The 72,089-nt window shown below is 37.9% G+C and overlaps 2 protein-coding genes and 1 pseudogene across 3 annotated transcripts; 1 reads left to right on the forward strand and 2 right to left on the reverse strand.

Annotated features, from left to right (window-relative positions):
• Window positions 1–10,561: 10,561 nt before the first annotated feature.
• Window positions 10,562–10,861, reverse strand: LOC143555393 (nuclear transcription factor Y subunit B-6-like). Its single transcript, XM_077044957.1, has one exon. It carries the CDS (start codon window positions 10,859–10,861, stop codon window positions 10,562–10,564), a length of 300 nt encoding a protein of 99 aa, XP_076901072.1.
• Window positions 10,862–13,323: 2,462 nt separating this feature from the next.
• LOC143555385 (uncharacterized) lies at window positions 13,324–15,963 on the forward strand. Of its 2 annotated transcripts, none has more exons than XM_077044950.1 (4): window positions 13,324–13,412; window positions 13,494–13,598; window positions 14,896–15,043; window positions 15,716–15,963. In XM_077044950.1, the coding sequence occupies exons 1-4, from the start codon at window positions 13,356–13,358 to the stop codon at window positions 15,733–15,735; spliced, it is 330 nt and encodes a 109-aa protein (XP_076901065.1). In that variant the 5' UTR covers window positions 13,324–13,355; the 3' UTR covers window positions 15,736–15,963. The 2 variants fall into 2 exon arrangements, with proteins under 2 accessions (XP_076901065.1, XP_076901064.1); XM_077044949.1 differs by lacking the exon at window positions 15,716–15,963 and adding an exon at window positions 15,257–15,359 and having other exon boundaries at window positions 14,896–15,171.
• Window positions 15,964–29,896: 13,933 nt separating this feature from the next.
• Window positions 29,897–31,854, reverse strand: LOC143555386 (uncharacterized; annotated as a pseudogene).
• Between the last annotated feature and the right edge of the window lie 40,235 nt (window positions 31,855–72,089).

Below are 72,089 nucleotides of genomic sequence, written 5' to 3' on the forward strand. Positions count from 1 at the left end.
GAATGGTACCCTAACATGATCAGACGTATGGTCTATCGCGAACAAGTTCCCCCGTTACCTCACCCGAACCACCCTGCATATCCCAACACCCTACCACCCATAACCGAACCTGTAGAGAGAGTTCTCGCAGCTGTTGTTTCATGCTTGGAGCGTGACATGGGTTACATGCGCTATACGAGAGAGAACGTTTCCAGAATGTTAAAAGACGGAACCGAGACTAAGGAGGAGATTGCCCGCATGGCAGCGGCAATGAAGGAAATGCGAGAGGCTAGTGATCAACAAATGAAGGTTATGATGAAGATGCAAGCCGAGATGATAGACTTGCAAGAGCAACTCCAAGTAGCAAGGACCCGAACCGAGATAGCTTTAGAGCGTTGCGATGTCTTACAAATGCAAATTTCTCAAAACGCAGCTGAACCTGATGCAGAGCCCGAAGAGGAACCCGAAGAAGATCCCGAAGAGGAGCCTGAGGAGGATCCCGAGGAAGATCCCGAGGAGGAACCCGAAGAGGAACCGGAGGAAGAACCGGCTGAACCAGAGGCACACTCAAAGGTGTCCTCAGACGATGTGCAAATGTGCAAATTCTTGGATTGGAACTGGCTAACGCTATGAACTGGGAGGAGTTCAAAAACATGATGCGAGAGGAGTATTGTCCGAGAGAAGAGATTTCAAAGTTAGAATCAGAATTTTGGTCGTTGAAGATGGTGGGTTCGGAAATCGAAGCCTACACTACCCGTTCTCACGAGTTGGCTGTGATGTGTCCGCGGATGGTGGATTCGCCGAACAAGAGGATAGAAATGTACATTGATGGATTAGCACCGCAGATTCAGGGCATGGTGACGTCTTCCAGACCAGCCACGATACAACAAGCGATCCGTTTAGCTCACAAACTGACGGATCAGGCTGTGACCCAAGGTGCGTTACCACCTAGGGGTTCGACCACTAAAGCCCGTGACAACCCGAGTAACGACAATAACAGCAACAGCAACCCGAACAGCGGGAAGAGGAAGTTTGACAACACCAGATCTTCATCCTCGAACCTCCCACCGCAACAGCACTACCGTAAGCCCGAATTCGCTCGGAGCTTTAACACTCAGAATCACAACAACAACAACAACGGTAGCGGGCAGGTTTCGAGCGGATATGCTGGGAAATATCCAAAGTGCAACAAGTGCAACTATCATCATGTTGGCCAGTGTGACCGTGTCAAGTGTCAGAGATGCGGAAAGATGGGTCACCAAGCGAAAGAAGGTAGAGGAGACCTTGCGGCAAAGGGTGCTCCTAAGCCACCTATGACGACGATGGGATGTTTTGAATGTGGGCAGGAAGGTCATTTCAGAAAAGATTGCCCCAAGCTGAAACAGAATGACAACAATGGGGGTAATGGAAGTGGCAGTAATGGTGGAAGCCATGGCAAGGGAAGAGCGTTTGTAATTGGGTCGGGTCGAGCCCGCAATGATCCGCACGTAGTGACTGGTAAGTTCCCTGTAAACGATTGTTTTGCTTCTGTATTGGTTGACACTGGAGCTGATAGGAGTTTTGTGTCGAAAGCCTTTATTCAACTCTTAGACTTAACTCCAATTCCGTTAGATGCTAAGTTTCCTGTTGAATTAGCTGACGGTAAGACTATAGTAACGACTCATGTACTTGCGGGATGTAAGTTAAAACTGTCAGGTCATGTCTTTGATATCGACCTTATTCGATGTCGTCGTCGGCATGGACTGGTTATCCGAGAACCGAGCGGAGATTATATGCCACGATAAGATAGTCCATATTACTACCCCTTCCGGCGAGATCATTTCGGTCCGAGGTGAGAGAAGCGGCATGACCACCAGCGTCATTACCCTTATGAAGGCGCAGAAGTATCTACGAAAGGGTCATCCGGCAATTTTGGCACAGATTGTTGAGAAACCCGCGGAGGAGAAACGAATTGAAGATATACCGGTTGTGAGAGATTTTCCGGAAGTTTTCCCGGAGGATTTGCCCAGACTCCCTCCTATTCGTCAAGTCGAATTCCAAATCGAGTTGACATCCGGTGCAGCACCCATAGCACGAGCCCCGTATCGGCTCGCACCGGCGGAACTTCAGGAGTTGTCCACTCAGTTGCAAGATTTGTTGGATAAGGGTTTTATCCGACCTAGCTCATCGCCATGGGGAGCCCCTGTCTTGTTTGTCCGAAAGAAAGACGGGACTTTCCGCATGTGCATCGACTATCGAGAGTTGAACAAGGTGACGGTCAAGAACCGTTATCCTTTACCCCGAATTGATGATTTGTTTGACCAGCTTCAAGGATCGAGTTACTACTCGAAGATCGATCTGCGATCTGGTTACCATCAACTAAGAGTGCGCGAAGAAGATATCTCAAAGACGGCTTTCAGAACACGGTATGGTCACTACGAGTTTTCGATTATGCCTTTTGGACTAACCAACGCACCAGCCGTATTTATGGATCTTATGAATCGAGTATGCAAGGCGTATCTCGACAAGTTGTGATTGTTTTCATCGATGATATTCTCTTCTACTCCAAGAACGAAGCTGACCACGAAGAGCACTTGAGGTTAGTTCTGGAATAATTGAAGAAGGAACAACTATACGCTAAACTCCCGAAATGCGAATTTTGGCTTCGTGAGGTTCACTTTTTAGGACATGTGATCAACGAGAATGGTATCCATGTCGATCCCGGTAAGGTAGAGGCCATCAAAAACTGGGAAGCACCTAAGACTCCGACTGAGGTGCGGCAATTCCTAGGATTGGCCGGCTACTACCGGCGTTTCATCGAGGGATTTTCAAAGATTGCTCAACCCCTCACCACTTTGACTCACAAAGGCACTAAGTACAACTGGGGTGACGCGCAAGAATCCGATTTTCAACTGTTGAAAACCAAACTTTGTAGCGCCCCTATTTTAGCCCTCCCCGAGGGAACGGAAAATTTTGAGGTACACTGTGACGCATCTATACAAGGTCTCGGTTGTGTGCTGATGCAACTCGAGAAGGTTATAGCCTACGCCTCTCGACAACTACGGGTTCACGCGAAGAACTACACGACCCATGATTTGGAACTTGGAGCTGTGGTGTTTGCTCTTAAGATATGGAGGCATTACTTGTACGGTACCAAGTTTACCATTTACACCGACCACAAGAGTCTCCAACATATCTACGATCAGAAGGAGCTGAACATGCGACAGCGCCGTTGGGTCGAGCTGCTCAAAGATTACGATTGTGCCATCAAGTACCACCCTGGCAAGGCCAATTTATTGGCCGACGCCCTCAGCAGAAAAGAAACAGATAAACCCAGACGAGTGCGAGCATTGCAACTCGCGATTCATGCCAACTTGCCCGATCAGATCGCGATGCGCAACTTGAAGCTTTGAAAGATGACAATCTTCCATCAGAACTCATGCGGGGCATGAGCAAGCAACTTGAAACCAGATCGGACGGGATCCGATATTTTGAGAACCGAATTTGGGTTCCACGGTACGGAGAGTTGAGAACTCTAGTGATGGACGAAGCTCACAAGTCCCGATATTCTATCCACCCTGGCTCAGATAAAATGTACCATGATTTAAAGGCACTTTACTGGTGGCCGAAACATGAAAGCCGACATTGCCACCTACGTGAGCAAATGCTTGACTTGTGCCAGAGTCAAGATAGAATACCAGAAACCATCTGGTCTACTACAACAACCGGAACTCCCAATGTGAAAATGGGAACATATCTCAATGGATTTTATTACGGGTCTACCTAAGACACCGACGGGATGCGATACCATCTGGGTGATCGTTGACCGGTTGACTAAATCGGCACACTTCCTAGCGATTAAAGAAATGGACTAAATGGAAAGACTGACTCGTGTTTACATGAAGGAAGTAGTGTCTAGACACGAAGTGCCTGTCTCAATCATTTCTGATCGAGATTATCGTTTCACTTCGCACTTTTGGAAGTCGCTGCAAAGCGCACTAGGCACCCGTCTCGATATGAGCACAGCATACCATCCTCAGACGGATGGGCAAAGTGAGCGAACTATTCAGACCCTGGAGGATATGTTGCGTGCCTGCGTATTGAATTTCGGAAAAAGTTGGGAACCCCACTTACCTTTGGTAGAGTTTTCGTATAATAACAGCTACCACGCAAGTATTAAAGCAGCGCCGTTTGAAGCGCTGTACGGACGGAAGTGTCGATCACCACTCTGCTGGGCAGAGGTGGGTGATAGCCAAATCACTGGTCCAGAACTGGTACTCGAAACTTCGGAAAAGATTGTGCAAATCCGAAATCGCATGGCAGCAGCACGAGATCGCCAAAAGAGTTACGCCGACAAGCGCCGAAAACCCCTCGAATTTCAAGTGAACGATCGAGTGTTACTCAAAGTCTCACCTTGGAAAGGTGTGGTTCGCTTCGGTAAGCGAAACAAACTCAACCCACGGTATGTTGGTCCTTACCGGATAACTGAGTGCATTGGTCCGGTGGCGTACCGACTGGACCTACCAACGGAACTCAGTGGCGTACACAATGTATTCCACGTATCGAATTTGAAGAAATGCTTATCTGATGAAACCCAAGTAGTCCCTTTGGAGGAACTGCAAGTTGATGAACAGTTGCGTTTCATTGAGGAACCAGTCGAGGTTTTGGATTGGGAAACCAAAACGCTCAAGCACAGCAAAATTCCAATTGTTAAAGTTCGTTGGAACTCGAGACGTGAACAGGAGTTCACGTGGGAACGCGAGGATCAAATGATGAAAAAGTATCCTCACCTTTTTGAAGGGCTAACCAAACGCAGAAAACCGCGAAACTCGGCAAACCGTCAGACATCACCGGAGGTATGAATTAAATTTCGGGACGAAATTTCTTTCTACTAGAGGATGATATGACAAACGGAAAATTTTTTTTTACTCTTTCAGACACTCATCACGACTTGACTCAAATTTTCGGGACGAAAATTCTTTAACATGGGAATGATGTGACAATCGTCAATTTCAGGTTAACTCCGGTAACTCAACTCCGTCAATTCAAACTTAAGATCATTGAATCTATAACGCACACTTCATTACATTTAAACTAGGGTTTAAATGACGCTTAACACTTACTACATGTGTAGTCTTTCGGGAATTGCACCGAAACGCAAACGAGTTGACGCAAACGATTGGTGAATAAACGAAAAACGTCAAAACAATAATTATGTGATAATTATGTGTTAGACTTACGTGTTATGTGATAACATAGTATAAAACGCTAACTCAAGATGCAAACTAGTTGATTTAGGCTAGATAAGTAATACTTAGAAGTTGAGGGACTTGAATGTAACATATTATGTTTATAAATAATACTACACCAAAAACCCTAAAACACTTTTTCTTTTCTTTCTCCCCAACCCCGATCGCGGCAGCCTCTCTCTCCCTCTCCTTGCGATCGGCAGCCACTCACCACCACCTTACCACCCTTGTTTGATCTTGGTTTTCACAATTGAAGCATCCTACACTCGTTTCTAAGCACCTCTCACGTTTCCCTTGGTTTATTTCTGCGTTTTAAGGTATAAATATGAAACCCTAACTATTGAATATCATATTAAGTGTTCCTATGATTGATTATGTATTGGTTGTTGATATTGAGGATCATATGTGATTTTGAACGGTGAAAGATTGATGAATCGTTGATTGTTTGTAAACCCTAGAGGGTTGCTACTGATTTTCTATGATTAATTATGTGTATTACATGTTTTGGGTTATGTCGTATGCTTAGGATGCATGTTAGATGATTGTGTAGGCTTGCTGAGTTTTTGACAGCAGTGATTGTTAAGATTGAATGATGTGTAACTTGTTGAGTATAAAAGCAAAGTGAGCAAATTATGAGTCTACAAGGTAGTACTCTGAGTCTAGTTTTCAGAAAGTCCAACCACGCCAAATTTGGAGGTGTTTTGGTTGGTCAAACGATTTAATTGTGATTAAAGGTCAAAACTGGCACTGGACAGATTGTAAGTTAGGTTTAGACGACTGTAAATAAATGTTAATGTAGAAATTGGTTGAGGTTGTTAACACTACAGGGTACTTTGTTGAGTCTAGTTTTCATAAAGTCCAAACTTGTAATTTTTGGACAAGTAAAGGTTAACTTTTATGATTTACAAAAACGTTGTGCAAAGCTGAGCTGTTAGACCTGCTGTTAGGTTATGTTGTAAATGTTATATCTCATGAACTACGAGACCAATTGGGTTGGTTCCACTTCTGGAAGTTGACTCATTGAGTTAGGAACCTAACCCAAGTGGTCTTGCATTTATTGGATTTTTCGTTTAACGGGAATTGCAAATAACATTCTGTTGCGCATGAATTTGACTGTTATGAGTTTGATGTAATGATTTGATGATTGGGAGAAAACTGTGAGGAATAAAAATGTAATAAAATATGTTCTGGAAACCTAAGACATATGTGCTTCTGTGATGATTTTTGGTAAATTAATTGAGATGCTATTATCGGTGAAATAGTACAATCTTTCTAGTAGGATTTCTGTCTTGGTGAAATTAGCTGCTGAGTTGTGTAAAAATGCATGAAACATGATACTTGTTATATAATTGTTATGTTTTGACCAAAATACCCTTGCGGGGAATAATTTCTAATTGATTGCCATGATTTGACCAAATTGCCCTCATGGGGAATAATGGCTAGTTAATTGTTATTTGTTGACCAAAATGCCCTTACGGGGAATAATTGCTAGTAACGTACGTTATGAATACATGACACGTATATGATTGCTTACACATGTAATGTGTCACAAAAACACTTGTTTAAGTTACCCACGATTCACAAAAGAAACACGAAACATGTTATGTGCATAGGTATTATGTGCCGGGTCTAGAGACTCGATAATATTCCGACACTTAGAAAAAATCTCTTTGTTGTTTTAGAACGTTAGAGAGAGTTTTTCGGTGACGCGCATCTTGGTGATTTATTTTGGGAAATTCTTCGCAAACAGTGAGTTTCACTTTCCCCTCTTTAAACTGTTTTCAAACGCTTTTCACTTGGGGGATATAACATACTCCACAACGTATTTAAGATTTTGTTATAAATTATATATCACTTGTAAAGGCTAAGTGGCAAACGAAATATTTGAAGTCCTACACATCGAACCGGTTAATATTTAGAATAGCGAGTCACTGTTGAGTAGTACTACTGGGTTTGACAAACCCCACCCAACGCTAAACTCGACTGGAGGTCGAGCGGGTGTAATTTTGGCTAACACGTACCATGGTCTGGAGGACCTGGTGACAAGGCACTTATTTAACGAGTCAGCTTCGGTGTCGAACACTTAGTAATACTTGTTGTATAGACTAGCTACCTATCGATATATAATTTGACATAACACTATCTAGTAACGCTGTAACGCTGTAACGCTGAACGCAAACGCTAAACGATTTATTTTTATATAACTTGTGAACTCACCAACCTTGTGTTGACACTTTTAGTATGTTATTCTCAGGTAGCCGAGGCGGGCGCGCGGTTTAGGAACATGCATTGATTGAAAACGCTTTTGTCCTGCAAACTTATTTTTAACGGTTATCTTTGGTTTTAAGTCGTCCTGCGTGACGCAACTTTTGATTAAAGGTTTTTACGCTTCCGCATTTAATTACTCGTAAACGTTTTCATGGTTTTGAAACTTTATTTTATGGTTTGATTATAACTGATGATTCCGATCCTGCCAGTTCACACCCTCTGACGGTAAAACTCCGTTAGTGGATTTTGAGGGTGTGACAGTTATACTCCGGACACGGTTCAAAGTCTTTATATACTCTATAAAATATATAAATATCATTTTAGTACTTCAAATATAGTATCACCAACTTCTGTGTGTGTGTGACAAGTGTTTGTACGTGTGACGTGGTAATTCCTATAATTACCTAAAGTAGGTAACGAACATGTTTGGAATTTATGACATCTAGGTGATGAATGATCATGCATGCGTGTTAAAATGCCTATGATAAGTAATTATTTTTTTTTTATTAATGAGTTGTACGGATTTTGACTTGAATTTTAGCGGTTTTCACATCTAAAATGACTCGCTCGTGGTCCACTTAGAAGTGTGAAACGTTACTCTGGGTACCTTGTTAAGGGTTACCATTTTCACACACAAAAGCGAGAGAAAGTTTTAAAAACTCAAAATAGCGGTGTTGTTGTTATTGCAGAAGGCGCTGATATTAGAGGTAGAGGGCCTAATCATGGTATTGAAACTAGTTAATATTAAAAAGAGGAAATTGTAACATCCTACTTTTGGTCATAATAATAAAATAAATTTCTTTTATTTTAGATTGTGTCATTTATCGGTATAGATAATACACTGTACACGGTTGGGCTTGGACTTTAGAAGATGGAATGGGCCTTAGGTCCATGGGCTTAAGGGAGTATAAATACCCCTTAAACCCTAAACCTTTTCATTTTATCCATCTCTACACCATAGCCTACACCTTGGAAAACACACACAAGCACTATCGTTTAACCCGAACCAAGATCCGAAGGCGAAAACCCGAGCTTGTTGGTGCTAGATCGTTGTGAAGAACCAAAACAACATCAAATACCGGCTCGTGTTCGTAGTTTGACGCGTTTAAGGTACGTTTATAGCTAGAAATCATTCGTTTAGGTCTGGATTCATTTAGATAATCACAGATCTGTTTTAGTATGACGAAAATGAATCTAACCAAACAAATATTACTGAAATGGATTAGCATTTGATAGGTTAATTGATAACCTAAAAGAACCCGTAACCTATATGCCTAAATCACACCCCTTAGACATTGATGTTTGGCCGATTTGATGGTTAGGGTTTGTAGACGCTGTAATTCCGAATCCATTGATACCTAAATCGTGATATTTGGTTAAGAAACAAAGGTTTAATTGCAGATTTGGTAACTGTTGACCATTTCGTTTTCTTGGAGATTTTGACTTTGACCTCTGAGTCAAAGTCTGGATAAGATGATGCAATTCGTTATGATGGGATAACGAATTAGTTCACCATTCGTTAAGTCAGATAACGAATCAAATGATTTGTTATTCACTCATTCGCTATGTTCAACTAACGAACTAAGCTGTGTTCTGATGACGAATTAGGTAACGAATCAGGTGATTCGTTACTCACCAACTGGCCTAAGTTCCGATAACGAATTGGAATAACGAACCAGATGACGAATCAGAATAACGAATTAAGCTAACGAATCCAAAACACGAAGCAGATAACGAATAGACAGTGATTAGTTAACGAATCGGGCTTAATTCGTTATAGCAAATTAGAAAATTATTTAAAATTCTAATGGAAAATGTGTTAAGACAGTTAATGGAAATAAAATGTGTTAAGACAGCTCGACCCCAGCCAGGGGCTCTGCCCCTTGGACCCTGCTAGGGGCTGCCGCCCCTAGAACCCCGCTGCCAGGGGCGCTGCCCCCGGACCTCCGTTCGTTGTGGGTTATATTAAGATAGAAATACGATATGGATAGTGATAGTTAATTGATACGTGTAATTGTTATACAGTTAGTAGTGCACAGCTCAAGAAGGGAATAACGATAAACAGTGAACGTAACCGAATTCAGGTGAGTTTCTAGCCCCACTTCATTGTTATGTTTTCGGGGTTGTGTGCATACTCGATGTGATTAGTTAATACACTTACCTTAAATGGTAAGTGTATGTCTTATATGATTTATGTATGAATGAATGCTTGACGATGCATGAACGATCTTCGGATATTGCGTGTACCGTCAAGGGATAGTTTAAAGATATGATTGATATATACAAGTATGATATACAAATGATGTATGTGGTATGGAAGTTATAATTAAGAGTGTATAGAAAGGTATGGAAGGTATGGTTAGAAGAGGGAACGGACCCTAATAATATCCGCGAATGAAGGGAACGGACCCTAATAATATCCGCGAATGTAGGGTACGGACTCTAATAATATCCGCGAATGAAGGGAACAGACCCTAATAATATCCGTGAATGTAGGGAACAGACCCTAATAATATCTGCGAATGTTCTAGGACGAGGTATATGTATATGTGTATGTATAAAAGGAAAGAAAGAAGGTATGATAGTATGAACGTATGAAGGAAGGTAAAGAACTATGTATGTATATGTACTTTCGGGTACGTGTATATGAATGTGTAAGGACGTATTGTATGTTACCTGATTAACTAGAACTCACTCAGCGTAGCTGACTTTTAGTATGCACGCAGGTGAGTAGAATGAGGCAGCTAGCTTGAGCGGGGCATATGGCAGAAGAATAAGAGTCTGGCATCTGAAGACTTGTTATGCTATGTTTTGATTTTGAAGGACAAGATGAATGTTTTAAGACATGTTATGACTTATTATTGTAATGTTCTGAAAGTTTTAATATTCCGCGTATGTTTTTATTAACTCTAATGATTAGAACTATGCTGATGAGTAAATCCAACGTCCAAATGTGAGGCACCGGTAAGGAGGCCTTACAGAAATGCAGATTACTAGTCGTACAAGATGGAGCATGCCTACTGTTTTTACATGCATTGTCAAAGTTGGACCCTATGTAAATTGTTTAACAAACACCGCGAAACCAGTCACTCTTTACACTGAGCATACGACTCGAACCCAGCAGGCCCCGACGGACCACCAGCACTCGACAGGTCCTTGAAGAATCCCGCATGGCTAGCCAGACCAAAGAACCCATTATGATGACGAGTCATATGAAAACCAGGCATAAACGGACCCATAGCATACGGACCAGTGTCACCAGCACTAACCCTCTTGATCAGCGGCTCACCCCTTATCGACCCACGCTCACCGCCATCAAACTCTCTGTAACAGTGCAGATACACAGTCAACGGTTCGATATAATCGTCAAACCCTAGTTTACTCATAGCCCACAACACATCTTCAGCAGTGATGGTCTTTCTTTGCTCGCGTTGGCACCAATCATTCGCTTCACCAGTAACAAAACTAACAAATAGGGCTGTAAACGAACATGAACAAGGCCTTTTTCGTGTTTATTCGTTAAGGAAATAATGTGTTCACGAACACTTACCGAACAAGATTTATGTTCGTCTTCGTTCATTAAGCAATTAATGTTTTCACGAACGATTCACGAACATAAACGAACACAAATAAAATCGGCATATCCTAGAGATTAAAACCGATGTATTCATCAATGTAAATAATGAAAACATGTAAACGAATTGAACGAACACAAACAAGGGCATGCTCGTGTTTGTTAATTTAACTTTAAACAAAAACGAACAAATATTTATGTTCATGTTCGTTTATTTAAAAATGGAAATTTGTGTTCGTTTGTTTAAAATCTAAATGAATATAATTGAACAAACAGTTCACCGAACGTTCGGTTCGTTTACAGACCTACTAACAAAACTAATAGATAGGATGAGCTCGGTACCGAACCGAGATCTTCAGTACCGATACCAAGATTTTTGAAAAAATGGTTTTGGTACCGATACTGGTTCGGTACCGAGCTCATCCTATCTATTAAATAATAATATTGTTTAAAAAAAACCATTAAGTCTATCACGAAAAAACCCACCAAAAAACCATTAAGCTCATCCTATCTATTTATTAGTCTGCACAAATTAAGTCTCCATGTCTCCACAATATTTCTATCACTAATCTCCGATGATTTCTCTGGCGATATTTCTCTGGTAACCACGACACCAAATCTCCGGCGACGGTAAATTCAACACATCACCAAATCTAGCGATTTGAATATGAATTGAAATTAGTTTTAAGTGCTTGACTGAAATACGAGCTTAATTGTTTAGTTCTGAATTGTGATTATGAAATTGAGCTTACTGAAATTAGGTTTAAGTGTTTAACTGAAATTAGGTTATTTGTTATGAATTGTGATTATGCAATTAAGCTTAATTGTTATGAATTGTGATTGAGATGTTAGTTGATTGAGCTTAATTGTTATGAATTGTGATTAAAATGTTAGTTGAATTTAGGTTAACTATATGATTGAGATGTTAGGTTATTGTTTAGCTCAATTATTGAATCATTTAATTGTTGTTTACTTATTTCTTAATTGGCTGATCGTTGTTATCGATTATCGAATCAATCAGTTGCCGTTAGGTTCAATATGCTAGTGAATGATAAGGTTTTACATTTTATATAATATTTTGATACTCGAATGTAATGTTTTTGAAGCGGATACAATCTATTCTCATGTAATTGCTTGTTTACTTAGTGTTTCTCAAGGAATGATACAGTCAAACAGACTGTTTAATAATTAATATGCTAGTAATGATGTTTGAATTATATGTTTTTAATAGATAGTATGGGTAAACACAAGAGGCTATGTATAGTTTCTAGCGACTTGGAAGAGACTGTTGAAGAAAATGTTGTAGATAATGAGCGATATGAAACTCAAGGTGATGATACCAGCAAAATTCAGGGTGATCAATCAGATTCCAAAGAATGTCGATCTACAAATGGACAAGGTAACGATTTAACCTAATTTGACTGTACATGTACACCTAGTTATAATAATGTTTATTTAGTTGTAGTTAGGTATTGATCGTTAACAAGTTAAAATTTCTTTGACCAATACTAGTTAAAAGAGCCTATACCAAATATATAGGCTATTTTGTCCATGTTATACTTTTGGTTTCATTGATTCAGTTCAGTTAATTTTTATCTGGTTGTATCATATTTTTTTTTTATTAATTACAACTTGTCTAGGTGCCCGCAAAAATGTCATTTGAGGTTATACCCAAAAGGCCGAAACATGGAAAATGAATAGTGGTCAAAGAATAGCTGTCACATTTAACCAGTTTGGACAACCTGTGGGAGATGAAGGTAATGAACTTGTTCAGTACCTTGGGACACTTGTGAGGATGTCCGATCATGTGTCGATAGAATATACTGATTGGAGAAAGGTTCCCGAGCAAAAGAAAGAAGACATGTATTTACTTGTTAAGGTATAGTCTATTATCAAGCTTGATATGTGGTGACTTATTAAGAGGTATATGCTAATATATAGTTTTTATTTGCAGTCCAAATTTGTTATTCATCAGAATGAAACAGATGAGATTAAGAAATGGATCTTCTATAACATGGGGAAAAATGGAGAACGTGGAAAGGTTCATTGAAGACACGCGCATATGATTCAAGCAAATCTGTTGATGAAATTGTGGCACAACAAACCAAGGATGACAATAGATTGGATCCAACTCAATTTAAAAAACTTGTCACTCGTTGGTTCACTCCGGAATTTCAAGTAATAATGATCTATAACTTTGATGTCTTATAAAATATATATAATTATGAAACTATATTAAATAAATCTAATAATGTATTAATTAACTATTGAGTACATGTGATGCTAAAATATCGAGCCGCTCAAAGATGAATGAGCCTCATGTTATCGGGACAAAATCGTTTGCTAGACTTTCTCATGAAGAGGTATTATTTTAGCTATTTTGAATTAAATTATTGTCTTCTTTTTGTTTCTTGTCTCTTACTAAACATCAAACACAATTGCAGGCCATGAATAATAATGGTGTACACCCAACACGAGGAGAACTATATATAAAAACTCACACTCGTAAAGATGGAACAATTGTTGATGCAGAAGCCGCTAAAGTTGTGGTAATGTATATTTAGTAACAATGATCAATTTCTTTCTTGTCAACAGTTTTTTGTAATCAGTTGTGTTATTTGTTTATACTTATCGATCTGATCCAAATTCCAACTATTTCCACACATTCATTTATTAACAGGTTACTTAATTTTGGTTGTGTTTGATCTGAATTTTGGTTAATAAAGATATTTAGCTGAAAGTAGGGGTGTGCTTGCGTCGGGTTGGGTCAGTTCCGGGGTCAAATTGAACCAAAATTTCGGTTATTGGGTTTTTCCACTATTCAATTTTGGTTTTTTGGTTTTCGGTTTACAAAATGGGTTCAGTTTAACTTTTGGGTCAAAAAATTACAAAAATGACCCAAATAATGAATTTGGGTCTGAAACTTTGGCCTATATGTTTTTGTTAATTAATATTTTTTATAAATTTTTTATAGTCAGTTTTTTTTTCGGTTATGTTCCAAATTCCAATCTTTTAGTTTTGGTTTTTTTCGTCTTTGGTTTATACCAACCCGTATCCAAACCAAATAATTTGCTCTTTATAAAACATAAAACCAAACCGTTGGTTTTTTTATTGGGTTTGGTTACGTCAGTTACTAATTTTGACGTATATATGTGTGAACCCTCGGGTGGGCAAAAGTGAAATTGCACTAATTTTGACGTTATTTTACTAATCTCGTGAAAATAACGTTAAAAGTGACGGACGGTTAATCAGGCATCATGTAGTGGCGTTGATAGCTGAAAGATAAGGGTACATGCACCGATCAGCCGGTGTCCCGATGATTGAGTGCTATGTGCCTTATGTCCAAGGCTTGATGCAAAACTACTATCGAGCCGGGGGTCTCACCGGAAGCAGCCTCTCTATCCCTACGGGGTAGAGGTAAGGCTGCCTACATCTTACCCTCCTCAGACCCTACCATAGCTTTGCTATTGGTGGGATATACTGAGTACGATGATGATGATGATGATGATGATGATGGTTACGTCAGTTATTCCGGTTACGGTTTGGTTATTTCGGTTTCATGCACACCCGTAGCTGAAAGTGGAACGGGTCAAACGAGCTGAATGCCGTTCAAAGTCTATCTCTAATGTATCAACCTTCTGAATATATTTAATTCAGAGATCTAGAAAATTATTGTAAGAATACTAAATTTACTAATTAGTTATATAAGAAATTAAAATGGCCAAAAACTGTTGACAAGAAAGAAACAGTGATCAATTTACTAACATTAAAAAAACCATCAGTTTATTAATATTGTGTCTGCTTAGGTCTTTTTAATATTACTTACCTTTATTATTTTGTATTTAGGCTTCATTAAAAACTATTACAAGTGACTCTACAAGTAAATCCGGAGATCCATGTGATTTTTCAAATGATGACTACTCAAAAGTTAAAGGCCCGGAGAAAAGGGGATACGTTCGATTAGTTGGAAGGATGCCGACCGCAAAAAGTAAAGGTGATTCTTCAACAAAATCACATAAAGTTGATCGACTAATGAGTGTTGTCAATGTTATGTTGAACATTATTCAAGAGCATATTCCCAATGCAAACTTGTCTTCGGTTCTTAAAGATATGAACATAGAGGTACTCACATTTATAAACTATTGTTTATTATTTTTATTGTTACATATCTATAAATTGGCATTTTTTTCTCAATTATATGTTTTAGGTACCGATTACAATTTCTTCGGTTAACCAGGTATCATCTTCACGAAATAATAATGATAATTTGTTTTATGTGATTTGTTTGTAACTAGAGGTGAAAATCCTAACCGGTTAACCGAACCAAAACCGGTTACTTTTCAATTAATGATTAGGAACCGGTTAGGGATTTTCACACAGGAACCATTTAAGCTAAACCGGTTAACGAACACACACACACACACACACACACATATATATAATAAAAATATTTTCCTTGTTAGCCGGCTCGAGCTCGACAATGAAACTTGGGCTCGTTTATAGAACGAACTTATTTTTAGGCTCGGGCTAGTTTAGTTTTTTTCACAAGCGTTGAGATGGTTGATTTTAATAGGTTATTATCGATTTTAGATTAATAATTAAGTATGATACACAAGTTAGTGTCCATATTATTTGCATATTGAAAAGTTTTTATTTTTCTTATCAGGCACCTTGCATGAAGATTGAAGATGGTGAAAGAGGTTAACAAGTGTGATGAAGTTTTTAGTTTTTATTCGAATATTTGTTATTTTCCTTTTTATATGATTGATATTTGACTTGACTTGAGAGTTATTAGACATATAATATGTATATGGAATGCGATTGGTGTGTGTTTAGAATGCGATTGAACTTTTAGTTGTGGTCAAGATATTATAATTTCTATGTTTGATGGTTTTATTTTTATTTTATGTTGGTAGACGGATAAAAATGCCACTGAAAGTCCATAATGTTATTAATGTCATAGAAAAAATGTCACTAAAAGTTCAAAAATAATTTAATGGCCTACGGATAAAATGCCACTGAAATTCCAAAATGTTTTTATGGCATACGGATAAAAACGCCACTGAAAGTCCAAAATGTTATTAATTGGAAAAAAATGCCACTAAAAGTCCAAAAATATTTTAATGGCATACGGATAAAAAATGTCACTAAAAGTCCAAAATGTTTTAATGACATGAAAAAAATGCCACTAAAAGTCCAAAATATTTTTAATGACATACGAAAAAAAGTGCCACTAAAAGCTGAAAAGTTTGTGTGGCGGACTAAAAAAGTGTCACTAAAAGGCTTTAGTGGTAACGCTTCTAGTGGCACTTTTTTTGTGTGTCACTCATTCCAACAAGGTTTTTTAGCGGCACTTTTTTGGTTTCTTGTGACACTTTTTGTATGCCATTAAATGGCTTTTTATTTGTAGTGTAATGGATTGTTTTAAAAACGATCCTGGTATAGATTTAAAGTTGTGCATTATTGGAACAAGGCGAAAAGATGCAAGGATTTATAACCTGCCAAAAACTTCTAAAGTTGCAGTGTTAATCGTTGGTGATATTGGTGACACAATATATAAGTGCGATATAATTGTAACAAATCAAAGCAAATCTGTAGCAAGAGTTAGAATATATATGAGAGACTCGTTTTTTACTTATGGTTAACTATATATTGTTTTTATCAAGAGTAAAGAGTAGAGATTGCTTATTTTGGATAAACTATATAAAGTTACAAACAAGACAACAAATATGGTTTATAAGAAAATATTTAGCAGTTTATGAATTAGTAATTTTTAAAATTTTAAATTATGTTTCCAAGCAATGTACTTTGATTCTTATTTTTAGTAAGTTTATGTTTTTAAGTACTTTGTTTACATACGAATATAAATTGCAATCATATCAAATAATACTCTCAATAAACTATAAAACAAACTTTTGTTATCTTAAATATGTATTTAGTTGACGATTTCTAATTTTAATCAGTGTTGTACACGGGTTAATAACCTAGTTAAAATAAAAACTTGAAATGTGTTTGATCTTAAAAGATGCAATAAGATGTGAGTGGAATTGGAATGAAAAAAAAAGTTGAATTTGCTAAATTATAGTTGAATTTGCTAAATTATCTCTCACACCTCCTTTGTGTTTTTCATAAGTATCTTCCCCGACGTCTACAAATCTTATATGGAACTCATCTCTCTATTAAGAGACCTTAACTCAACCTTGAGTTCATCATGTTTGCTCGATTCGCCTAGAACTTGACTTGGATTTCATCTTCACCACTAGAATTGTTTTATCGATGCTCAAACTATCGTCTGGGTTTTGATTTGGTTTTGGATGTTAGTGAAAGATCAAATAACATCACTTATGGGTTTAAGGAAATATGATTGTTTTTTTTAAATCAACTTGTATCGATATATGTTGTTCAATTGGTGTTCAAAGACTCAAAGTTGTTGTTGCGTTTTTGTTTATAGAGTAGACTATTTGTCGATGCAGGGTTTTTTGATTTGATATATGTGAGAAGTTAGGGTGACGTGATATGAGCGATAGACAAGCTACCTTTTTGAAGAGGTAGGTCCCCGCAAAGCCCAGTTGGATCCGCAAAACTCACCTTGAAGAGGTACGTCTGCGCAAAGACCAACTGGATCTGCAGGACCCACCATGCTCAGAGAGATTAAGACCTTACACGCAGTAAGCCAGCTGTCCTCGCAGGAAAGCCTCCCTTGGTACAGTACCCTGCCTGTTCCCGCAGCTATGGGTACAAGCCAAGAAGGAAGGCTACCCGCACTAACAGTAAGGCTACACGCATAAGGCACTAACTCTTATACTTCAATAATGTCACGTGAAGAAAGAATGAGCAGGGCAGGAATATTCCCGCCCAAAAGAGCCAGTCCGTACGCTTCCAGAAGATCTTTTGTACTATACCTACCAAGGTATGGAGAAATAGACAAGATCTTATAAAAGCGACCCATGAACCAATCACAGGGTGACAGCTCACCGACAATAGTACGAGGAGGAGCACGCTCCAGTACAAAATGTCGCTATCAGCCGCTGCCTACCCACCAACTCCCACCGTGGCACGAGCGTAGCCCATAGTTGGTGGAAAAGGAATATTATATACAGCTGGCCAAACCTGCTTGGAAACCTACCTTCGGCTATAAATACTTCAACACCTTGGAACGGTATCATCATCTTCTCTCTAGCTATTTCTCTCAATATACACTTATATTCAGAGCAATCTAGTTTGATTCTCACGCCGGAGGGTGGTCACAAGGAGGAACCCCTCTCCCCCTTCTCAGTGACTAGCTTACGGTGTCTGTTTTGCAGGTTAAGAAGAATAACCATCTTTGTCGGACCTAACCCTCGTGAGAAACACCTACTTAACCCTAAGATTATCCTTAATCTGCCGGGGTCACTTAGTGTTTCTTCATTGGCGCCATCCGTGCATTTAGCTAGAACTAATTCTTCTTTTTCTCAGTTTTTTCAAACTTCTCGAAAGATGGTTAAGGTTACTCCGATGCCAAAGCCACCGAGTGACCAAGAAACTCCGGTAACCACAACCCCAGCTACTGGGGGGAACACTGGTGAATACACGATTTTTACGAACACTACCCCGGTTACCCAAGCCGGTGCAAGTGCAGTAAACAATCCTCCCCTGGGATTCATTGATACCCAGGTGGAGAAACAGCAGACGAGGCTTCCCCGACAAACACTAGATCAAGTTAAAGCTTGGGTGGAAGCACGTCAGAAAGAATTCCAAGCCGAGTTGGACGAACGTTTACGTTCACTCCAACAGGCCAATGATGAATTCGGAAGCACTCGACAACATCTCAACATGAGCAATGATTGCGAGTATTTGGATGATGAAGATTGAGAAGAATCTGACAGTGACGCAAACCCTCGTCATAAAGCGAAAGGGAAGCGTAAAGAAGCAGACTTCCACTCGAGAAGAAATTTCGAGGGAACCTTCAAACCAAAGAACACGGGGGGAAACCCACGTGACTTCTCTAAAACTTTCAGACCAACTGTTGCGAATGCGGGAACGTCCAAATTTGCAAGGGACATTGCGGAAGCAATCGCTCCAAAGAGTGCCAAACAGATGTCCAACATAGGCACTTACAATGGCATATCTGACCCGGACGATCACTTGAACAGATTTATAGCGGGGGCAACCGTCAGTAATTGGACGGAACCCACATGGTGTTACATGTTCCAGATGACGCTCGTGGGGGCAGCCAGAGCGTGGTTTGATCGTCTACCGGTCCACCACATCTATGATTGGGCAGACTTCCAGCACAAGTTTAGCCAGCACTTCAGTCAACAAAGAAAATATACTGAAGAGCAATGGACGATCCTCAACTGCATCCGAGAGGAAGACGAATCTTTGCTAGACTTCATCACTCGCTTCAACTCAAAGAAGCTAAGTCTGGGCACTATAAGCGAAGATCTTGTTCGCGCCGCTTTCATCCAGGGCGCTGAGTACCCAGAGCTTATCCGCACGTTGACAGGTAAAGATGGCATGCCATCCACGTGGGATGCCATCATGACGGCAGCTAAACGCTTTGCCGAAACGGAGAAGCAACTGGGTAGAAATCTTCCCCAGAGCACAAACCTCTACACGCAGAGAACAAGAGAAAATAACGTTCGTACCGCCCGACAAAATAAAAAGAGGAAGCTTGGTATTTGGCAGTCAAGGATAAACTTTGACACCTCATCCAGCTCTCGCCCTCTCTTAGGCGGAAGGGACAACATGCACTCGTCGAACCGGAATCCCAGATGGACGCCACTCACCAAAAGCGTCACCGAGATATTTTCCACCGAGAAGCTCCCATGGCCAAAGGCTCCAATAATCCGACAGCGTCATAACGCTGATCAGAGCAAATCCTGTGACTTCCACGGGACAAAAGGCCACACCACGGAGGAGTGCACATCTTTGAAGGATATCGTCGAAACATTCGTCAAAGATGGGAAACTCACACACCTCGTGGCGTCAATCAAGAACGGAGGGAGGAATGACAATCGGTACAAGGGCATTGGACGAAAGCCCGTCGACATCAGCATTCACATGGTTCATGGCAACGTCAGAGGAAGAAAACGACGAACAACAGAGCCAAGTGCGTGGAAGGAAGCTGAAGTGCGCTTCCCGCGTGTGCCAGGAGGGCCCAACAAAGAAGGCCCCATAGTCATCAAAAGCCAGCTGGGGCACTACATCACCTCCCGCACTCTTGCTGATAATGGCGCGTCGTCAACGGTCATGTATAGGCAGTTCTTCGACAAGCTAGACGACGAAGACAAAGAACGCCTAGAAACAGTTTACAAAAACCCCCTTGGGTTTCCTATCCTTCCCCGTCACTCTCACGGACGGGAAGTACTCCCGCACAGAAGACGTGGACTTCGTTGTAATGAGGAAGCCACACCACACATACGACATTCTCTTCGGGAGAGATGGGATGGCAGGATTTAATGCCGTGGTGTCTTCGGTCCATGGGATGATGGGATGGCCAACAGCCGAGGGCGTTGCTATGATCACGGGCATTCCCCAGGTATGCATCGTATCTGTCTCATCTAAACCCAAACCAAAAATGGCTAAACCAACCACCTCTGAACCAGAAGAATGGGCCTTCAATGGCAAATACCCTGACCAGGCTGTTACCGTTGGCCCAACGATCACTAACCCCACACGCACCTTACTCAAACGCATGTTGCAAAAAAATGCCGACATCTTCGCGTGGACACCAGCTGACATGACTGGTGTACCTCGAAGTAAGGCTGAACATAAGCTCAAGTGTGACCCGGCGTTTACGCCGGTCATACAAAAGCGTCGCGTAATGGGTGCTGAACAGGCTAACGCGTGTAGAACCCAAGTCAAGGAACTCCTTGACGCATGCATCGTACGCGTTAGTAAATATCAAACATGGGTTGCAAATCCCGTCATGGTACCAAAAACCAACAAACAATGGCGCATGTGCATAGATTTTAAATACCTAAACAAAGCATGCCCCAAGGATTGTTACCCGTTACCCGAAATTGACCTTAAGGTAGATTCATTAGCACCGTTTCGCCTTAAATGTTTCCTTGATGCGTATAAAGGATACCATCAAATCTACATGGCTGTTGACGATCAGGATAAAACCGCATTTCGGACGCCCGATGGCACATTTTGTTACCAAATGATGCCATTCGGACTTAAGAATGTCGGGTCCACATACCAACGCCTGATGGACAAAGAGTTTCATGCCCAAATTGGGAGGAACTTGGAAGTTTACATGGATGACTTGGTCATCAAAAGCCTCGAGCCAGAAGCGATGTTGAAAGACATCGAAGAAACTTTCAACACGCTCAGAAAGATAAACATGAAGCTCAACCCGAGCAAGTGTTCCTTTGGGATGGAAGAAGGGAAGTTCTTAGGAGTCATCATTATCAAAGATGGCTTCAGAGCGAACCCTGAAAAGGTCGAAGCCATTATGAAAATGGAATCACCTGCTACCATCAAACAGGCTCAGACACTGAATGGACGACTAGTCGCACTTAACCGCTTTTTGGCAAACCATGCGGATAGGTCGTTCCCATTCGTGTCAACATTGAGAAATTGCTTGAAGAAAACGCACTTCCGCTGGACACCAGAAGCGGAAGCAGCTTTTCAAGAGATTCGGTCACGCTTGATCGAACTCCCAACACTCACAGCACCAGAAGTGGGGGAGGAATTAATTCTCTAACTCTCCGCCACAGACAGAGCAACTGGGGCAGTCTTACTAGTAGAACGAAAGGGCGTCCAGATGCCCATCTACTATGTAAGCCGCGTCTTAACAGACGTGGACCCAGTACTCCACCCTGGAAAAATTAGTCTTAGCGCTTGTACAGGCTTCACGCAGGCTAAGACGATATTTCCAAGGCCACCCAATCACCATTCTCACCAACTTCAAACTTACAAACGTTCTAGGAAAACCCGAGTTGTCGGGACGCCTAGCTAAATGGGCAATTGAGTTGGGAGAATACGCGATAAAGTACAAGCCAAGACCAGCCATAAAAGGCCAGGTCTTGGCCGACTTTATTGCAAAAGTCCCCGCTTCGCGGGAAAAAGAGTGCCAGGAAGAGGCTCAAGCCTCTCCAGCACAAGACATTAACGATGTCTGGCGACTCTACACTGATGGAGCAGCCAACAACGAAGGTTCAGGCGCAGGGTTGAAACTAACTAACCCAGCAGGCCAAGAATACAATTACGCTATTCGGCTGGATTTCCCAAGTACGAATAACGAAGCGGAGTACGAAGCATTCTTGGCCGGATTAAGAATTGCGCGTAAGATGGGGGTGAAAAACTTGGAAGCCCAAGTGGATTCCATGCTAGTAGCCAACCAGATAAACGGGACGTACACGGCCATGAACAACACAATGGCCCTGTACCTCGCACAAGCAAAAACCCTTATGCGCGATTTCAACGATTGCAAAGTTATGCACATCAAGCGAAGCGAAAACAAATCTGCGGATGCGTTAAGCAAGCTTGCATCGTTAGCCTTCACCCACTTGGGAAAAGACATCCGCGTTGAACTTCTTGGAGCACCATCAGTCCCGCACAAGGAAATTTGTGTCATCCAAACCGGCACGGAAACATGGATGACACCAATCATAAATTACCTTGCAGCGGGTGTACTACCAGAGTCAAAGACACAGGCAAGAAAGATACGCTGTAAATCACTGAACTATCAACTTGTTAATGACATACTTTACAGGCGTAATTTTTTTGGCCCACTCCTCAGATGCGTTGACGACCAAGATGCTGACTACCTCCTAAGGGAAGTACACGAAGGCATCTGTGGAGTACACGCAGGTCCATGCGCAGTTGTAGCTAAGCTAAACAACGCGGGATACTTTTGGCCGGAAATGCATACGGATGCGCTGACGTACATCAGAAAATGTAGATCCTGCCAGCTCTACGCACCCAACACGCATCGCCCGAAGAACGAACTTGTTCCAGTCACTTCTTCATGGCCATTCCAGAAGTGGGCCATCGATGTGACAGGCCCATTTCCCATAGCAGCAGGGAACGTTCAGTTCCTAGTGGTAGCCATCGACTACTTCACCAAGTGGATAGAAGCAAAACCCCTAGCCCAAACAACCGCAAAACATATCAAAAAATTTATTTGGGAATTTATTATTTGTCGTTTTGGACTTCCACAGAATTTGGTGAGCGATAACGGCACCAACTTTGCTGACCAGAAGCTACAAAAGTGGCTGAAAGAGCTTCAAATCACCCACACCTTTACCTCAGTGGCACACCCGCAGGGTAATGGTGAGGTGGAAAGAGCAAACAAAAGCATCGTCGACGGCATAAAGAAAAGACTCTTGGAGCATAGATCCGACTGGGTGGACGAAGTTCCACACGTCCTTTGGGCAAACAGAACGCAGAAAAAGGCAAGCACGGGCGAAACCCCGTTCAGCCTCACATATGGCACTGAAGCCATGGTTCCAGTCGAGATCGGTCTACCCTCTCCAAGAGTCATGACTCAACCAGAAGACAATGATGCGGAAAGACGGTTAGACCTTATGCTAACCGAAGAGCGCAGAGACTTAGCCGCAGCGCGTGAAGAGAACTACAAGCGACAAATGCAAAAGTACTACAACACGCGGGTGAAACTCTGCAACTTCAATGTCGGAGACTACATACTGCGTAACAACGAGGCTTCAAACCAGGAGCGCCCAGGAAAGCTGGCCCCGGTCTGGGAAGGGCCATACATTATTAAAGAAGTTCTGGGAAAGGGCACATACCGGCTCGAAAGGCTCAATGGCACCCCCATCCCAAGAACATGGAATGGAGCTCAATTACGCAGATGTTACATGTAGATCAATTCCAAACTTGTAAAGAAAAGGCCTAGAGCCACTTCTAATGGAAATGATTCTCCTTATCACATTGATGTTGATAGCCTTGCCTTTATACTTATGAACTGACCACACTGATATGCTGGTATTCACCGCATAAATAAGTGAGGGAGGAAGTAAGTCGTTGCGTGTGGAAAGCGGCACAACCCGCATAAACACAAAAGCAGCAAAAATTTCTAAGGGGAAGATGAGGAAAACCTTCACGCAGGTCAGACATAGATGAAGTTTGGTCATCCTACTAAGTGAAAGTAACGGTCCTGCCCGCACAATCATGATAGAGGAAACAGAACATTAACCTATCATCTGACACACGTCGAAAGGTTAACTTATTCAAAACACTTAGAAAATTGCTAAGTTAAACTAAAATATGCATGAACAAATCATAATGTTTACAAGGCAAGGCGTTAACAAAACATTTATATTCACATTAAAAGCTGTTCAAACATTACAAAATGGCCAGGTATCTACCCGCCTACAAAAAATACAAATCTATCCTAACGGCTAGGAGGAATCTCAAGATTCAGGCTTCGGGACCACTCCCTCCAAACCCACTTGAACCCGCACCATCAGTTGGCTGCGGCTGTTCAAGGAAAGATTTGAGAACAGCTAGCCCGTCATCAGTAGCAGCAACTTCGTTCACCTTCTCCACAACCGGATGAGAGAAAGCAGCATACTGGTTCACAGCTTGGTCGTAGGCAGCTTCAGTATCAACATCATGTAGAGGAAATTTGGAAGGCGGGATGCCTTTCTCTGCAAACCCTAGACCAAGCAAGAAACCAGCCTTTTCTCCATCCTCATGAGAAGTGTTGAGGGCTACACTCATGGCATCATCATAGGATGTGTTCGCGAAAATTTGATGCACAACCTACACAAAAAAAAAAAAACTTTTTTAAGTATAAAGAAAAAGAGCAAAAAGCAAAGAGTTAGGGAGCTATGCGTACCTGCGGCAACGCTTCTCGTAGAAGCTAATCCATATTGGACAGAGCCTCTTGAAGGGTAGCTTGAGCTTAATCGCGGGCGCGTTCGGCCTCATTCCTGTTTAGGTTGGCAAGCAACACGTCCTTGGCAGCAGCCTCTTAAACGCCTTTAAGCTTGCGCTCAGTGCGATCAAGCACACCCCTCTGATCCAAGAGCTCCTGTAGCTTCTTGGCATCCTCCAAAGCCAAAGCCTCATGAGCCTGCTGAAGTTTCTCCAGTTTGGCTTTCAGCTCTTCATTCTCAGCGCGCATAGGCTCAGCAACAGCTTCAGCTTTGGTGGCCCTTTCAGTTGCATTACGCGCAGTTTCCTTAGCCAACCTAAGTTGTTCGTTAATAGCTTGGGTAGCCTTGGAACGGGCCTCATGCGTAGCTTGAATTTCGGCCTCAAGATCCTTGAAGGCCTTCTCTTTCTCCGCAGCGGTGGCGGCAAGCTTCTTGTTCTCCTCCCGCAGCGATCGCACCTGAGCCCCCTCCAAGCTACGCGCAGTCTTTAACTTGTCGTTTTCACGACAAAGTAACTCGACACGCGGCTGCATCCGGGCGAGAAGGATTCGAAGCTTAGTGGACAAGCGGCCTTCCTGGTAGCTAACCATCGCCTCCCCCAATGCACCACTTGGAGCGGCATGGCGTGCCCATTCGACGCAGTCTGCGGCAGTCCGGAGAGTTGTTCCTCGGCGGATATTCCACCTTGGAGCATAAACCTCATTGGAATCCGAAACTGCGAAAACAAAAAACAGTTAGGAAAAAATGACAAGAATGGATAACAGGCCAAAGTAGTCCCACGCACCTGTAGGGTCGATAACAGGCCGATAGCCGCTAAACCCATCACCCGAACGAGGTCAAGGAGATGGGAAGGAGGCAAAGATTGGACCCCCTCATCAACAGAGGTAAGTCTAGAGGCCCCAACTCCAAACATACCTGAAGAACCGGCCAAGGACGAGGTAGTCGCTGACGCCGAATGTGACACTACAGAAGCCATTGAGGTAGAGACCATCGGAGATGAACTCATTTAAGATGAACTCATAACCGTGGTAGCCGCCGCAGATGAGCTCGTGGAAAAAGTCACCTCCGGTCCGGTGAATGATGTAGTAAAGATGGCACTGGCTGCCGACGGAGAAGTTGAACTGCTCAACGCAGCAACGAAACTGGACGCCATCGTCGGCACAGCAGCCATGACAGATGACGTCATAACCGGAACAGTTGCTTCAACAAGTATGAGCAACTGAACCAGTACCAGAAACAGGCGCAGCCGCCTGGGTCATCGCCTCGGATAGGTTGACCAAACCTATCGTCGTGGGTCCTGAACCGCTTCCTCCCGCACCGCTCTCGAAAGCAGATAAGTCCACTCCTGCATGAAGAAAAACAAAAGATATAAAAAACAAAGGCGGAAGGAAATGCGGAAAAGGTACACAAAAAGTATACTTACTGGTTTTCTTGATCTTGAAAGCCCTGACAGGCGGAGATGGACCCGATGAAACTGGCCTCTTCACGCCAGTCACCTTGCAGCGCTTGGTGGCTCGGAAGTGACAGCCGTTGTCTCAACCTCTGAGATAATGGCCTCGTCACCACCACCAAGGTTCCCCGCCGCCTCCTCACTTTCAGTCTCGGAATCAGACTGATTCCCCAAGTTAACGAAGGTAGCAACCTTTGTTTTGCCTTTCGCGCCAGCCGCCTTCTTCTTCCTCATAATAAAAGGCCCATCTGCGGATCCCTCATCAGAAGATGACAAGATGAGAGGAATTCCAGCAGAAGTTTGAGCATGAAGAGGACGAGGATTAAAGAACTCCTTACCTGGCCGAGTGGCGCTTAAAATCTCGTGGCCTGGCGGGTAGACCTCTACTAATCTATCCGCAGTCTGCTTCAAAATGGGCAACTCGTTCTCATCAAGATCACGAGTACCCAACCGCGCGGGACCACCAGTCTCCCGCGGGTGCAAGAGCGAATGTAAGTCGTTCCCCTCTGAAATGAAAAACGATAAAAATGTTAGAAGAAAAACCCTAAACCAACACAAAAGACGGGGCGTACCAAAAGGAAGATAGTTCAAACCGTATTCGAGAACGATGGGTATTTGCGGCGTCCCGGACCCGGCATCCTTCCACACGCGGCTCATCCCAAGCATCACCATCCCAGACTCCGCGAAGCGATAAACCGGAGTCTGAACCTGGGAGATCTTGGTGAACCATTCCGTCTCCTAGTAGTTGGAGGCGTGAAGGTTAGGAAGTGCCCTCCCATTCTTGAACGTCATCGCGATGGGGACGACGTGAGCGGAAATGTAGAAAAACTCCCGCTTCCAAGAACGAAGACTACGCTCAGTAGCGCAAATCTTCAAACCCTTGATCCGAGTAACAAGGGTATACCAACCCTGGATGCACCTCCAAGTGTAGAAGGTCATCAGGCGGTCGACGCGAGGCTCGATACCCAAAATACGGCACAACCATTCGAAATGGCGAACTTTGGCAATTGCCATTGGGTGCACCTCCGTCAAATGAACACCGTGTTTCTCCAGAACACGGTACACGAACTTCGTTAATGGGAATCTTAGATTCCCATATAGGAAGAACGAAGCGTAGACCCCTATCTTGCCCTTATGGGCATCGTATACGGTCTGGTTGGCCTCCGGGAACTCTGGCTCATACGGCTCCAGCAAGAACTTCTTGACGATGTAATGGTATACATCGACAGAAAGAGTACACTGGCACTCGCCAGCAGTACTCTTATCGTCCTTATCGGACGTGGACGTCGAGTTCTCGAGGTAAACGTCGGACTCCTCGACGTTAACCTCGGGGTCATGCGTAGAAGAAGACATTTTTTAAATGTTAATGAAAGAAAGCGGTTTCAGGAGAATGCTCGCCGGAAAAGATGAGTATTCGCCGGAAATCGCTTAAAAGAAAAAGAAAGGTGAAGTGAAGGTATGGGACGAGATACACCCTCTCCCCCCTTATATACTCATTGCAATGAATGCGATGAATTTAATGCGGATGAGAGAGAAAGCGCAGGCGCAATGACACGGCGACACGTGTGGATAAAGCAAGCTGGCAACAGGTGTCGGAATAGCGCGTGTCATGAAACTCGCGCCCACGCGCCTGAAAAAGCGTCCTGATTGATCACACGTTGTCACGTCGTCATAATCTCCTGCACGTCCTGAAACCGTCAGAAGACGCCAACGTCCCTTCAACCGTTTGGACTATCATTATCCTTTCACCATCTCTCCGAATTCCAAAAAGATTCAAAAAGATTCAAAAATAAGAGGGAATATACCCCCTTACCTTGGAAAGCGAGAAACCATAAGACAAGTGCGGGTACAGTGTCAAGGCGAAACCCTTCACATATTTAGCACTTGCAGGGAATTGAAGCCAAGAAGATACCTTGGAAAACAAGAAACCATAAGACAAGTGCGGGTACAGTGTCAAGGCGAAACCCTTCACATACTCAGCACTTGCTGGGAATTGAACCCAAGATGGATCTTATGGGTCATGCTTGCGGAAAGGGAAATAACACCCCCGCATGGCGGGAACGTTGAGAACTAGATTGTTTGAAGCTTCAAGGTGGAATTGGTTGTTTAACATAACTGATCACTATGTCTAAAACTACCAATACCCCGTGGAGAATCTACACAAGTGAAACTCAACGCTCCCGACTTGCGAAGAGGTTACACACCTACCCGCATCATACCCAAAGATCAGGCAGAAAATTCGGGAACTTCTGCAAGTGACATTAGGAAAACTGCGGGAAGAATCTTCACGGAAAACCTTAAAAAACGAAAACCCCCTTTTCAAAACCCCTTGCTTAAAGTCCAAAAGTTCACCTCACTTATTAAAAACTCATGAGAAGAACAATGGACTGGGGGGACTTGAAGAGGTAGGTCCCCGCAAAGCCCAGTTGGATCCGCAAGACTCACCTTGAAGAGGTACGTCTGCGCAAAGACCAACTGGATCCGCAAGACCCACCATGCTCAGAGAGATGAAAACCTTACACGCAGTAAGCCAGCTGTCCCCGCATGAAAGCCTCCCTTGGTACAGTACCCTGCCTGTTCCCGCAGCTGTGGGTACAAGCCAAGAAGGAAGGCCACCCGCACTAACAGTAAGGCTACACGCATAAGGCACTAACTCTTATACTTCAGTAATGTCACCTGAAGAAGGAATGAGCAGGGCGGGAATATTCCCGCCCAAAAGAGCCAGTCCGTACGCTTCCAGAAGATCTTTTGTACTATACCTACCAAGGTATGGACAAATAGACAAGATCTGATAAAAGCGACCCATGAACCAATCACAGGGTGACAGTTCACCGACAATAGTACGAGGAGGAGCACGCTCCAGTACAAAATGTCGCTATCAGCCGCTGCCTACCCACCAACTCCCACCGTGGCACGAACGTAGCCCATAGTTGGTGGAAAAGGAATATTATATACAGCTGGCCATACCTGCTTGGAAACCTACCTTCGGCTATAAATACTCCAACACCTTGGAACGGTATCATCATCTTCTCTCTAGCTATTTCTCTCAATATACACTTATATTCAGAGCAATCTAGTCTGATTCTCACGCCGGAGGGTGGTCACAAGGAGGAACCCCCCCCCCCCCCTTCTCAGTGACGAGCTTACGGTGTCTGTTTTGCAGGTTGAGAAGAATAACCATCTTTGCCGGACCTAACCCTCGTGGGAAACACCTACTTAACCCTAAGATTATCCTTAATCTGCCGGAGTCACTTATTGTTTCTTCACTTTTAATCATGACTAGATCCGTCAATGGTTTTCACGTTTCGATAGGCAAAAATAAAACAAATACATGAAATTTGTAGTTATAGCTTATTGTTCCGTAGATAAACTCTTGTTGAACAGAAGTACTTCATTGTAAAAGTATCTAAAACAAGTTATTCTTTTGAGAAGGGTATCATCATAAATTCATAATGTAAACTCTCAAACTTTGTCACGCTACATCTACAATTAGAAAGAGTTTCCAAACTTCCCTACACTACTTTCTACACGTACAACTAACACAAATTAACGTCAAAAACATCAAAACCTGTCGTTTAATACGTTACAAATGTCATCGAATAAATGACCCCCTTGTATTTCTAGATTGATAGATCTCTAATCTTTGTTTAGCTTCAACCGCGAGTGTTTCTAGGTTCGAATCCTGTGTAAAATGACCTTGTTTCAACGCCCATTCGATCACTACAAGCACGTCGTCTTGAGCTAGTGTCTCGCTATCGGGAACATGCATTGCAAGGTAACATAGAAGGATAAGTGCTAGAGCTTGAAGAGAGTGTTCCCCAAAATAGGTCAACTGAATCAAGTGTTTAGGCCCTCCGCTATCGATTATCATCTTGCAGTGGTTTACGTGTAGGAAGTTATCGGGGCACGCGAACTTGATGAGTGTGATGATTGATTCGGTTGAAACATCGGTTTCCGTGTTTTCGAGGAGCCTTACTATGGGGGGGATGATTCTTGTTTCTGTTGCACGAAACGTTCTTGCCAAGTGTCCAAGTGATTGGATACCGGGGACAAGAAAGTCCGAGTTTGCGTTTTTGATGATTTTGAGAAATTGGTCAACCACCGGTCGAGCAGCGGGAGATGTTGGCTTAAATCCCGAATGTCTTAACTCAACGTGTTGTTCGGCCACGGCAGTGATTTCAGTCAACGCCGTGGCCGAATTATACTGTATTTCATATTCACCTTTTTCCAAAAGTACCGCGAAGCAAAGAAGTGCTCTGGACTCAGTAATACTTTTACAAATCGTTACATTTCCCGCACAAAGGTACCACAAAGCCCGAGCCGCCATCGCCTTCATTTGATTTTTCGTGGTCGGATCTTCTAACTCCCTCGCTCTAATGCTAGCCCCGATTAACGAAAGATGTTTTCGACTGCTTTTCGTATATTGTGGCCTATCGGTCCGGCTCTTTCTCGATTTACCATCCATTGTCTTAGTCACCACATTGTGCATGTCGTTTGTTATCGACACGCTCGGACGCATAACTTGGCCCTTTTCGTGTCCCTCGTTCCCGGTTTTAACATTATTGCTCGCTTTTGTGTCCATAACCACCGTATGCATCGACTTGCTAGCAATAGCGTTTTCACTTTTTTCTCGAATCGACTTACTAGTGATAGTGTATCGACTATGTTCTTGAATCGTTTCGAAGGCAAGATGACCGACAAGCAACCGAATCACATTGTTTTGCAAAAAATGTTCTTGGCATTTCGGGTAGTTCGCGGCTAGCTCCGAAACGGCCCATGCCACGACTAGTTGTACTTTCATATGCGAATATTTCAAAATTTTCGCGAATATGGCACACACACCCGAGTTTATAATATGCTCGACGCTTTCAGGATTTCGGCCTAGTAGCCAAATACACCGAGCCGCGTTTTCCTGCCCGTCTTCGTTGGTGGCACCCCGCCCTCCTCGATTATTAACTTCCCGTATCTCTCGTTGTCCCTCGCTAACGAAACAAGCGACACCGCACCCTCGGCCCGCTCATCCATCGTACCCGAACATAGAATAGCGATTTGCTCCCAGATTAAACACAACGTGGGGCTCGTTAGCCGCAATTGGCGGCAAGCCGAGATACTCGTCGTCCTGATCATCGGACGGGGTGGACACCCGAAGGAGCCACGACACGTCACCGATGGAATTCTCCAACTGTTGTTGGGTCCTGCGAATAACCGCACTGGGGATAATCTTAAACACGCGACGAAGCCCGTTTCGGCTACATTTATAAACAAGATGCAACGTCTTTTCGAGCGCTTGTTCGGTCTCCTCCACAATCCGACGCGTGGGCCGTTCGTATAAATCATTGCTCACACGCGCCACCTGCCGAAGGAGGCTGGCGAGCTTCTCGGTTTTGGCCTTGATCTCGGCGCAATCTTGTTTAAACGAACAAACATATTCGGAGGCTTTAACGACTTGGTCTGCTAACTGTATCGGCCTAGCGATGATTTGCTTAACGATGTCCGACATTGCCAACAGCAGACCACCGGCCTAGCTCCACGGTGGTTGGATGGTTAGAAATGCTGGTTGGGTTTTGAAAGAGAATTTGACGTTTGATTTGATATTATGGGGTGGTGGTGTTTATAATAATAATATTATGGGTTTGCATGCGGTGGTTGTGGCGGATGGTGATGCGTAAGGATGGTGATTAGGTGTTGCAGAGAGCATGCATTTTGGTGTGCCAAAAATTGTAATCAATGAATTAGCATGTTTATAATCTTTGGACGGATCTCGTACAATAGATGACATTGTGTTTGTTTTAACAACTGTGCTTTGGGTGGGTCGGAACGGATTTTGTGGACAGGTAAATATTTTGTTACTTGTAATTTATTAACGTGTTGAGTTATGATTAGAATTTTTAATAGAGTGATTATGTGTATGGTTTAATTGGATACAGGTTAGTTCATTTATTGACCGGTTTTAAGCACGCGTGCAAAATACAAACATAAAAGTGTTTAGTGATTTAACTAAAATGTAGAGTGCTCACACGGTCATTTTCTTTTCACTCTTGGTTTTGTAAGGTTGGACGGATCAAAAACCGCCAAACGGTTAGTCATCTATGCACATAATCCGTCGAAACCAGAAATCACCGGCGGCGGTGGTTCGACACTAGCTATCCACGTCCACATCGTCTACCCACAAACACATATACAAGCCTCTCATCTTTCAGTGGGTTGCAATAATCGGATCACCATTTTCTGTGCAATACCCACAAGGGAGGTGCGATGGTGGTGCACCGCGTACGTAAAAGTACTTGGTGGCCGAAAGGTGTACTTGCACAGTGCCCAACCACCCTAATTGTTAATCAGATAATCAAATAAAAAACTAAAGAAAAGTGAAGTACGTGTGAATATGATTTATGAGAAGTACGTGGACCCCACACTCTATTCTCTCGCGCATGTTTACACAATATCGCCCAAAGTGGTCAAGCCACCCGTAACGCCCCTCTATAAATCCTATAAAAGTTTGGATGTTGAAATGCCGGTGAGGTGAACAGGGCGTCACGCCACCACTCTTAGTACGAATAAACTAAAGTGACAATCTTACAAAATTGTGGTGCAAGAAAAATCGTTCTACATGTGATATATATGGGAATCTTCTTGTTTGGGTTTTAGTTACCCAATATTACTTCAATAGCTTAATTCGAATCCAAATCAATGAACATCAAGTTTAAATGATACACAATACATGTTTTATGAGGGAATCTATAATAATAATAATAATAATACTAATCTATTAAATCAATACAAGTCTTCCACAAGTCATTCTACTAGGTTGTTCAACTATGCCTCCAACTCACCATTTTTTCATTCTAAGAGTGTCTCTAATGCTGCCACGTGTCATACTCACTACACACCCAAAAAACTTATATTTGGAAGATTTTTCATAACCCACCACTAATTTCACCATTCATTTTTCTCTCTAACCTCTTCAAGAACATACGAACCCTAATTCCGTCGCTCATATCCAACATCGAACGTCTACACTATTTATCAACAATTGTTTAATCTACCATGTTTTTCTTCACTTCCAAGTTTATTGATGTCTTCAATTGGTTCGATTATGTTCAATTGATCGTTTCTCAAAGCAGATGTTATAAGGTTTTTTTTTGTCAATTAATGATGATTATAACAGATTGATTCTCCGATAAATATATTAAAGGTAATTAACAATTCATTCTTGCACATAGAGTGAGTTATTTATTATAATATCCGATGAATATATTCCGGCCAGTTTGTTATAAGCATATTTTATGTTTTCTGAGATTTTCCGGCCAATTTGTTATTGTTTTGTTTAGTGAATATTAAGAAGTGAATTTCCGTTCAATTTCTTAACTTTTACAAAGTCCAATTTTTTATTGTTTTCTTCGTCCAATTCTTAAATTTTTCGTCCAATTTCTTATTGTTTTGTTTACTAGATATTAAGAAGTGAATTTTCGTCCAATTTCTGATTTTTTTTTCCGTCCAATTTGTTATTATTTTCTTTACTAAATATTAAAACATAATTTCCGTCCAATTTTTTATTTTTTTCCGGCCAATTTTGATTCGGTTTTATCAAAAGTCAGAAACTTCGATTTAATAATACAATTGTTTTGAATGTTTAATAAATTTGTTTGTAAATTATTTGTTTCATATATAATATAAATCTTTAATATTTCATAAATTTAATTATAAATTTACTAGTTTTTTATTTATATTTACTAAATTATAAATTTACTAAATTTACTATATTATAATATTGATCTTTAAAATACATATTAAAGTATAATATTGATATTCCAAATATAACTTATTCTAAAATTTTATAAAAAAATAAATATACATTAACTTAATCCGTTATTAGTTGACGTATTTACTATAATCTAAAGTTCAAATTATATCTAAAGCTTTGACTATAAAAACAATAATTAAGGAAATAATTTATGATTTTTTTTGTTATTATTTGATTCCTAAATTACTTAATGTATTATTATTAAATATTAACTAATTTTCGAAAAACCTTACACATGGAAATATTAAATATTAGAATATAATACATTCTAATAATACTTTTTTTGTAATCAATCAGTTATTTTGGACATGATTATATTGAATATAATTTATTTTTTTTATTTATAATATTCAATGTATAATTATTCTAATAATAGTATTTTTTTTATAATCAATATGTTATTTTTGAAGATAATTATTTACAATAAACCAGTTTATTATATTCAAACTTATGTTTAGAAAGTTTCTATACATAATACATTTAACAAAATTAATATTATCTAATCCTACTATGTTTTAATTTGTGGTCAAAATTTTGGATTTCAAATAAGAACAAATTAAATTCTTGATTGTTTTTACAAACTATTTTTGTTAAGCAGTCAATAAATTAGTTTAAAACGGATTTGACATTTCCATAATAACAAATTATATTTCAAAACTTTTTAGAGCTAAATACATATTTTTTTAATGGGTCAGCTAGGGTTTGATTTTCCTTTTAACGCACACACACACACACACACACACATACTTATTTAGCAATCTATTTTATGATAAATACACGAAAATACTATTATTACCCCCTATATTTACTAATATGTTATGTAATTTTTCAGGTCTCGGACTTCATGTATGTTGAAGTATTCCTTATAGATTGCAATTTTTCGATGTTGATTTAATTAGATGCTTAATTTTTAATTAATATTTGTTTTTTTCTTATGTTATAAGTTATAAAATTGTTTTAACTTTTTATTTATCTTTGTTAGTGTTTGTGTGTTTTTGTATTTGAATTTACATAACAATTTAATGTCTCATAATTTATGTTAAATTATTCTTTTTTATATAAATATGACATTTTCATTTTACTAAACTTATAATATATACATTAACCTAAAATACTTTCCAGTTTAAGGTTAAACATCCATTATAATACAAATTAATAGTTACATAATGTTATTTGAAGTTGAAAATCCGTCATTAAAAATATTCCAATATCAAAATACTAACAAGATTTTTTTTAAATTAAATTATAATATCAATCAATGGTTACACGATTCTAATTAAATTTGAATTCAATATTATATTATAATAATATGTTAATTGTGTCAAAACTATTGCTTAAAATAAAACTATTTGTTCCTTAATATATGCATAATTTTTGGTATAATAGTTGTAAGATGAAAACCTTTTAATTATGTCAAAATGGACGCTTAAAATAACTCGCATTAAAAATTTTTAAATCTCAAATTACTTTCTGGGTTAATATTTTTTGAATAATTCAAGATTATATTAAAATATTTTAATTATGTCAAAAATGTTGCTTAAAATAAAACTCTCGGATCCTTAATTAATGCCTAGTTATTAGCATAATAGTAGTAAAATGATAATATGATGACTATCTCTATATATTCTTATCATAAGATTCATTCTTTCATTCCAAGGATGTACAAAGAGATTTATGATTTGTTTATAAGTTTGTAAATTGTATTTGTACCTTTATTTCTCTTATTAACAATACATTAAATTGATTTTGTAGTGATTTTAATTTTCTTCTTTGTAAGTATAAAAAATTACAACACATTTCTTTCTATTTCGATGATTGTTTAATAAACAATTATGACTTCATATATCATGATGTAGTTTTTTATTGATATGTCTTTTTGGCTTCATGGATTAAGTTAGAAAGATGTTTTAAGTTGACATTTTACGTTATTTGTTGTTGTATGTTATTTTATTTTAATAAAATCAACAATGTAATACCTTATAATGAATGTAAAATTATTTGTTCTTATAAATATTACACTATCAATTCATTATTATTAGTATTATTATTGTTGTTGTTATTATTATCATTGTCGCTATATATATTTATATACAATTTTCATGCGTATGATATACAAGTTACTAACCATTGAAAGATATTGAAATTTTACATTATTGTTTGAGTCTTCGTCTCCAATTCTTCCAACGTTATAAAAATACATTTTTTTAATATGTGACAACATTTTGTTCTAAAATTATTTTTATACACATAAAATGTATAATGATATCGGTATGAATGTTTTGTTTTAAAATAAATCAAACACCAAGGTTTGGTTTGCAAATTATAGTTTATAATTAATAGTATATAAATATATCAAAATCTTATTATAAAATTCATAAATAAAAATCATTATATAATATAACTCAATTTACGTATTACATGTTATATTTTTTTTACTTTTCTTATAACTTTCATCCGTGTGTAACACGGGCTTTCATTATTAAACATGTTATTATTTTAATGATATATTTAATTTGGATAATATTGTTTTTTTAAACTTTTAGGTGGTAAAGCAAAATAAGTTTCTTTTGTTAGAATATTTGAAGAAATTGATGGTGGTTTAACATAAAAGAACATGTTTAGATATTTTTGTTGATGTTTTTTTTGTGGTTTGGTGTACACTAACTTATTGTAACCTTAAACTTTTAATATCTAGACATTGTAAATGGTTAACGTTTTGGTCTGAAAGTTGAAGAAGTTTTGTGTGCTTGAATTTGTTATTTAATTTTATTATGTTTGTTGACATATTTTTCCACCCGTGTGTAACACGGGTCTATACCCTGGTTTTTAATATAATGAGATGTTATAAACCGTTTAAGGTGTAACATCCCGTTTTCTCGTTTTATCAAATAAATAAATTATGAGTTATTATGAGTCGGGCTTGTGTTAGGTTAAATGGATAAGAGTTATTGACTTGGGTTAAAAGGAAAGTTGAAAAGCCCATGGGCTTAAGCCCATGACTCCAAAATATATAAACCATAATCACCCCTTAATCTTTCATTTCACATATTCCATACACCATCCAAAACACACACTTAAGCTCTCTCTAGTTTCTCTCTTTTCTCTAGCCGAACCTAGAAGGAAAACCGATCCCGATCCAAGGTAATGATAATATGATAGTGTATGAACTCAAACCCGTTAGACTTAGTTGCGAAACGACGAGCTGACACCTTTAAACCATTAAAGTCATGAGATCCGGGTGGAATCGGGTATGAACCGAACCAAAGATGAGCTTAGGGGTCACCCTAGCTCAGATCTGGATCGAACGGGACGAAAAACGGTGAAAAACGAGTAAGATCTCGTTTTTCCAGAAAAACCACGGTTTACCGGCGACGACGGCGCCGGAAAGGCGGCGGGTATGAGGTTAACATGTCAGAGAATGTTTCTGACATTCTCTGACCTAACCCTAATTCGTTAACGGATAGTCAACGAACTAGAGGTAATTCGTCAAGTTGATTCGTTAACGGAAGCTTAACAAACTAACCTAATTCGTATGCCAATTTTCTAAGGAAAGAATAAGGAACTAGCCTTAGTTCGTATCCAGATTCATTAAGGAAAAGATAGCGAGTTAACCTCAATTCGTTATGACCATTCGTTAAAAGAAGATAACGAACTAGAAGGTTCAATTCATTACAGAGGGGTCATTCGTTATGAGGTCCAATTCGTCAAAGGACCAGTTCGTTATGATGAGTCAATTCGTTAAGAACCAAGTAACGAACTAGAAGTTTAATAAATGATAGAATGGTCCCTGGACTTAGAAAAGGAATGATTTAATTGCAAAATAGCCCTTGAACTTTATTAATATATAGAAGATACCTTAAAGGATTAAGAAGTTAATAATAATAATAATAATTAAAATCCTAATGGAAAATGTGTTAAGACAGTTAATGGAAACAATTTTTTTTCAAGCCAGGGGCTCTTCCCCTTGGACCCCGCTAGGGGCTGCCGCCCCTAGAACATGGACCCCCGTTCGTTGTGGGTAATAATTAAACTAGAAACGCGATATGGGTAGTGATAGTTAAATTGATACATGTAATTGTTATACAGTTAGCCATGCACAACTAAAGAAAGGGATTACCATAAACAGTGAACGTAACCGCATTCAGGTGAGTTTGTAGCCCCATTCCTTGTTATGTTTTCGGGGCTGTGTGCATACTCGATGTGATTTGTTAATACACTTATCCTAAGTGATAAGTGTGTGCCTTATGTGAATTATGTGAAAGGTATGATTGACTGCTTGTCAGTATGTGAACGATCTTCGGATATTGTACATATTGTCAAGTTGTGATTATGGATATAATACTATGCATAATGTATGAATGATATGTACGTTTGTTATGAATGAATGTAAGAGGTAGCCAGGTACAGAAGAAAGGGACTGAGCCCTAAAATTACTCAAGGTAGAAAAGGGACTGGGCCTAATAATACTTAATGCAGAAAAGGGACCGAGCCCTTTATAATCTCGAGGCAGAAAATGGACTGAGCCCTAATAATACTCAAGGCAGAAAAAGGGACCAGACCCTAATAATATCCGAGGCAGCATATAATAATGTAAAGTAGAATTTAGAATAAAGTATGAAGGTAAGTATATATATCACGTACGAAGTATGAGAATATAAAGTATGTATAGAAGTATGTAGTAAATGAATGTATTGTACGTTGTATGATTAACTAAAACTCACTCAGCGTAGCTGACTTTTAGTGTCACACCCCCGACCAAAGGCGGCGGAACATGCCGGGGTGCAACGTTGATTGGACAAAAACACAAGACACTATTAAAGTGTTTAATATTTAATCAACTCGTTTAAATTTCACATAAATCATAAAATGTCACATAACAATATTCTTAAGACAAATACAACAAAACATAACAAAATATAGCAAATCAAATATTATTCATTTTTGCTAATATACTAGAGGTATTTGTGACGTTTTCTCCTCCAACTCCATAATCAACCTAGATGCAAACCTGTAATATTTCATAAAATAAACTTTATCAACACAAAGGTTTGTGAGCAATTCATAAGTTTGAACATATAAATACATAGTAAGAAATGCCACAAAACTTGTATACGAAACAATAAATAAAGGAAATAACTTGGATAAATAGATAAAATCGCTAATAGAATTACGTTAGCGACACATTGCTATAAGGGGATGCCAAATAGTCTAGGATTTCATAGTTATCGTTAATTGCATTACGTTAACGACACCTTGCTATAAGGGGATGCCAAATAGACTAGGATTTATAGTTCCACCAACTGAAAGCGATAAACACATAGGCATATAATCATAGAACACCAAATCGAACATTTATTTAAGTAAGGTATACAAATAATGTTTGTGGTTTAAGACCCAAGTATAAAGCATTTAGTTAAGATATGATGAAATGTCACCCCCAAAACAAAAGATAGAAAACGGGGTATGAATAGAGGTGCACAAATCGGTTTTTTTAAAAAAACCGGTTCGGTTATTAACCGGACCGGTTTTTTTCGTCCAGTAAAAAAACCGGTTCGGTTAATAACCGGACCGGTTAATAACCGGTTTTTTTGTATGAAAACCATAATCGGTCAAACCGGTTAGGACCGGTTTAGGAACCGGTTAGAACCGGTTAATAAACCGGTTTTTTTATTAACCGGTCTAACCGGTTAACCGGTTTTTTTTTTTTTTTTTTTTTTTTAAATAACCATTATTTTTTCACAGTATAAACAAACCGGTAACTACAAGCATTAAATCGTTATCGCATATTCGTAACTCAAAAATACATAACTTTCATTTATAGCCTTTACATTAAAAATACAAACATTAAATCGTTATCGCATATTCGTAACTCAAAAATACAAACATTAAAGAATGCTTAGACACGATTACATTAACAACTTGCTGTTTCTTACTCATTATTTTCATCGCTACCCGATCCCGAGCTATTCCTTAGGTAATCGTCGTACGCGGCTTCTTCATCGGTCATTGGTTGAGTGTGTCCTTGATTGACCTCGTCTTCATACAAGCCCGCCTCATAGTCCATTTCCCCCTCGAGTGAGCGTTGATGTTGTGCCCTATCTAAAGAGTCCAAGTAATCCTTGTAGCAAATAGACATCTCTACAGCTGGTGGAGTGAGTCGAGTCCTCCTAATTGATATAACCCTGCCAGAAATAGAAAAAGCAGACTCCGAAGCTACCGTGGAAGCTTGGACCGTTAGTAAATCTTTGGCCATGGCGGCGAGGATCGGAAACTCATCCTGCTTACCTCTCCACCAAGCCAGCAAATCAAGACTTCTAAATTCATCTGGAGTCATGTGTTTCACAAAGTTGGTACCACCATACCTTCCAAGTTCACTGCTTGGGGTGTTTACCTTTTGACGTTTACCGGCGTCTTCCCAAATCATGTAGTACATCCCCATTTCAAGGTCGGTTTGGGATTGGGATTGGGCAACAGCTCTTAACGAATCATGAATTTGGGAAGACGACCCGTATTTTGTAAGGTAAACATCATACATGTTAGACAAGGTGGTGTTGAAAGCATTCTTTAAAGTTTGGTTATAATAGGGGTTTTGATCGTCGTTTAACTCTAGCTCATCACAAATTTTTTCTATTAAAGCTTCAACACCACCAACATTTATGCAAGGGTTTAACGCAGCAGCACATGTCAAAACAGCGGGTAGTTGTTGAAAATATTTTCTAAATTTTTCTTTCATTTTTACACCCATATCAAAATAAGGTGCACCCCTACAATGAAGTTCACCCAACTTTGTGCACATGACAGCAATTTTTGGTAAAGCAATGGGGCTTGTTGGATAGTAAACCCCGGATAAACTAGTTGTGCAAGATTTAAAAATTTGAAGGACCTCCGTAACGATCTCAATCAACAACCAGTTTCTAGGATAGTACGGTGCACATTTACCCCTATTTGACATTATTTGATGAAACGCAATTAGTGATTCTTTTTGTTGGATGGCTTTCTCAAACATATCACAAGTCGAGTTCCATCTTGTTGGACAATCCCAATTGGGCCCCAACCATTGACAATTAGCTTCATCACAAAATTTTTTGTATCTTGAAAATGTTTTATTGTTGCTAAAAACATCTCGTAACATTCTTTTAAAATTGTTTCTTTGCGTTTCGATCACGTTTAACCCATCTTGCACGGCCAAGTTGATAATATGTGCAATGCATCGGCTATGAAAAAACGCTCCATCACAAATAGGTTTATACTTTAATTTTAAATGGCCAACCGCGGCCGTATTGTTGGACGCGTTATCAAACGAAATTGAAAAGATTTTATCTTCAATCTTGTATTGTCGAATGACTTTATCCAAGAGTTTAAAAATATTTCTACCCTTGTGCGGGTAATCAAACAATTGAAACGCAACGGTTCGTTTCATCATTTGCCACGACTCGGGGTCAACCCAATGAGCCGTCACACAAATGTATGAGTCGGGCGAACCATTAGGTACCGACCACACATCCGTTGTTAAGTTTACACCAGTTTGTAAGTTTGAAAAGTATGAAATTAGTTCGGATTTAGCGTTTTTCCAAGCTTTAAGACAATCTCTTCTAAGGGTCGAACGACTTACGTGTTGGTAGCGTGGTTGAACATACTTTTGCATCATCTCCGTGAATTGAGGGTTGTCGAAGTGGTTGAAAGGAAGTGTATTTTGAATCACAAAGTTTGAAAACTTTTGACGTACCGCTTCAAGGTCGTACGTAAACACCGTTCCTTGATTCGTCATCTCCGGCTGCGAACTACTTCCCGATTCGTCCTTCAAGGCCTTGCAAAAGGGCCTTTGTACATGCGCTTTTAAAGTGGAGTTTGCATCTTTGCCATAAAACTTCAAACAATGTTTGCATCGAGCTTTTTGGCTACCGTTAGACATTTCGCATAGGTCGAAATGTTGCCAAACATCATGGTTTCGTTTCGTGGGGATGACCCGAACGACCGTTTCTCCCGTGTTCGAGGCACCCATGTTGACGGATGAAGTAGCACTTTGGGAGGCCATGATAATCGATTACGAAATTAGAGCGTATGGAGTGGTAATGTGGTATAATAGAGCGTGAGATAACAAAATAATCGCGTATGAAATAAACGTTTAGAGCGTTTGGAGCGTTTGGAGTTGTATAATCGAGTGTGTTCTAACCAATACCCAACCTAAACTATATATAGATGTTTGTGGGGGTAGAATGGTAAATAAAAAAAAAACGGTCAAAAACTAGAAAAAACGGCTATATAGCCGTTTCTCAACGGCATAAACCGGTTTTTAACCGGTTAACCGGTTACTAAAAAACCGGTTAACCGGTTTTTTTATAACGGTTATAAACCGGTTTATAAAAAAACCGGTTAACAGGTTTTTTAGTAACCGGTTACTTAAAAAAACCGGTTTTTTTTATAACCGGTTTCAAAACCGGTTTGGGCTCTAAAAAGTATAACCGATATACAAACCGGCGGTTTGTAAACCGGTCAAACCGGTTTTAAAAAAACCGGTTTTTAAAATAACCGGTTTCCGGTTTAAACCGGCAAACCGGTTCGGGGACCGGTTTTTTTGAACACCTCTAGGTATGAAGTTACTCACGTTCAAGTAATAAACTTGAAAAGTTGGTAATTTGAAGATTTGCTGGAACGACGAGTTAACGTATGAAGCCTAAATAAAAGAAAGTCTTGGATTTAGAAAGGTTGTATTGAAGATCTTTAAATAAAATAATTGTTGCGAAAAGTAAATAATCAAAGTTCAAGGTTTAACATGTAACTATTTAAGAATTTATAATAATAACCCTTTAAAAATGTAAGTTTGCTCGAAACCGGGTTAAAGTATCTAACCTTAATATTTACTTAACATATGTTAAGTAATAAGGTGGAAAAATGCTAAAGCAGGTTCCTTTGGGACAAAGATACAAAAACGGGTTTTTAACGAGTGTTCGGGTTGTTGGTTCGGGTCTTGATAATTGGTCAAACCCAAATTCAACTTTCCAAAATAATGAATGTTATGAGATAACTCAATAAAACTTTATAAGACTTAACCAAGTATGTAGATCTATTGTTTTAGAACTGACAATGTACGTTAAGCGAGTGTTCGGTTTTGTCGGTCCAAACTATGTTATGAGATCAAGTTGGATCCAACATTTCCAAGTACTTAAGAAAATAATTAAAATCGGTCTGTAAACTATTTTTAAAGAAATATACAAGTCTTGATAGCTAAAAACACACTTGTGTGTCTTAACCGAGTAAGATCGGATTGGTTAGGTTTCCATCTCTCAATACGTTCCTTGATGGTTTCTGTGACATTCGTCAAATTTGAGTCTCGATTAATATTCATTTTTGTAAACTTTTAATACGTAAACCCAACTCAACATTTTAGAATGTAACATCCCGAATTTTCAAGATAATATTAATTATGTTACTTAATAATAGAGAGAAAGTTTACCCGGGTTATCAGGAAATAAATAATAGAATAGGAGTTGGTATGGGTCGGGCTAGTGTTGGGTAATGGATGTGGGTTGTGGACTTGGATTAATTAGGATGGGTTAAATGAGAATGGGCCTTAGGTCCATGGGATCTCAGGGATATAAATACCCTAACACCCCAAAATATCTTCATTCTATCTTTATCCAAGCACACTCCACACACACTTACACTAACTTCGCCGGAACCGGGCCGAGCCAAGGGAAGAATCGGACTGATCCGAGAGTGAGAGAGGGCGACTAGTTGCGTTAACAAGTTAAAGGAGATCCAAACAAGCCCAAAAAGGTAAGATTCTTGAACTTTGAAGTTTAAAGATCCAAGCTTTTTAGTGTTAAGTGACCGGAAATGGTCGGGAAGCGTAGTGGGTGATATTGAACCATAGCGGGGGTGTTAAAATCGCTCGAAATGTAGGACAGAAACCAAACAGCAGGCTGTCTGGGCAACTTCGCCTTCATCTGGGCAACTTCGCCTTCAAGCGATGAACTTCGCCTGCAAGCTAAGTTCGCCTGATGAACTTCGCCTGCAAGCTAAGTTCGCCTGAGGTTTAAGTTCGCCTAATGACAAGTTCGCCTGAGGTTTAACTTCGCCTAAAGCTAAGTTCGCCTGAGGTTTAACTTCGCCTAAAGCTAAGTTCGCCTGAGGTTTAACTTCGCCTAAAGCTAAGTTCGCCTGAGGTTTAACTTCGCCTAAAGCTAAGTTCGCTTGAGGTTTAAGTTCGCCTGATGACAAGTTCGCCTGAGGTTTAACTTCGCCTAAAGCCATGTTCGCCTGATGACAGCTCGACCCCAGCCAGGGGCTCTGCCCCTTGGACCCTGCTAGGGGCTGCCGCCCCTAGACCCCGCTGCCAGGGGCGCTGCCCCCGGACCCCCGTTCGTTGTGGGTAGTAGTTAAGACTGGAAAGATGATATGAGTAGTGATAGTTGTTTGATACGTGTACTTGTTATACAGTCAGTCGTGCACAGCTGAAGAAAGGGATTACGATTAACGGTGAACGTAACCGTGTTCAGGTGAGTTTCTAGCCCCATTCCTTGTTATGTTTTCGGGGCTGTGTGCATACTCAATGTGTTGTTAATACATTTATCCTAAGTGATAAGTGTATGTCATATGTGATATGTGTGATAGATATGAATGATTGTTTGTCGGTACGCGAACGATCTTCGGATATTGCGCGTACTGTCAGGTTAAAAATAAAGGTACGACTATTATATATCGTAGATGTATGAATATTTCAAATGAATACTTGTCGGGGCGTGAACGATCTTCGGATATTACACGTAACGACAAGGGGTATGGTTGTTAAATGAATGAGGTAAAGAATGCCTAGAGTGTTCTTATGTTATAATGTAAGTATGTGTATTTAGGTACACGAATGGCATGTGAGTTCTACGTTCGACATAGTAAGTTAGGATGGCAAATCCCTCTAGCTTCTGTCGGACATAGACTCGGCTGGTGATGGCGTAGTTAAGGACTGCGAGCCTTATACGTGAAGTAGATGATATATGTAAACGTAGATAAGGACTGCGAACCTTATACGTAATGTAGATAGGTGTCAGCATAGGAAAGGACTGTGAACCTTATACGTGCTGATTTTGTAGCATAGGGGAGGACTGCGAACCTCGTACGTGCTATGAATTAGGTTGCAACATAGGGAAGGACTGCGAACCTTGTACGTGTTGTGAATGTATTTCAGCATAGGAAAGGACTGTGAACCTTATGCATGCTGATTTTGTAGCATAGGGGAGGACTGCGAACCTCGTACGTGCTATGAATTAGGTTGCAACATAGGGAAGGACTGCGAACCTTGTACGTGTTGTGAATGTATTTCAGCATAGGAAAGGACTGTGAACCTTATACGTGCTGATTTTGTAGCATAGGGGAGGACTGCGAACCTCGTACGTGCTATGAATTAGGTTGCAACATAGGGAAGGACTGTGAACCTTGTACGTGTTGTGAATGTATTTCAGCATAGGAAAGGACTGTGAACCTTATACGTGCTGATTTTGTAGCATAGGGGAGGACTGCGAACCTCGTACGTGCTATGAATTAGGTTGCAACATAGGGAAGGACTGCGAACCTTGTACGTGTTGTGAATATATTTCAGCATAGGAAAGGACTGTGAACCTTATACGTGCTGATTTTGTAGCATAGGGGGGGACTGCGAACCTCGTACGTGCTATGAATTAGGTTGCAACATAGGGAAGGACTGTGAACCTTGTACGTGTTGTGGATGTACTATGGTATAGGGAAGGACCGTGATCCTTGTACGTACCATAAATGGTGAACATAGGTAAGGACTGCGAACCTTGTACGTGTTCACAACCTTGAGTACAGGTATAGACGGTGAGCTATGAACGTACTCTCGGTAGACTGAGGTTAGTGATTGTAGATATGTATGTATGTATGGTAGCAAGTATGTATGTAGAACAGAAGGATAACTAGTGAAGTATGGATATGTATCTACCGATATGTATGTATGTGTATGTATTGTATGGCGTTCGATTAACTAGAACTCACTCAGCGTAGCTGACTTTTAGTATGCACGCAGGTGAGCTGATTATAGAGTTAGCATGAGGATGACACACGGCATGGATTGAACGGCTGGCATCTGAAGAAAGAAGTAAGGATGTTTTAAATATAAAGTTTTGTGTTATGGTATCAAAGAAAGGATTTGATGTTTTGTAACAAATGATTGATGTTTTATATTCCGCGAAAAGTTTTAATAAACTCTGATTTGAAGAACTGTGTTTATGAGTAAATCCGACGCTAAAGTAGGGCTACCGGGTTCGGGGCCTTACATAGAACCTTATTTATTTATTATATAATATTATAATATACCTCGACCGTAAATAAATCGATGTTTGACATATTATACTATCGTTAAGAAAAACATAAGGAGTTCAAAATGATTTTCGTAAAGTCGTTACGAGTTGCACAAACATTTAAACTCGTTTTAAACATTCATTGTAACTTGAGGGGGCTGTTTTGTAAATATGTAATACACACATATATCACCAAACCCTAACCCTATCTTCATATTATCTCATCAAGCCTCCATCTTCTTCCTCTCAAATTCCGGCCGCCGCCGCCACCAACTCCGGCCACCAGTTCCGGCCGCCACCTCCAACACACACACACACAACACAGCCGCACCCCCCACCTTGTAGCCATTTTCCGGCGAACCTCGGGATTTCGACGAGAAGCCGCCGCCGCCTCCGGCCACCATCTCAACCACCACCACACCCTTTCCCCCGCAATTCCGGCGAGACCCCCTGTTCCGTCACCTCTCCCTGCCGAACCCCATTTCTTTCTCTATCTCTCTATCTCTATCGGCTATCTCTATCTCTCAATCTCTCTCCCGTCACACTCTCTCTCTCTCTCTCGTTCTCTTTATCTCTCTCTCTGGTGGCAGCTCGTCTCCGGCGACCCCTTTCCTCACCTCCGACTTCGAATAAGGTATTGATAATTAGTGTGTGTTTAAGCTTGAGGTCACGGGTTCGATTTCCCTTCGTGTCCAACCTTGGTTTGTTTTTATTAACAAACTACTCAAGTTAATATTACCAAATTTTATTAATATGATATTGAATATCTAGATTTTATAGTAATTATTATTATTATTATCATAAACAAAATAGTTATTATTATTATTATTATTATTATTATTATTATCATAGACAAGATAGTTTTTATTATTATTATTATTATTATTATTATTATTGTTATCATTAACAAAACAAATATTATTATCATTATTTTCATAATTTATAGATTATTGTTACTATAATTATTATTATCATTTTTATTATGATTATTAAGTAATATTACCAAATTCTAATATTGTTGATGTTATCCATTTGTTTATGGAACCGAAACCCATGTCGGGCCTAGTTGTCGTTTAACGACATCGTTACCTCGAGTTATATATTTTTCACTAATACTACTATTATTAAAATGTTATAAGTATTAGTTATTATTAATATTGCACATATAATTGTTATAATAATTATTATTATTAATAAAACCTATAAATCTATTAATAACATTTTCAACAATAAAGTAATAATTATTATATTTATTATTACTACTACTAATATTAGTTTTAACAACAATTCTCGATTAGTAGTATATTTACACATTATTATCGTCATTATCATATATATATATATATATAACATATATTTTTAGAATTATTATTATCATTACTATCATTATCATTAATAATATTATTATAAACTTTATTATCTATTCATTTTCATAAAACCGAACTCTTGATTTAAACCCGTCTTGTTTCTTTAATATTGGTTTAGCTATTAAAAATCCCAATAAAATAATATTTTATTATCAATTAAGTACGAGTCCTTAATCATTTATAAATTAACCGGTAACCTGACTAACAACCGAACCTTCTCGCTTAATGTTTCAATATAGTTTCATCATGGTTTCAAGTTCATTAATATATATTACGTTATTTATTTTAGCTAAGGTGTTTATCGTTTCAAGTCGGATCTGTTCGTTTACAGTTCGAGCTTCATTTATTTATCTATTTAGTTCTTGGTTCATCAATCGATGTGAGTACTTTCATACCCCTTTTTTCATCTTTCGTTTTGGGGTGACATTTCATACTTATCAAACTAAATGCTTTAAATTACTTGCATCTTAAACCCACAAACGTGATTGTATACCTTACTTGAATAATGGCTCGATTTGGGGTTCTATGCTTATTTGTCTATGTGTTTATCGCTTTTGGATGGTGGAACTATAAATCCTAGACCATTTGGCAACCCCTCATGGCAAGGTGTCGTTAACGTAATGCAATTAACGATAACTATAAAATCCTAGACTACTTGGCAACCCTTTGTAGCTAGGTGGCGCTAACGTAAAACTATTAGCGATTGTCAATTTATCCAAGTTTATAGCTTTTATTTATTGTTTTGTATACAAGTTTTGTGGCTTTTTATTACTATATACTTATATGCTCAAACTTATGAATTGCTCACCAACCTTTGTGTTGACAAACTTTATTTTATGAAATGTTACAGGTTTGACTTTTGTTGACTCGAGTGCTTGACGGAAAACGTTACCAAGACTATTAGGGTATTAGTAAAACGAACAATATGAATGCTATTTGTTTATATGAACGTGTAACATCCTAAAATTTTAATGTTGAATAAAGAAAGTTATTTTAATGATTTCGCGTTATTGATTAATTAATATCGTGTAAGGAGCGGATCATGGACTTAGATTAATTGAGATGGGTTAAATGTGAATGGGCCTTAGGTCCATGGGCTTTAAGGGATATAAATATCCCCTAAACCCTAAACCGTCACTCATTCCATCTTATTCTCAAACACACTCCAAAACACACGCACACACCACCATCACCGCCATACGGCCGGCGGCCGAGAGAGGAACGAACAAGATCCGAGAGAGAGAGAACGATTAGTTGTGATTAAACAAGTTAAACGAGATCCAAACAAGCACAAAAAGGTATGATTCTTGATCATTGAAGTTTAAAGATCCAAGCTTTATAGTGTATAAACGACCGAAAACGGTTGGGGAACGTAGTGGGTGATGTTGAACCATAACAAGGGTGTTAAAATCGCCAAAAATGCTTGATAGAAACCAAACAGCGGCTGTACTGGGCAACTTCGCCTTCAAAGCGATAACTTCGCCTTCAAAGCGATAAATTCGCCTTCTGTAAGGCCCCGAACCCGGTGACCCTACTTTAGCGTCGGATTTACTCATAAACACAGTTCTTCAAATCAGAGTTTATTAAAACTTTTTGCGGAATATAAAACATCATTCATTTGTTACAAAACATTAAATCTTTTCTTTGATACCATAACACAAAACTTTATATTTAAAACATCTTTACTTCTTTCTTCAGATGCCAGCCGTTCAATCCATGCCGTGTGTCATCCTCATGCTAACTCTATAATCAGCTCACCTGCGTGCATACTAAAAGTCAGCTACGCTGAGTGAGTTCTAGTTAATCGAACGCCATACAATACATACACATACATACATATCTGTAGATACATATCCATACTTCACTAGTTACCCTTCTGTTCTACATACATACTTGCTACCATACATACATACATATCTACAATCACTAACCTCAGTCTACCGAGAGTACGTTCATAGTTCACCGTCTATACCTGTACTCAAGGTCGTGAACACGTACAAGGTTCGCAGTCCTTACCTATGTTCACCATTTATGGTACGTACAAGGATCGCGGTCCTTCCCTATACCATAGTACATCCACAACACGTACAAGGTTCGCAGTCCTTCCCTATGTTGCAACCTAATTCATAGCACGTACGAGGTTCGCAGTTCTCCCCTATGCTACAAAATCAGCACGTATAAGGTTCACAGTCCTTTCCTATGCTGAAATACATCCACAACACGTACAAGGTTCGCAGTCCTTCCCTATGTTGCAACCTAATTCATAGCACGTACGAGGTTCGCAGTCCTCCCCTATGCTACAAATACAGCACGTATAAGGTTCACAGTCCTTTCCTATGCTGACGCCTATCTACATTACGTATAAGGTTCGCAGTCCTTATCTACGTTTACATATATCTCTACTTCACGTATAAGGCTCGCAGTCCTTAACTACGCCATCACTAGCCGAGTCTATGTCCGACAGAAGCTAGAGGGATTTGCCATCCTAACTTACTGTGTCGAACGTAGAACTCACATGCCATTCGTGTACCTATATACACATACTTACATTATAACATAAGAACACTCTAGGCATTCTTTACCTCATTCATTTAACAACCATACCCCTTGTCGTTACGTGCAATATCCGAAGTCGTTCACGCCCCGACAAGTATTCATTTGAAATATTCATACATCTTCGATATATAATATTCGTACCTTTATTTTTAACCTGACAGTACGCGCAATATCCGAAGATCGTTCGCGTACCGACAAACAATCATTCATATCTATCACACATATCACATATGACATACACTTATCACTTAGGATAAATGTATTAACAACACATCGAGTATGCACACAGCCCCGAAAATGGGGCTAGAAACTCACCTGAACACGGTTACGTTCACCGTTAATCGTAATCCCTTTCCTCAGCTGAGCACGGCTGACTGTATAACAAGTACACGTATCAAACAACTATCACTACTCATATCATCTTTCCAGTCTTAACTACTACCCACAACGAACGGGGGTCCGGGGGCAGCGCCCCTGGCAGCGGGGTCTAGGGGCGGCAGCCCCTAGCAGGGTCCAATGGGCAGAGCCCCTTGCTGGGGTCGAGCTGCCAGGTCAGCTTGGAAAAATTTTATTTACATTAACTGTCTTAACACATTTTCCATTAGGTTTTTAATTTATTTTCTAAGCGAACTTAACTTTAGGCGAAGTTAAACCTTAAGCGAACTTAGCTTTAGGCGAAGTTAAACCTTAGGCGAACTTAGCTTTAGGCGAAGTTAAACCATAGGCGAACTTAGTTTTAGGCGAAGTTAAACCATAGGCGAACTTAGCTTTAGGCGAAGTTAAACCTTAGGCGAACTTAGCTTTAGGCGAAGTTAAACTTTAGGCGAACTTAGCTTGCAGGCGAAGTTCATCAGGCGAACTTAGCTTGCAGGCGAAGTTGTCGTCTGCAGGTTCTGTTCGCTCTTAAATCCTTCGTTCCTTAACCAAATAACTCGATTTAGGTACCCATGGAATCGTCTGACCAGCGCCTACAAACCCCAACTATCAAATCGACCTAACATCGATGTTTAGAGGGTGCGATTTAGGCATATAGGTTACGGGTCCTTTTTATCAATCGATTAACCCATCAAATCATAACCATTTTCAGTAAGTTTAGCTTTGTTAGATTCGTTTTTACCATACAAACTCAGATCTACCATTTCTCAAATCAAACCGAACCTATACGAACGATTTTTAACCATAAACGTACCTTGAACGAGTCGAACTTACGAACACGAGCTGGTCTTGTTGCTTTGGTTCGTCACGACGATCTAGCACCAACTAACGTTTACTCTCTCTCGGATCCTGCTCGTTTATGGTGTGTGTTTTGAATGTGTAGAGATTAGAATGGAAAGAGATGAGGTTTAGGGTTTTATGGTGGTTTAGGGGATATTTATATCCCTTAAAGCCCATGGACCTAAGGCTCATTCTCATTTAACCCATCTCAATTAATCTAACACTAGCCCGACTCATACCAACTCCTACTCTATTATTTATTTCCCGAACCCGAGTCAACTTTCCCTCTATTATTAAGTAATATAATTAATATCATTTTGGAAATTTCGGGATGTTACACCTTCAAAGCGATAACTTTCCCTCTTTTAAGGTATCCTTACCTTAAAACGCAAAAACATTAGATTTTTATTGTGTTTTATGGATCACGAGCTTAACTTGGATTCCGTTGTTTCAAATCTCCTTAAAGATTGTCTCATGTGAGATGACCACTTTAAGTAGTCGAATGCGAGCGTTCCGCTCGCCATCCTAATTTTCGGTATTGAAACAATATAACCGCGGTGATTCGTGGACTAGTGTTTTGACATGACGTTGTATCTCGATTTATTGTGTTATTATTGTTATTTGAGTAAAAAACATGAAAAGTCGCGGTGGTTCGTGCACATGTTTGGACTCCAACATGGTGTTTTGTAAATGTATTTTTTTTAGAGTTGGAATATCAAGTTATGGTGGTTCATGCACGATTTTTCCATCTTTAAATTCTTAAGACATTGTTTACAAATTTCAAGAATTTATACCATTTTTCATTTATTTTGTTATAAATTCTTATCACAAGTCTTCATTTATAAATGTTATATTTTTCTTATTGTTAATAATTCTTTTATATCCCAATTTTATATGGTAAAGTTTCACACAAATTTTCTCATTTTGATTTCACAAGAATTTTTATTGCGAATTTCGTTCATTAAAATAAAACATCTTCGATATAAGTAAAAAACAAACAAATAAATAAATATATGTATATATATATAGTTTGATCTATTCATAATGATTTTTAATATGTCATATATTTTCATTAAAACGATTTACAAACAAAAAAAAATCTTGTTGTATAAATTTCATTATATTAAGAAAGTTTTATGATAAATTTCACCTCAACTTTTCAAGTAAATCTTCTATTATATAAACTTTAAATTTATTTAAAGTCCCTGTACAAAAAAAATTGTATAAAAATTTCATTTTTATAACTATTCCGTTTATTTTAAACGATCATTTCACAATATTAATTTTTTTAAACTTTTCATGACGTTTTAATTATATTATATAATACCCGTGGTAAAATTTTCGCTACCCAAATTTATTTTCATAACAACTTTCATCATGCAATATTTGGTTCGTTATAAATTTTCGCAAATAAAAAAAATTTTACATCATACGATTTTACGCGTTTTAAATTTTTATGATAGTTTTGCCATTATCTTTCAAGAAAGTCACAAACTTATAGTTTGTAATCTTCTTGAAACTCTCATGCAAAACTTCATAGAAATTTTACTTTAAAGATCAAAATAGTTTACTTATGATTTCTCGATTTACAATGCCGGTCATTTAACTTACCATGATATTTTTATTACACGATATTAAATAACGAACTTGGCAAAAAAAATTTCTCATTTCGCAACTTTGTTTTTCCCAAATAATCATTTAATATTGAAACCTCATAACAAATTTTGACATTCAATTTACGTATTTTAAATTTCCTCATAAGCAAAAAAAATTTATTTTAATCTTTATAAAAATAAGAGGTGTGTGATTCACACACTCGGATCTCAAAAAATTTCTATTTATATAATATATATACTTATACATATATTAACTTTTAATTTTAATTATCAAAATTTTCATGGATGCTTCAAACATTATTTATAAATTATGATATCTTCAGTTTAATACTTATTATGAGTCAAAAATCTCACTAAACGCAACCACAAGTTCCCAAACACCCGTATCCCATCTCAAACTACCACCTTAAATCAAACCACCCTTCCATTTCAAAAGTTTCCCGAGCACTCAAATATTTTCCTCAAATATAAACGAAACCTAACACATCAACATTATACCCTCACCTACTCAAACCCTATGCAAGCCCAAGATATACAAAAAAAATCAACCCAACAAAAGGCCCTAACTACCGCCACCTTTACGCCACGAAAACCTATCAAACTTACCATCCAAATGCTTCGAAGACATGACAAACACGCTATGTCGAGTCACAAACCATATCGCCACACCGTTCCCATCCAACATAAAATTTGATATCAAAATAGAAACCCAAACACTCCTTACAAAATATATGTATAAACCAAATCTCCACCCAAACTAACCAATATCAAATTATCCAGCCCATCAACTTAACTCGAGCCCAAATAAGCCCAACCACTACTCACACAAATCATCCAAGCCTAACCCACTCAAAAGACCTAAACTCAACAAACCCCATCGATTCAACTCAAGAAAACTCAACTACTCAAGCCGACCTAGCCACTCTCACTTACTACTAAATTTCCAACCATTCACCGTACGAAGCCTAAGACCCCTCCCTACGCATGCAAGTTTCGTTTTTCCCCGAAATATATATATATATATATATATATATATATATATATATATATATATATATATATATATATATGTATATACGTATACCTACATACAACTAGTGTATTTATAACAACCTCATGTATTCAAATAATCGCTTTTAAATTATAAACTTTTACAAAAAAGGGGATGATTTACGTATTATTATACTCACATTTAATAAATCATCTTTGTAAAATGTAGTATTGTCATGACAAAAAAATTTGATTATGAGGATTTGTTTTCAAAGATTGTTAAACGATTATGTGTCTGATTTCAAGATTTTAAATATTGTCACCTAAAGTGTTAAATCTCTTAATAACTTTATAAATACGAGGTTTCATTTTGAATGTTGAATGCGGGATTTATTTAGTAATAAATTACAACTTTTCTCATACTGCATAAACTCAATGACCATGGCTTTGCAAACCTTGGGACACATTTATAAATATTTTATATTGTTACACAAAGTTTTGCTCAATAACGATTTACGCGACTACTACCTCTTATTATCGCAAGCATCATCACCTTATATAATTTATTTTCATCATAATAAATCTATGTATGCAATTTCCTTTAACAATTTGGCTTACAAGATTTACATTTGATAATGATATTTCTTTAGCTACGCGATACCGCGATATATTGATATTATTATATTCATTCTCTTGGAAAACAATAAAACGACTTTACTTGAGATTTCATTTTCGATGTTATTCTTATATTTTCAATGAGCATATAAAACGCGATTTACCTATTTCATCATTTATTCGACTCTCACGGTTATTGCGATTTTCTTTCCCAATGATGAGATGTTTCAATGGTAACTTTATGCGCGTGAGATTTCATTTTCGTGTTTTGATTTCGTGACCGAATGCAAACTATTCAATAACAATTTGTGCAATACTTTCAAAACCTTAACTTCACCAATATCTCGTTTATCTCTTAAACGATATTATCATGACTATGTTATTTATATTTGTGCATTTATGTAAACACGATTCTATACATTATTCTATATCATTTTATCTAATCTATTAACGGCCTATGTATGGTTGTCTACAAGTTTTGGCGCTATTAGAAACCGTTATTATAATGACGATTATATAAATGGTTTCACAATAGTGGCCGTGTTCACGTTTTATCACATTTCATCAATTGTTTTGGTTGTTAACTAAATGCTATTTTACTTATATTGATGCACGTATGCGTCACCCCAAAGAAACTCACCTCATCCTCGTGATTTCACGAAATCGTATTCTCAATTTCTTATAACCTCAAGTTTGTACACATATGAAACTCATTGTACGACATTATTGATAATTGTAACGTTTTTTGCCCCTACCTCATGTACTCACTTTTGGGTTCCTCAATTACACCTATCGGGTTTCTCAGTTTTTCACTCTTTGGATTCTCGTTTCCTTTATTGGATTTCTCATTTCCTTCTATCAGAGTTCTCATTAAAATTCAACAGATTTATGCACGTTTCAAATGTTTAAGATTTCAAAAATATATATATAAATATAAACATGTCTTTTTAAACCACACAATGAGACGAACCATATGGACCATACGACGATCTAAATAATTATGGGTGCACACTTAATTATCGAAATCCCCGTATGGAAGCCATAGTAAGTACATTTGTGTGCGATAACTCAGACCCGAGGATGATGGCAGAAAATCGATGGAAATGTGAATCATGATAAAGGCATGGTGGATACGTCGCTGGTACTTCCTATATATAAGTGCCTTTATTATGTTCTCATTTGTAGCGTTTTTCAAATCATGCAAAGATTTGACGTTATTCGTTTGCTTAAAAATTTGTGCATGCAATTATCCTACTAAACACAACATTCGTTAATAATTACTTTTCTTTATGTTATTTTAATTTCGAGACGAAATTTCCAAAAAGTTGGGGATACTGTGACATTCGTCAAATTTGAGTCTCGATTAATATTTGTTTTTGTAAACTTATAATACGTAAACCCAACTCAACATTTTAGAACCTTGTTTATTTATTATATAATATTATAATATACCTCGACCGTAAATAAATCGATGTTTGTCACATTATACTATCGTTAAGAAAAACATAAGGAGTTCAAAATGATTTTCGTAAAGTCGTTACGAGTTGTACAAACCTTTAAACTCGTTTTAAACATTCATTGTAACTTGAGGGGGCTGTTTTGTAAATATGTAATACACACATATATCACCAAACCCTAACCCTATCTTCATATTATCTCATCAAGCCTCCATCTTCTTCCTCTCAAATTCTGGCCGCCGCCACCACCAACTCCGGCCACCAGTTCCGGCCACCACCTCCAACACACACACACAACACAGCCGCACCCCCCACCTTGTAGCCATTTTCCGGCGAACCTCGGGATTTCGCCGCCGCCGCCGGGAGAGATACGGAGAAGCCGCCGCCGCCTCCGGCCACCATCTCAACTACCACCACACCCTTTCCCCTGCAATTCCGACGAGACCCCCTGTTCGTCACCTCTCCCGCCAAACCCCCTTTCTTTCTCTATCTCTCTATCTCTCTCGGCTATCTCTATATCTCTCCGTATCTCTCCCGTCACTCTCTCTCTCGTTCTCTTTCTCTTTCTCTGGCGGCAGCTCGTCTCCGACAACCCCTTTCCTCACCTCCGACTTCGAATAAGGTATTGATAGTTAGTGTGTGTTTAAGCTAGAGGTCACGGGTTCGATTTCCCTCCGTGACCAACCTTGGTTTGTTTTTATTAACAAACTACTAAAGTTAATATTACCAATTTTTATTAATATGATATTAATATCTAGATTTTATAGTAATTATTTTTATTATTATCATAAACAAAATAGCTATTATTATTATTATTATTATTATTATTATTATCATAAACAAGATAGTTTTTATTATTATTATTATTATTATTATTATTATTATTATTGTTATCATTAACAAAACAAATATTATTATCATTATTTTCATAATTTATAGATTATTGTTACTATAATTATTATTATCATTTTTATTATGATTATTAAGTAATATTACCAAATTCTAATATTGTTGATGTTATCCACTTGTTTATGGAACCGAAACCCATGTCGGGCCTAGTTGTCGTTTAACGACATCGTTACCTCGAGTTATATATTTTTCACTAATACTACTATTATTAAAATGTTATAAGTATTAGTTATTATTAATATGACACATATAATTAGTATAATAATAATAATTATTATTAATAAAACCTATAAATCTATTAATAACATTTTCAACAATAAAATAATAATTATTATATTTATTATTACTACTACTATTATTAGTTTTAATAACAATTCTCGATTAGTAGTATATTTACAGATTATTATCGTCATTATCATATATATATATATAACATATATTTTTTAGAATTATTATTATCATTACTATCATTATCATTAATAATATTATTATAAACTTTATTATCTATTCATTTTCATAAAACCGAACTCTTGATTTAAACCCGTCTTGTTTCTTTTAATATTGGTTTAGCTATTAAAAAGCCCAATAAAATAATATTTTATTATCAATTAAATACGAGTCCCTAATCATTTATAAATTAACCGGTAACCTGACTAACAACCGAACCTTCTCGCTCAATGTTTCAATATAGTTTCATCATGGTTTCAAGTTCATTAATATATATTACGTTATTTATTTTAGCTAAGGTGTTTATCGTTTCAAGTCGGATCTGTTCGTTTATCGTTCGAGCTTCATTTATTTATCTATTTAGTTCTTGGTTCATCAATCGAGGTGAGTACTTTTATACCCCTTTTTCCATCTTTCGTTTTGGGGTGACATTTCATACTTATCAAACTAAATGCTTTAAATTACTTGCATCTTAAACCCACAAACGTGATTGTATACCTTACTTGAATAATGGTTCGATTTGGTGTTCTATGCTTATTTGTCTATGTGTTTATCGCTTTTGGATGGTGGAACTATAAATCCTAGACCATTTGGCAACCCCTCATGGCAAGGTGTCGTTAACGTAATGCAATTAACGATAACTATAAAATCCTAGACTACTTGGCAACCCCTTGTAGCTAGGTGGCGCTAACGTAAAACTATTAGCGATTGTCAATTTATCCAAGTTTATAGGATTTATTTATTGTTTTGTATACAAGTTTTGTGGCTTTTTATTACTATATACTTATATGCTCAAACTTATGAATTGCTCACCAACCTTTGTGTTGACAAACTTTATTTTATGAAATGTTACAGGTTTGACTTTTGTTGACTCGAGTGCTTGACGGAAAACGTTACCAAGACTATTAGGGTATTAGTAAAACGAACAATATGAATGCTATTTGTTTATATGAACGTGTAACATCCTAAAATTTTAATGTTGAATAAAGAAAGTTATTTTAATGATTTCGCGTTATTGATTAATTAATATCGTGTAAGGAGCGGATCATGGACTTAGATTAATTGAGATGGGTTAAATGTGAATGGGCCTTAGGTCCATGGGCTTTAAGGGATATAAATATCCCCTAAACCCTAAACCGTCACTCATTCCATCTTATTCTCAAACACACTCCAAAACACACGCACACACCACCATCACCGCCATACGGCCGGCGGCCGAGAGAGGAACGAACAAGATCCGAGAGAGAGAGAACGATTAGTTGTGATTAAACAAGTTAAACGAGATCCAAACAAGCACAAAAAGGTATGATTCTTGATCATTGAAGTTTAAAGATCCAAGCTTTATAGTGTATAAACGACCGAAAACGGTTGGGGAACGTAGTGGGTGATGTTGAACCATAACAAGGGTGTTAAAATCGCCAAAAATGCTTGATAGAAACCAAACAGCGGCTGTACTGGGCAACTTCGCCTTCAAAGCGATAACTTCGCCTTCAAAGCGATAAATTCGCCTTCTGTAAGGCCCCGAACCCGGTGACCCTACTTTAGCGTCGGATTTACTCATAAACACAGTTCTTCAAATCAGAGTTTATTAAAACTTTTCGCGGAATATAAAACATCATTCATTTGTTACAAAACATTAAATCTTTTCTTTGATACCATAACACAAAACTTTATATTTAAAACATCTTTACTTCTTTCTTCAGATGCCAGCCGTTCAATCCATGCCGTGTGTCATCCTCATGCTAACTCTATAATCAGCTCACCTGCGTGCATACTAAAAGTCAGCTACGCTGAGTGAGTTCTGGTTAATCGAACGCCATACAATACATACACATACATACATATCTGTAGATACATATCCATACTTCACTAGTTACCCTTCTGTTCTACATACATACTTGCTACCATACATACATACATATCTACAATCACTAACCTCAGTCTACCGAGAGTACGTTCATAGTTCACCGTCTATACCTGTACTCAAGGTCGTGAACACGTACAAGGTTCGCAGTCATTACCTATGTTCACCATTTATGGTACGTACAAGGATCGCGGTCCTTCCCTATACCATAGTACATCCACAACACGTACAAGGTTCGCAGTCCTTCCCTATGTTGCAACCTAATTCATAGCACGTACGAGGTTCGCAGTTCTCCCCTATGCTACAAAATCAGCACGTATAAGGTTCACAGTCCTTTCCTATGCTGAAATACATCCACAACACGTACAAGGTTCGCAGTCCTTCCCTATGTTGCAACCTAATTCATAGCACGTACGAGGTTCGCAGTCCTCCCCTATGCTACAAATACAGCACGTATAAGGTTCACAGTCCTTTCCTATGCTGACGCCTATCTACATTACGTATAAGGTTCGCAGTCCTTATCTACGTTTACATATATCTCTACTTCACGTATAAGGCTCGCAGTCCTTAACTACGCCATCACTAGCCGAGTCTATGTCCGACAGAAGCTAGAGGGATTTGCCATCCTAACTTACTGTGTCGAACGTAGAACTCACATGCCATTCGTGTACCTATATACACATACTTACATTATAACATAAGAACACTCTAGGCATTCTTTACCTCATTCATTTAACAACCATACCCCTTGTCGTTACGTGCAATATCCGAAGTCGTTCACGCCCCGACAAGTATTCATTTGAAATATTCATACATCTTCGATATATAATATTCGTACCTTTATTTTTAACCTGACAGTACGCGCAATATCCGAAGATCGTTCGCGTACCGACAAACAATCATTCATATCTATCACACATATCACATATGACATACACTTATCACTTAGGATAAATGTATTAACAACACATCGAGTATGCACACAGCCCCGAAAATGGGGCTAGAAACTCACCTGAACACGGTTACGTTCACCGTTAATCGTAATCCCTTTCCTCAGCTGAGCACGGCTGACTGTATAACAAGTACACGTATCAAACAACTATCACTACTCATATCATCTTTCCAGTCTTAACTACTACCCACAACGAACGGGGGTCCGGGGGCAGCGCCCCTGGCAGCGGGGTCTAGGGGCGGCAGCCCCTAGCAGGGTCCAATGGGCAGAGCCCCTTGCTGGGGTCGAGCTGCCAGGTCAGCTTGGAAAAATTTTATTTACATTAACTGTCTTAACACATTTTCCATTAGGTTTTTAATTTATTTTCTAAGCGAACTTAACTTTAGGCGAAGTTAAACCTTAAGCGAACTTAGCTTTAGGCGAAGTTAAACCTTAGGCGAACTTAGCTTTAGGCGAAGTTAAACCATAGGCGAACTTAGTTTTAGGCGAAGTTAAACCATAGGCGAACTTAGCTTTAGGCGAAGTTAAACCTTAGGCGAACTTAGCTTTAGGCGAAGTTAAACTTTAGGCGAACTTAGCTTGCAGGCGAAGTTCATCAGGCGAACTTAGCTTGCAGGCGAAGTTGTCGTCTGCAGGTTCTGTTCGCTCTTAAATCCTTCGTTCCTTAACCAAATAACTCGATTTAGGTACCCATGGAATCGTCTGACCAGCGCCTACAAACCCCAACTATCAAATCGACCTAACATCGATGTTTAGAGGGTGCGATTTAGGCATATAGGTTACGGGTCCTTTTTATCAATCGATTAACCCATCAAATCATAACCATTTTCAGTAAGTTTAGCTTTGTTAGATTCGTTTTTACCATACAAACTCAGATCTACCATTTCTCAAATCAAACCGAACCTATACGAACGATTTTTAACCATAAACGTACCTTGAACGAGTCGAACTTACGAACACGAGATGGTCTTGTTGCTTTGGTTCGTCACGACGATCTAGCACCAACTAACGTTTACTCTCTCTCGGATCCTGCTCGTTTATGGTGTGTGTTTTGAATGTGTAGAGATTAGAATGGAAAGAGATGAGGTTTAGGGTTTTATGGTGGTTTAGGGGATATTTATATCCCTTAAAGCCCATGGACCTAAGGCTCATTCTCATTTAACCCATCTCAATTAATCTAACACTAGCCCGACTCATACCAACTCCTACTCTATTATTTATTTCCCGAACCCGAGTCAACTTTCCCTCTATTATTAAGTAATATAATTAATATCATTTTGGAAATTTCGGGATGTTACACCTTCAAAGCGATAACTTTCCCTCTTTTAAGGTATCCTTACCTTAAAACGCAAAAACATTAGATTTTTATTGTGTTTTATGGATCACGAGCTTAACTTGGATTCCGTTGTTTCAAATCTCCTTAAAGATTGTCTCATGTGAGATGACCACTTTAAGTAGTCGAATGCGAGCGTTCCGCTCGCCATCCTAATTTTCGGTATTGAAACAATATAACCGCGGTGATTCGTGGACTAGTGTTTTGACATGACGTTGTATCTCGATTTATTGTGTTATTATTGTTATTTGAGTAAAAAACATGAAAAGTCGCGGTGGTTCGTGCACATGTTTGGACTCCAACATGGTGTTTTGTAAATGTATTTTTTTTAGAGTTGGAATATCAAGTTATGGTGGTTCATGCACGATTTTTCCATCTTTAAATTCTTAAGACATTGTTTACAAATTTCAAGAATTTATACCATTTTTCATTTATTTTGTTATAAATTCTTATCACAAGTCTTCATTTATAAATGTTATATTTTTCTTATTGTTAATAATTCTTTTATATCCCAATTTTATATGGTAATGTTTCACACAAATTTTCTCATTTTGATTTCACAAGAATTTTTATTGCGAATTTCGTTCATTAAAATAAAACATCTTCGATATAAGTAAAAAACAAACAAATAAATAAATATATGTATATATATATAGTTTGATCTATTCATAATGATTTTTAATATGTCATATATTTTCATTAAAACGATTTACAAACAAAAAAAAATCTTGTTGTATAAATTTCATTATATTAAGAAAGTTTTATGATAAATTTCACCTCAACTTTTCAAGTAAATCTTCTATTATATAAACTTTAAATTTATTTAAAGTCCCTGTACAAAAAAAATTGTATAAAAATTTCATTTTTATAACTATTCCGTTTATTTTAAACGATCATTTCACAATATTAATTTTTTTAAACTTTTCATGACGTTTTAATTATATTATATAATACCCGTGGTAAAATTTTCGCTACCCAAATTTATTTTCATAACAACTTTCATCATGCAATATTTGGTTCGTTATAAATTTTCGCAAATAAAAAAAATTTTACATCATACGATTTTACGCGTTTTAAATTTTTATGATAGTTTTGCCATTATCTTTCAAGAAAGTCACAAACTTATAGTTTGTAATCTTCTTGAAACTCTCATGCAAAACTTCATAGAAATTTTACTTTAAAGATCAAAATAGTTTACTTATGATTTCTCGATTTACAATGCCGGTCATTTAACTTACCATGATATTTTTATTACACGATATTAAATAACGAACTTGGCAAAAAAAATTTCTCATTTCGCAACTTTGTTTTTCCCAAATAATCATTTAATATTGAAACCTCATAACAAATTTTGACATTCAATTTACGTATTTTAAATTTCCTCATAAGCAAAAAAAATTTATTTTAATCTTTATAAAAATAAGAGGTGTGTGATTCACACACTCGGATCTCAAAAAATTTCTATTTATATAATATATATACTTATACATATATTAACTTTTAATTTTAATTATCAAAATTTTCATGGATGCTTCAAACATTATTTATAAATTATGATATCTTCAGTTTAATACTTATTATGAGTCAAAAATCTCACTAAACGCAACCACAAGTTCCCAAACACCCGTATCCCATCTCAAACTACCACCTTAAATCAAACCACCCTTCCATTTCAAAAGTTTCCCGAGCACTCAAATATTTTCCTCAAATATAAACGAAACCTAACACATCAACATTATACCCTCACCTACTCAAACCCTATGCAAGCCCAAGATATACAAAAAAAATCAACCCAACAAAAGGCCCTAACTACCGCCACCTTTACTCCACGAAAACCTATCAAACTTACCATCCAAATGCTTCGAAGACATGACAAACACGCTATGTCGAGTCACAAACCATATCGCCACACCGTTCCCATCCAACATAAAATTTGATATCAAAATAGAAACCCAAACACTCCTTACAAAATATATGTATAAACCAAATCTCCACCCAAACTAACCAATATCAAATTATCCAGCCCATCAACTTAACTCGAGCCCAAATAAGCCCAACCACTACTCACACAAATCATCCAAGCCTAACCCACTCAAAAGACCTAAACTCAACAAACCCCATCGATTCAACTCAAGAAAACTCAACTACTCAAGCCGACCTAGCCACTCTCACTTACTACTAAATTTCCAACCATTCACCGTACGAAGCCTAAGACCCCTCCCTACGCATGCAAGTTTCGTTTTTCCCCGAAATATATATATATATATATATGTATGTATATACGTATACCTACATACAACTAGTGTATTTATAACAACCTCATGTATTCAAATAATCGCTTTTAAATTATAAACTTTTACAAAAAAGGGGATGATTTACGTATTATTATACTCACATTTAATAAATCATCTTTGTAAAATGTAGTATTGTCATGACAAAAAAATTTGATTATGAGGATTTGTTTTCAAAGATTGTTAAACGATTATGTGTCTGATTTCAAGATTTTAAATATTGTCACCTAAAGTGTTAAATCTCTTAATAACTTTATAAATACGAGGTTTCATTTTGAATGTTGAATGCGGGATTTATTTAGTAATAAATTACAACTTTTCTCATACTGCATAAACTCAATGACCATGGCTTTGCAAACCTTGGGACACATTTATAAATATTTTATATTGTTACACAAAGTTTTGCTCAATAACGATTTACGCGACTACTACCTCTTATTATCGCAAGCATCATCACCTTATATAATTTATTTTCATCATAATAAATCTATGTATGCAATTTCCTTTAACAATTTGGCTTACAAGATTTACATTTGATAATGATCAAAACATTTCTTTAGCTACGCGATACCGCGATATATTGATATTATTATATTCATTCTCTTGGAAAACAATAAAACGACTTTACTTGAGATTTCATTTTCGATGTTATTCTTATATTTTCAATGAGCATATAAAACGCGATTTACCTATTTCATCATTTATTCGACTCTCACGGTTATTGCGATTTTCTTTCCCAATGATGAGATGTTTCAATGGTAACTTTATGCGCGTGAGATTTCATTTTCGTGTTTTGATTTCGTGACCGAATGCAAACTATTCAATAACAATTTGTGCAATACTTTCAAAACCTTAACTTCACCAATATCTCGTTTATCTCTTAAACGATATTATCATGACTATGTTATTTATATTTGTGCATTTATGTAAACACGATTCTATACATTATTCTATATCATTTTATCTAATCTATTAACGGCCTATGTATGGTTGTCTACAAGTTTTGGCGCTATTAGAAACCGTTATTATAATGACGATTATATAAATGGTTTCACAATAGTGGCCGTGTTCACGTTTTATCACATTTCATCAATTGTTTTGGTTGTTAACTAAATGCTATTTTACTTATATTGATGCACGTATGCGTCACCCCAAAGAAACTCACCTCATCCTCGTGATTTCACGAAATCGTATTCTCAATTTCTTATAACCTCAAGTTTGTACACATATGAAACTCATTGTACGACATTATTGATAATTGTAACGTTTTTTGCCCCTACCTCATGTACTCACTTTTGGGTTCCTCAATTACACCTATCGGGTTTCTCAGTTTTTCACTCTTTGGATTCTCGTTTCCTTTATTGGATTTCTCATTTCCTTCTATCAGAGTTCTCATTAAAATTCAACAGATTTATGCACGTTTCAAATGTTTAAGATTTCAAAAATATATATATAAATATAAACATGTCTTTTTAAACCACACAATGAGACGAACCATATGGACCATACGACGATCTAAATAATTATGGGTGCACACTTAATTATCGAAATCCCCGTATGGAAGCCATAGTAAGTACATTTGTGTGCGATAACTCAGACCCGAGGATGATGGCAGAAAATCGATGGAAATGTGAATCATGATAAAGGCATGGTGGATACGTCGCTGGTACTTCCTATATATAAGTGCCTTTATTATGTTCTCATTTGTAGCGTTTTTCAAATCATGCAAAGATTTGACGTTATTCGTTTGCTTAAAAATTTGTGCATGCAATTATCCTACTAAACACAACATTCGTTAATAATTACTTTTCTTTATGTTATTTTAATTTCGAGACGAAATTTCCAAAAAGTTGGGGATACTGTGACATTCGTCAAATTTGAGTCTCGATTAATATTTGTTTTTGTAAACTTATAATACGTAAACCCAACTCAACATTTTAGAACCTTGTTTATTTATTATATAATATTATAATATACCTCGACCGTAAATAAATCGATGTTTGTCACATTATACTATCGTTAAGAAAAACATAAGGAGTTCAAAATGATTTTCGTAAAGTCGTTACGAGTTGTACAAACCTTTAAACTCGTTTTAAACATTCATTGTAACTTGAGGGGGCTGTTTTGTAAATATGTAATACACACATATATCACCAAACCCTAACCCTATCTTCATATTATCTCATCAAGCCTCCATCTTCTTCCTCTCAAATTCTGGCCGCCGCCACCACCAACTCCGGCCACCAGTTCCGGCCACCACCTCCAACACACACACACAACACAGCCGCACCCCCCACCTTGTAGCCATTTTCCGGCGAACCTCGGGATTTCGCCGCCGCCGCCGGGAGAGATACGGAGAAGCCGCCGCCGCCTCCGGCCACCATCTCAACTACCACCACACCCTTTCCCCTGCAATTCCGACGAGACCCCCTGTTCGTCACCTCTCCCGCCGAACCCCCTTTCTTTCTCTATCTCTCTATCTCTCTCGGCTATCTCTATATCTCTCCGTATCTCTCCCGTCACTCTCTCTCTCGTTCTCTTTCTCTTTCTCTGGCGGCAGCTCGTCTCCGACAACCCCTTTCCTCACCTCCGACTTCGAATAAGGTATTGATAGTTAGTGTGTGTTTAAGCTAGAGGTCACGGGTTCGATTTCCCTCCGTGACCAACCTTGGTTTGTTTTTATTAACAAACTACTAAAGTTAATATTACCAATTTTTATTAATATGATATTAATATCTAGATTTTATAGTAATTATTTTTATTATTATCATAAACAAAATAGCTATTATTATTATTATTATTATTATTATTATTATCATAAACAAGATAGTTTTTATTATTATTATTATTATTATTATTATTATTATTATTATCATTAACAAAACAAATATTATTATCATTATTTTCATAATTTATAGATTATTGTTACTATAATTATTATTATCATTTTTATTATGATTATTAAGTAATATTACCAAATTCTAATATTGTTGATGTTATCCACTTGTTTATGGAACCGAAACCCATGTCGGGCCTAGTTGTCGTTTAACGACATCGTTACCTCGAGTTATATATTTTTCACTAATACTACTATTATTAAAATGTTATAAGTATTAGTTATTATTAATATGACACATATAATTAGTATAATAATAATAATTATTATTAATAAAACCTATAAATCTATTAATAACATTTTCAACAATAAAATAATAATTATTATATTTATTATTACTACTACTATTATTAGTTTTAATAACAATTCTCGATTAGTAGTATATTTACAGATTATTATCGTCATTATCATATATATATATATAACATATATTTTTTAGAATTATTATTATCATTACTATCATTATCATTAATAATATTATTATAAACTTTATTATCTATTCATTTTCATAAAACCGAACTCTTGATTTAAACCCGTCTTGTTTCTTTTAATATTGGTTTAGCTATTAAAAAGCCCAATAAAATAATATTTTATTATCAATTAAATACGAGTCCCTAATCATTTATAAATTAACCGGTAACCTGACTAACAACCGAACCTTCTCGCTCAATGTTTCAATATAGTTTCATCATGGTTTCAAGTTCATTAATATATATTACGTTATTTATTTTAGCTAAGGTGTTTATCGTTTCAAGTCGGATCTGTTCGTTTATCGTTCGAGCTTCATTTATTTATCTATTTAGTTCTTGGTTCATCAATCGAGGTGAGTACTTTTATACCCCTTTTTCCATCTTTCGTTTTGGGGTGACATTTCATACTTATCAAACTAAATGCTTTAAATTACTTGCATCTTAAACCCACAAACGTGATTGTATACCTTACTTGAATAATGGTTCGATTTGGTGTTCTATGCTTATTTGTCTATGTGTTTATCGCTTTTGGATGGTGGAACTATAAATCCTAGACCATTTGGCAACCCCTCATGGCAAGGTGTCGTTAACGTAATGCAATTAACGATAACTATAAAATCCTAGACTACTTGGCAACCCCTTGTAGCTAGGTGGCGCTAACGTAAAACTATTAGCGATTGTCAATTTATCCAAGTTTATAGGATTTATTTATTGTTTTGTATACAAGTTTTGTGGCTTTTTATTACTATATACTTATATGCTCAAACTTATGAATTGCTCACCAACCTTTGTGTTGACAAACTTTATTTTATGAAATGTTACAGGTTTGACTTTTGTTGACTCGAGTGCTTGACGGAAAACGTTACCAAGACTATTAGGGTATTAGTAAAACGAACAATATGAATGCTATTTGTTTATATGAACGAGATGTGTTGTTATTGATTTGTTGAAATAAAATGAGTTGAATAAATATTGTCACTTTAAATAGTGTCTTGTGTATTTGTCCAATCACGTTGCACCCTGGCATGTTCCGCCGCCTTTGGTCGGGGTGTGACAGTTTCCATAGGCCCAAATAACCAAGAGCTTGTATAATAATGTAAAAATAAAAATACTTAAGTTTAACAACCAAAAAGTTAACAAATAAGTCTTTTAAATGAAAGTTCGGTTTGGTTCGGGTTACATCTCACAATATGTTCCTTGATGGGTTCCACGTGCCCAAATATTAAATAACTTGTAAAAATGATTTTAGAAACTTAAATCTAACATAAAGCATGTTTAAAACAATTATTTAACAAAAACTAGTGACGTGAGGTCGAAGACTCACTAAAAAATAAACCGAATACAACTAATTAGATAGCGGTAAGCGGATATCGAACACAGGGAGTTTGTGGAAAATGTGTTACCAAGTAGCTTTATAATTAAACTATATTAAACTAAGTACAAAAGTAAATTCAAAGAGTTGGTTGTTTGGTTTTGATTAACAAAAATAGCTAAAGCAATAAACGAGTTTTAATCAATATGTGAAAATATGTCTTCCCTCGGTTTCAGGTTTCCATGAATGTTACGGTTAATGTTTAACTGAGATGAACAATAGGTAAAGTTCGTGTTTATGTAAACGATTGCGATAATTGAAGATCAAGTACTTGGATCATACAACGCAAGGTGATCACTCAAAAACCAATTAGTTTATCTAACCCCCTAAATCCCTCTCGATTAATCTCGATTACTTAAAGCACCAAGAACTGACAGTTTAGAACACAAAATCGATAAACTAAAAATCTATCAACCAATACATAAATACCATAATAATGAAATCAATAAGATCAAGTATTATCTCAGAAATTGTCTAAACATTCAACCAAACATACATAATAAACCTTACAATCCGAGGGAAAACATAAAGGAATTTAGCCACACATGTTTCGGTTTGTCATCCCTTCAATCATAATTATCATACAAATTAAAAACAAGTATCTAATGATTACCACACTCACAATTAATCAATTGTCTCCAAAAATCACCTCTAGGTCGTCTGGAATGAAAAATATATCAAAAGACATGAAAAAACGACTAAAAATAAGAAGAGAATCGGGCAGTTACGACCCGCACCGTGGCCCACGGTTCACACCATGGTTCACGGTGTCTTTTACCATAATCTGGACCGTGGCCCACGGTCTCCACCGTGGGTAGGGCTGTAAACGAACCGAACGAACACGAATAAGGCCTTGTTCGTGTTCGTTCGTTAAGAAAATAATGTGTTCACGAACGGTTCACGAACACTTACCGAACAAGATTTTATGTTCGTGTTCGTTCATTAAGGAAATTAACGTGTTCACGAACGGTTCACGAACATAAACGAACACAAATAAAATCGTCATATCCTAGAGATTAAAACCGATGTATTCATCAATGTAAATAATGAAAACATGTAAACGAATTGAACGAACACAAACAAGGGCATGTTCGTCTTTGTTCATTTAACTTTAAACGAACACGAACACTTAATCGAACAACTATTTATGTTCATGTTCGTTTATTTAAAAATGAACATTTGTGTTTGTTTATTTAAAATCTAAACAAATATAATTGAACATAGATAAATGAACATATATGAACACAAACAAACATAAAAACATAAATGAAAAACACTTAAATGAAGAAAAATTAACAAATATAAAACTTTTAGTAGATGACTCATCCAAACACTATTTAATTATTTTTTATTAATACATTAACAAACATAAATAAACAGGCAGGAACGAACATAAACGAACGTTCATGAACATAAATGAACGAATGGAACATGTGTTCATGTTCGTTCGTTTAATTAAACAAACACAAACTTTTTGTTCATGTTCGTTCGTTTATTAAATAAACGAACATAAACGAACTTCCCGCCGAACAATTCACGAACAGTTCACCGAACGTTCGGTTCATTTACAGGCCTAACCGTGGGCCACGGTGGGACAGAGGCCACGGTACGGTGGCCTCTGTCCGTTTTGATCATCTTGGACCGTGGCCCACGGTCTCAACCGTGGGTCACGGTGGACTTCAGCCTCGCGACTTTATTTTTCACTTCTTCCGACCTTTCTCGCGTCTCCGGCTCCTTCGGTCGCCTCTGTATACACCAAAAATCTCCGGAACCTCCTTTGAACCTACAATTTACCCAAAACACCGTAGTTATCTAATTCCATAAAATAAACCAATTCAATACATGATTATTAACGGCTTTAAATCACTTAAGGGTTGTCCCATGGACCACCCGTCAACTAGTAAACAAGTTCGGTTCACGGTTTGGACAATTTACGGTTAAACCGAGGTTAGTCTCTACAAACCCCCACCATAGAACTTCATAATTATGACAAACAAACTAAAAAGAGCGTAAGTTAAACAAGATTAAGATGTGAAACAAGTTATATAAGTGTATATATATCAAGGACCACGAAAGTCCTACATGAAGCCTTACCTTACGAAGTCCGAAGCTTAACCAACCGGAGTCGGTGAAACAACTACTAAAGGTAATAAGGGGCGTGTATTATATATATGTTGTACCACCATATTCAAGTGTTAGTAAGACTATATAAGTAAATTAGAATGAAAGATTAAACTTAGTTTGACTTTTGGAAGTCAAAACTTCAAGAACCTTAAGAAAATAACAACCTTGAATCTATGAAGTTTTGAGAGAGAATTTGGAGATGTAGCAAGTGTAAAAAGGAAGGAGATGGGTGTGTATATATAGGGTAAGAGTCAAAACTTCTTTGCAAGGTTCTCTTTTATGTTTATATGAGAATAGGTTGGTTAAACAAACAAGCAAAGCACAAAAAAAAAAAAAAACGAAAATGTGCAGCAGGGGGCTAAAGGCGCCGCGCGGCCTCCCCTTTTCCTCTGGTCGCGCGGTACGGTGTGCCTAGGGGGGGGGGGTTGGCCCAGCTCGTCTTGTTGTGGTTCGTTTCGCGTCCGGAAGTTCGTTTTTGATGTATTTTAGTCGTTTTAAAGCCGTTTTCGAAACCGAATAAGGAGTTTTTAAAATTAAACAAATGGGAACAATTTGGTAACATAAAAATCCAATATTTTATATATCATGAGTTTCGGTTTACAAAACTGGTCGGTTTACAACATAAAACAATGCCGAAATTGACGAATGCCACATTTAGTATGCACGCAGGTAAGTAGAATGAAGCAGCTCGCTTGAGGGAACGCATGATAAACGAATAAGAGACTGGTATCCGAAGACTCAAGTCGTTTTATAATTTATTTTTTGATTTAAAAGACAAAGATGTTTGTTTAAGACAAGTTATGTAATATTTATGAAAGATTTTATATTCCGCGAACGTTTTTTATTAACTCTGATGATTAGAACTATGTTGATGAGTACATCCAATGTCCAAAGTAGGGCACCGGTATCGGGGCCTTACATAAGGGCTATTTGGGTTTGGTGAGACCCATACCCGTGAAATCGAGTTAAATGCATGAGATTCCTTCATTTAAGAATAAAGCAATCTGATGACTTGAGATAATTTAGGGAGAATTTGTTTATATATATTTAAGATATGTATGTATATACGTACATATAATAACTATTAAACATTTATAAGGTTTAACTATAAAGATTTAATAAGTTTTTTAATTTTAAATACATAAGCAAATTATATAAATATATCTTATTAT

Source organism: Bidens hawaiensis, unplaced genomic scaffold (assembly GCF_021521415.1).
Source record: "Bidens hawaiensis isolate Kalapana, Puna unplaced genomic scaffold, B.hawaiensis_p1.1 tig00018123_1, whole genome shotgun sequence".
Taxonomy (NCBI): domain Eukaryota; kingdom Viridiplantae; phylum Streptophyta; class Magnoliopsida; order Asterales; family Asteraceae; genus Bidens; species Bidens hawaiensis.

Coding starts and splice junctions, on each gene's coding strand:
- LOC143555393 (XM_077044957.1), bottom strand. CDS start 10,861: ATGAGTAAACTAGGGTTTGACGATTATATCGAACCGTTGACTGTGTAT.
- LOC143555385 (XM_077044949.1), top strand. CDS start 13,356: ATGAATGAGCCTCATGTTATCGGGACAAAATCGTTTGCTAGACTTTCT. Junction 13,599..14,895: donor CAGAAGCCGCTAAAGTTGTG/GTAATGTATATT, acceptor TTTTGTATTTAG/GCTTCATTAAAAACTATTAC. Junction 15,172..15,256: donor TTAAAGATATGAACATAGAG/GTACTCACATTT, acceptor TATATGTTTTAG/GTACCGATTACAATTTCTTC.